Source organism: Euphorbia lathyris, chromosome 5 (assembly GCF_963576675.1).
Source record: "Euphorbia lathyris chromosome 5, ddEupLath1.1, whole genome shotgun sequence".
Taxonomy (NCBI): Eukaryota; Viridiplantae; Streptophyta; class Magnoliopsida; order Malpighiales; family Euphorbiaceae; genus Euphorbia; species Euphorbia lathyris.
Genome location: NC_088914.1, coordinates 59,770,464 through 59,842,552, shown reverse-complemented (window position 1 = coordinate 59,842,552; position 72,089 = coordinate 59,770,464). Strand labels below are relative to the sequence as shown.

At 38.6% G+C, this 72,089-nt stretch overlaps 4 protein-coding genes across 6 annotated transcripts; 2 read left to right on the top strand and 2 right to left on the bottom strand.

Moving 5' to 3' along the window:
- The first annotated feature begins 9,137 nt into the window (after positions 1 to 9,137).
- LOC136230087 (uncharacterized) lies at positions 9,138 to 13,577 on the top strand. The gene is made up of 7 exons (XM_066019026.1): positions 9,138 to 9,362; positions 9,677 to 9,779; positions 9,874 to 9,944; positions 12,233 to 12,517; positions 12,673 to 12,769; positions 13,056 to 13,164; positions 13,281 to 13,577. The coding sequence occupies exons 1-7, from the start codon at positions 9,339 to 9,341 to the stop codon at positions 13,357 to 13,359; spliced, it is 768 nt and encodes a 255-aa protein (XP_065875098.1). The 5' UTR covers positions 9,138 to 9,338; the 3' UTR covers positions 13,360 to 13,577.
- A 5,712-nt stretch (positions 13,578 to 19,289) lies between these two features.
- On the bottom strand, positions 19,290 to 22,478 carry LOC136228758 (ras-related protein RABH1e). The gene is made up of 6 exons (XM_066017233.1): positions 22,230 to 22,478; positions 21,773 to 21,843; positions 20,974 to 21,062; positions 20,380 to 20,491; positions 19,975 to 20,065; positions 19,290 to 19,798 (listed from the first exon to the last, which is right to left on the bottom strand). Exons 1-6 carry the CDS (start codon positions 22,344 to 22,346, stop codon positions 19,655 to 19,657), a joined length of 624 nt encoding a protein of 207 aa, XP_065873305.1. The 5' UTR covers positions 22,347 to 22,478; the 3' UTR covers positions 19,290 to 19,654.
- Positions 22,479 to 53,145: 30,667 nt separating this feature from the next.
- On the top strand, positions 53,146 to 57,439 carry LOC136230000 (BTB/POZ domain-containing protein DOT3). Of its 3 annotated transcripts, none has more exons than XM_066018904.1 (6): positions 53,146 to 53,603; positions 53,839 to 53,908; positions 54,937 to 55,829; positions 55,966 to 56,227; positions 56,312 to 56,440; positions 56,853 to 57,439. In XM_066018904.1, exons 1-6 carry the CDS (start codon positions 53,467 to 53,469, stop codon positions 57,222 to 57,224), a joined length of 1,863 nt encoding a protein of 620 aa, XP_065874976.1. In that variant the 5' UTR covers positions 53,146 to 53,466; the 3' UTR covers positions 57,225 to 57,439. The 3 variants fall into 3 exon arrangements, with proteins under 3 accessions (XP_065874976.1, XP_065874975.1, XP_065874977.1); XM_066018903.1 differs by having other exon boundaries at positions 56,832 to 57,439; XM_066018905.1 differs by having other exon boundaries at positions 53,468 to 53,603; positions 55,034 to 55,829; positions 56,832 to 57,439.
- On the bottom strand, positions 56,191 to 60,308 carry LOC136230001 (uncharacterized). Its single transcript, XM_066018906.1, has 3 exons — positions 59,706 to 60,308; positions 59,443 to 59,553; positions 56,191 to 56,399 (listed from the first exon to the last, which is right to left on the bottom strand). Exons 1-3 carry the CDS (start codon positions 60,212 to 60,214, stop codon positions 56,378 to 56,380), a joined length of 642 nt encoding a protein of 213 aa, XP_065874978.1. The 5' UTR covers positions 60,215 to 60,308; the 3' UTR covers positions 56,191 to 56,377.
- Positions 60,309 to 72,089: the final 11,781 nt, after the last annotated feature.

Here is a 72,089-nt window from a genome sequence, read left to right as displayed (position 1 = left end):
CATAATGTGAAAATGGGTAAAATCCAGTGGTCATGCATGTAATTTATCCAATATTAATTTATTTTGAATTTTTTTAATAATATCATTTTCTCGATCCTTTATAAACATTTTGTAGTTGTCGTGGGCCAAATAGTCCGCCCATAATGGAGATGGAGCGCATTAGGATAAATGGGCTAGGTTAACCGATGTGCTTAAGTGTACAAGTATACTTAAGAAACTCTAACCCTTAATCTAACGTAACATAATAAAATAAACCTAATTATTGTGAATTGGAAAGCTCTCTCCCTCTCATCCTCTTGTTCCACCGTCATCGTCACCGCCCCTCTCATTCTCTGGCCTATCCACTCGTTCTTAGTTCATGAATCATTGTATCTCCTATAAGATTATCTTAGTGTAATTGATGATATGTAATCAAGGTTCATTCTTCCGTTGCAACCAACATCAATGGATTCTGTGTTGCAAGAGGCAGCCTGTGAACTCGTTTACATATTCAAATTATGTACTTGATAATCCTCATGTTGGTATTAGAGCCTTAAGTTGTGTGTTTTGTCCCTTTTTATATGTTTTGAATGAGAACATCAATTTTTTATGCATGTTAGTGATTAGAAAATTATTTTTGATTTTTCTGTGCATCAAAATTATTTTCAGGACTCGTCTCATTTCAATGTAAATGATACTAGAATTGTGATTCGAGACTGTTTTTCGAATTACCCATTTTGGTACTGTTTTTTAATATGTACCACTGTCACTAGAAGGGTTGTGATGTGTAAACTCTTATCTTTATTCGTCGTATGGGCAAACCAACCACACCAACGTGATCAGAGACCCTAAAAATCCTAAGTCAGACCAAATTTCAAGACGTCTCGTATACCGGAACGTATGGTGTGGACCCTACATAATCATTATCACATCTGGTGTAACCATTATCATCTTAACAGTTTATCTATTTTCACAAGCTTGGCAATCCTCTCTAACCTAAACAACCTTTCACTCCACACCCAACCACCCTAACCCCGTTACAACCTGATCAATGTCCCAATGATGACCTTAATTTTTATCTGAATAACGGTCAACGAACAGACCAATTTGCAAGTCCAGTGTCCATATATGTTCTTGAATTGGTTGCATGAGTGACAACAACAAAAGAACCTCAAAACACTTTAAACACTCCCTCACATTGAACTCTATGATTGAGGCTATGAAACTTAAACATGGCCGAAATTCAGGATCAATGAAAAAGAAGGAAAAAGAAGTAAGGGTGTGACATCGATAGTTGGAAATAAACAACCCCTTTGATTAAATGTTTTCTCCCGCTCTTGCAAGTATCTTTAAGTTGGTATAACCTGCATGCAAGTCTGTGATAAATGTTAGCAACTGGCATCTCTAAAGAAACTACGATTAAGGACAAGCAACACATTGTTTTGGGGATATTTTGATAAGTACAAAATGTGTATATTATTTTCAGCAATTTTGATCATAAAGAAAACAATAATACAACATATCGTTCTAATAATATGCACTTTTTGTATAGACTGCTCATAAGACAGTCACTACCTGTTCGGCAGTAGAATCCACATGGTGAGCAAGTAGGAAAGGTGTCACGTCCGTGTCTAAAATTTTATTTTTTGAAATAGATAGTGTCAATTATTTATGAATTTAAATATATTATAGGGTTCAATTTAATGTCTTTAGGTGTAAATTAAAAGTTTGGGTTAAGTCTTATAAAAAAATATATATTAAATAAATAATAAATAAATTTACGATGGTTTGAATAAGTGTTTTTGATCTATTTTGAAATTAAGTTAAGTTATTAGGAAATTAAATTAAGTTTTTAACAGGTTAAAAATGACGAGTCGAAATCGTAGATCGGGATACTAAATATATTGTGAATAGTAGTAGCGATAAAACGAAACTGTATAGCAATAAAGTGAAGTCTATTAATTGCATTAACGTATCAATAAATTGAGAGAACTACCTAAAATGGGTAGAACTACGTGACTTTGATTCCCGATTTAAAGATTAAAAGATATTCGGGATATATAGGAAACTTGATAGAATTATCAAGTCCAAGACAAATAATTAATAAAACTTAGGTAGTCTAAATAAATTTTTATCTATTAGAAAATAAGTTTGGCTTTTAGACTCTTAGAAGATCGTTGTCCTATTTTTCGTTCATACCCGATGTCGTTTAGGGTCGGGTGTGACAAAAGGATAGTTGAAAAAGAAGAACAATGGCGAGAATGAGAAACTCTAGCTGGGTGCAACATGTACCCAAAATTTTGTAATCACTCATAACCAAGAATATTGAAGACCTTTCTTGAAGAAATTAAATGTTGAGATAGAACAACCACTCCTCCCTAAAGAGATGATGTCGTATGGGCTGTCTACTGTGTGGCAGACTGTTCCTAATTGTCAGAACAATCTGCCATACCATATCTTTCATATTTATTTTATCTTGAACAATGATTTGCAGTATATTTTCGGGCTATTTAAGGAGCCCTCAATTTTGTTGAAACACAATTTCCATATAGATTTTGATTATGACAAAAATGTTATATCTCCATAATTAATAACATATAAAAAGATAAAAATGATTTATTTATACTAATGTATTTGTTGAAGTGTTTGGTTAATTTTAAGTAAAAGTTCAAAGATGTTGATTTGGGCCTTAAGGCTTAAATGAAGCCCATCACCGAGAAGGCTTGCGAATCAAAAAGCTTAAGTCTAATCATAGAAGGATCCAAAAGTTCTCTTGACCAACTCTAAATCAAAAGTGTTCCGGAAGATAAGAATCAAGCCACGCTTGACAAGATCAACAGACGATCAACAGAGACAGAGTTGACCTGCACACTACTGTCAATTGCCCATACTTGATAAGGAAAGCTTCATAACCACAGACGGCATGTCCCCTAGTCAACCTGATAACTTTGCCTGATTTGGTTAGACAAGAAAGACAGACTCCGACCAACTCTGATCGATAGCGCAACAGACAAACCAACGGACACAAGAAATAAGATGAGTGGCTGTAGGCTCTGGCCTCTGGAAAGTGAAAATGACAGCTGCACACTTTCCCTCTCAATAGTTATTTTGAAATTTGAAATAACTTCTTCCTCAAGTGTCAACTATAAATAGCCTCTCACTTGCAACCTTGATGACACACAGACATACGAGAGAAAGAACGATCTTCAAGCAAAAAACTCTAAGTGACTATCTCTTAAAGTTTCAAAAAGCAAGAAGCAAGAACTGCTTTACACAAACACTTTCATATTTCTTGTGTAATCTTTTATTTGAGATCATTCAATGCGTTCTTAGATTAGAACAAAAATCATCAATTCTCTAGAATAGTTCGAAAATCTCTGTTTATTCAGTATTTAGCAAATAGAGGTAGATAGTTAGTCGGAGTGTAGAATTATAGAGGAAGGTACTCTGTAATTGGCTCAACAACTATTGTAAGGGTTTGTGCTCTACCAAAAAAGAGCTCAGTAGTGGATTAAAGCTTGGAAGACGAATTTCTAGGACTAGATGTAGGCAGGAGGCTGAACTAGGATAAATCTGTTGAGTATCATTTTCTGACTCTTACTTTGTATATTTGCTTGCTCATTATTTTGAAACTGCTAATCCAACCAGAGTGTTATCTCTAACGTGCAAGATTCAGAAGCCCTCTAAGTGTTGTTCTCCGAATCAAGGACAGAAGCAATCTTAGTTACAAGTTAACTAAACTTGTCTATGGACTCTAACATTTGCACTCTGATATGTGCTGTGCTTTGTGAGAAACGTTTGAGAACGTACAAAAACTTTTAAATCCTTAATAGTTCCATTAACCCCCTCCCCATCTGGAACTAATTCTCACATAACTAAGGGACCAACAATTTTGTGTTTTGATCATTCGGATTTTTAGATCTGAACCTCTAGTTTGTAATTTTGTCTCTAGTATTTTGAATGCATTGTTGGTTTCTTCGTTATTATTTTATCTTGCCTTATTCAATTATGAGTGTGTAATTTAACATGTATGCAGCTGTACAGGAACAGGTAAAAAGACAGGTTTACTTCCCTCTAAATTCGTTAAGTACATTTAGCTTGGCTGTTCAGTGAGTAATTAACGTTAAATAGGAGTAGCTAACCTATTTATTAGTGGAGCAATTACGAGGAGACTCTCTTTGTGAAACTGAACTTTCACTAAACACATATAATTATGAAACAGAGACATAATTAATTATATGTTAAGGGTTTTAATTGTTTAATTAAATGATTTCATGTTCTTAATGCTTAGAGATATATTAATCTCAAGGAGACTTATTTTAATTGTTTTTAAAGAACGTCGAGAACAAGAGACACCTGACTTAACCGATTTTCGTGAAAGATACCTTAAGCCAAAGTTGTTTCTACTTAATGAACAAGGAGCGATGTGTCTGTTCAGTATCATTTCTGTGCATGTTGTATGCATGTTCTTCCCAAATCTGAAAACAACCTTCTTTTAACTTGCTTTACCTTTTTATTTTGTCAAAATGCCAACTCAATTTAAGTGATCAGATACTTTTAAATCTGTCTGTGCTCATCCTTTTAAGTAATTATATTCACGTGTTCTATCCTCGTGGAGACGATATCTACTTATCATTATATTACTTGTACTTAGTGCACTTGTTAGTGTTCACATTTTAGGACAACATGGTCGGTTTTGGGTTTTGATGGCTAGAAATTAGGGAAACAGTACAAACAAACCCTTAATCCGCACGTTAAATCGCTAAAACAATGGAAAATTTTTCCAACAGCCTCGGGATGAGTTTTAATGAATCAAAAACATCTTGAAACACAAAAAATACATAGATCAAGACTCGACTCAACCAAGCATGCATTTATTCAATCAAACCAATCAAAATATGCCTTTTATGAGATCAGTTGTTTGCTAATAACCGACCGTAATTACAAGATATTGGGATCATTTATTTACTAACAACCGACCCTAATGATCAAAATATGAGATCAGTTTTCTTAAACCCAATGACCCATAAAGATCATTGGGGTTGGTTATAACCGACGCTAAAGACAATATCATTGGGGTCGGTTCAACACCAAGCTTTAGCGTCGCTTGTTATTAGCGTCGGTTTAAGAACCGACACACATAAGCAAAAAAAATTATCGCTAAAGATGATTTTTGTACTAGTGGGCTAAAGGCTACCCATGGCAGAGATGGATCGTGTTAGGATAACTAGGTTATGTTAATCCAATTTTTAAGTATATAAGCATGATTAAGAAACTCTAACTCTTAACCTACCATAGCATATATAGAAAACCTAATTAATGCGAATTAGAAAAGCTATCACTCTCTCCTTTCCTTGTCGTCTCCTATCCTCTTGTTTAGTTCACTCATTCTTAGTTTGTGGATCATTACATCTCCTTTCAGTGTGTCTTAGTAGTTAATTCATGACTGGTGATACACAATCAATGTTCGTTATTTCATTACAACCAACATCAACAGATTCGACGCTACAAAAAGCAACTCGTAATCGTAAACCGGTTTACGTATTCGGATTATGTATGTGATAATCCCGATACATTTGTAATGTGATTTAAGAATTAAGGAATGAATATGATTTAAACTATTACCATGAGAGTAGAATGAAATAAAATTGAATGATTTTTAGAGTAATTTTTTTTTGGTAGGAAAGGAAAAGAAAAAAACAAATAAAAAAACCGCTCAACCCGGGATCAGCCTAGGAAAACTGACCCCCACCATATTCTCCAAGATCATAGAAGAGATGAAGACCGGAGGAGAAGAAAAAGTAGATAGACCCAACATTCTAGAATGCCCTTCCATCGCAAGACGGTCCGCTACGCGGTTCTGCTCCCTATAAATATGAGCAAAACTAATAGACTCAAAGGAGGATCCAATCCTTCTAATGCCTTTAATTATGTTCAGGCTATTCAGGCAGATAACATTGCCCTCAGAAATCATTTTAATCGATTCTTGGTTATCTGACTCAACAAGAAGCTTCTTCACCCCTAGATCCTTAGCAAGCTTCAGGCCAGAGAAAATCCCCCAAAGCTCTGCAGAAAAGGAAGACCCAATACCCAAATTCTGAGAGAAGTCAGAAACCCACCTGCCACCATCGTCTCTAAGGACCCCTCCTGCGGTAATTCTCCCGTCTCTTAGACAAGAACCATCAGTGTTGAGCTTAACCACACCTTCACTCGGCCTACACCAGCTTAAAAGATTGACCTCCTTCCTCTGAACAGCCCTAGCCAAGGGGTCTTCAACAAAACTCTCAACCAAGGTACTAATCTTTTTTAGAAAAGAACTCTAGGACATTAGGCTGAGAAACCACTCCTCCTCCAAAAATCTCCTCATTTCTCCATCTCCAAATCTGATAGCAAACCACCACAAAAAGAAGAACACCCTGATTCCCATCAGGCAGAAGAATCCCTTTAATTCCATCTATAAACCAATCATTCTCAGAATGGGCTAAAAAGGAAGAAAGCACATCCCTAGGGAGAATTCTCCTCCAAATCTCTTTACTTTTCTCACAATCCCTCAGAGCATGGCACAAAGTCTCCTCATACCCTCAGCATCTGCCACAGGCTCCAGAATCCACCAGATGCCTCCTTTTTATATCCGAATTAGTAAGCAACCTATTCCTAGCCCCAAGCCACAGGAAGCTCCTAATACGGTAAGGTACTTTTAAGGCCCAAATCGTCTTCCACACCCCAGGGGATGAGGAATCCAAACCCTGATAGAACGCCTGAAAAGCAGATTTACACGAATAGGCCCCATTATTAGTCAGCGCCTAACAGTAACTATCCTTGTCTTCAATTTGATTACTAATATGAACACCTCTAATTATAAGGAGCGATTCCAGACTGAGGTAGGAATCAAATTTATCCCAAATCCACTCACCCTCACCCTCAGAATCCACCACATCAGCAATTCTTCAGTCCTGAATGTCCAACGAGGACAAAGAAGTACAAACCTCCAATAGAGGCTTCTTACCTATCCAAATATCTTTCCAGAATAATCATTCAGTTATATTAACAAAAAATACATTGCAATTTGCTAAATTTTATTTCCTTCAATAATTTAGTCTATCCTGTTAAAAGCCATTCAAAAACTTATTAATCAAAGCTATCTATGACTATTGAATAATTTTGACTAACAAATTCTTGAATGACTTTTAACTCGCGTGACTAAATTGTTAACGAAAATAAAAGCTTAAATACCTTGTAATATATATATATATATATATATTGCTAATATGAAAGCCTATTAGTATAATAAATTATTTAACCTAAATCTTTATAGCTTAATAATAATTTGTTTTGTCCCTACGAAGGGAGGAGTTATAAACAAATATTTTACTTTAAAAATACATTATGATCCCATTTGTGTAGTAGAGTAGATCCACACTCTCCTTTACAGGAGTCCTATATACATATTTGATTAAGATCTAATCCTTGTACAATAATATATAACTTACAATTTTTTTGGAACCTTTTATATTAAAATAAAATAATATATTTCTTATGTATATTACAGATTGGTTGTCGGTCCAACATGATTCAGCCATTAATAATACTTTTAATTACTAAGATTTCTCAAATATTTTATCACACATATTTGCGACATACAAGTATGTACAAATCTTATAACATGAGATTCGATATATATAAAAAAGTATACCAAATAGTTTAAGAATTTTGGCAGTGACCCAATTTTGCTTCCAACGCAATTTTACTTTAACATTTAATAAATACAACAATTAAAGTCATTTCTAACCAAAATTAACACATAGTTTATCAATTTATCAAATATAAAACATCAAGGTATAAAGAGATTAACATACTGACATTTAATAGATTTTGGACAAAACAAGAAATAAGAGACCGTAATAAAAAAAGGTTTTATTTAATAATTTAAAATAGAATTCGTATCTATTTTAAACTTAAAATATCATATTATTTAGTCATATTTTAAATTTTAATTGATATTATAATTATATTTATAATAAAAAAATATTATATATATAATATTTAAAAAAAGGTTAGATTATGTTTATTTTGTTTTTTACAAAGTAAATATTACTTTATTTTTTCTACTATTGGATAATGATGAAATTTGACAAAATAAACTCGTCTAAAGGTAGAAAAAACAAAGTAAAATCTACTTTATAAAAAACAAAGTAAGTATAGAAGGAACCTTAAAAAAATTAGTTCCTTTTTAGTTTTGGTCCTAGACCTAGACGGACACACTCCTAACTAGACCTGTCCACGGGCCCGGGTACCCGTCCGGCCCGCCCAGGCCCGTGTCCCTTGGACCGGGGCTTGGACAATAAAAATTGTTTATCGGCCCAGTCCGGCCCAGGCCCGCCAAAACCCGCCTATTTTTTGGGCGGGCTTGGGATTAATAAAAATAACACGGGCCGGCCCAGCCCGGCCTGCTTATTAATATTAATTAATAAATATTTATTTATATATTAAATATTTATTTTTAAGTATAATATTTATTTTTTTATAATTAACAATTATATATATATATTTAGGTGGGCTTATATGGGTTGGGCTCGGGATTTGATTTTTAAGCCCGAGCCCATCCCGGACCGAGCCCGCCTAAATTAATTGTGGGCTGGGCTGGGCTTGGGCTGAGCATTTTTACTTAAAGACCCGACTGGCCCGGCCCGAGCCCGGCCTAGCCCGGCCCATGGACATGTCTACTCCTAACCTATGCTCTGGATCGGTCCTGATCGTACTTATTTGATATATCAATTTTTATTAGTAAGCGTTTCAATTATATATTTGATAAAGATTAAAAACTGAATATATATTTGTTTTTTATTTTTTTAACTAAATTCGGTTTGTTGGATTTAAAACCGAATCAAATTGAATATTTTCGTTCGGTTGTATTTTGATTTTACATGTTATTCAATTCGATATCAATATGAATTATTTCAATAATTCCGGTATTTGGATTCTTAGACTGATGCACACCCTCGAAGAATTCATGATAAATATGTTTGTTTTTTTTTTTAAAAAAGTTTAATTGAGGATAAGTAAATGAGAAGATGAAGGAGGTAAATTGGTAATTAAAATGGACAAAACATTTGTCCTTATCAGTAATGTCGTGATCAGGGTCTTTCTCTGACAAATCGCGCCACATAAACCCTCCGCTCCGATGTTAAGCTTCCTTCTCATCCTCCACGTCCCTCCTCTCTCTTATCTCTCTCACTCTCACTCACTCCAATTTCTGATTTCTCTTCTTTCCTTCTACTTGTAAACCTTTTTGCTTCTATCTTTACTCACACTCATGCATTTTCCGTAGTATTATCTCACTCTGCCTTTTCCACATTGCAATGGCGGCTAATTCCGGTTATCAGGTTAGATCTCTTCTTCTTCATCTACTGTTTCAGTTATCTCTCTATTTTCCTTCAATTATGCTCTCACTTCTACCTGCATTGGACTTGTTTCAGCTTAGTAATCCGTTTATTTCTATCAATTACAGGGTTCATTGCTTTTTTTCATCTGCATTTTCTGTCGAGGGAAATAGATTCTATGTTTTCTTTTTCTTTTTTTGTGGACTTCAGATGTGTGTTTTTAAGAATGCATTTTAGTTTATGCATATTTTTGGGCTGCTTTTGTAAAGATATCATCGATTTCTAATTCTTGTAGAGGAAATTGGTTCTGTATCCAGGAAATCAATGCGATTGTTGATGGGAGTTGCGATCTAGGTTTTGGTGGTTCAAACTTCAAGTTAGTAAAGCCTAGTCTTCATGAGGTTAACCAGCAGTGTGTAGGTAATGATGCTCCGCTTAGGTCAGCTAATAGATGCAATTATTCTGAAGCTATGTACATGTTAAACTAATGAAAGTTCCTTTCGTGGAATCTCAGATGATGTGCCCATACTTTTTGAGCAGGCTTCCGTTGCAACGGGGGAAAATTGCGATCTCCAGACTGCGAATGTAAGTTCACCTTTTCATGTTTTGTGTATTGACAATTTTTTAATTGGTTTTGGGCATGAAGATTAGTCAAAATGGTCCAATAAGGAGCCAAAATATATAGGAGCATGGATTTTTCTTTTCTTTTCTTTTTCTTATTCAATCTTAATCCAACACTTTGAGAGCTGGTGAGAAGTTTTCAAATTTTGAATTGGTCTTGATGAGCATCCAAATGTTTTTTTTATTTTTTTTATTTTTTCAATTTGTTCTGGTGGCGGACCAGTGTCGCTGTTTATTCATTCAAACAACCCCTTCGCAATTAATAATTTCAAGCGCCTCACCTACATTTAGGCTGATTGCTGAGCCTCCATAAAGGGAATCAATTTGATATGTCAGAAGCCCTCCATACTATGTCGTAATCACTCAAGTATTCAGCACTGTTGAGAAAACCTCCTATTGAATGAACTGTTTCTGGGTTGTCAACGGGTCAGAGGCATTTCGCATCCCTATCTTTGCTCCCATCTATGGGGCAGGGCAGGACAGGGCAGGGCGGGTCTCTGTCCCTGGCCCTGACCCACCAACAGGAACAGACTTGTCACTGTTCCTGTCCCCATGGTTATCCCTGCCACGTTCCTGTGGGAATCCCCACCTCTGGCAACACAAGCTGAATTTGTGAGAAGCTATTTCAATTCGATTTCCATTGGCCTTAACTATGACTAATTTCTGATTAGTATTATCTCAATGAGATACCTGTGATCTAGACTAAAAGAATAAAAAATGTACTTTGAACAGCAAATAGATTCTGAAATTTACATAAATAATGTCAGTGGTGTTCACATGCACCCTGAATGACCAAATAAATTTGGGCCGTCACCGTTAGATCTAGACTTAAATGAATTCTAGGATTGAGATTCAAAGCATCCTATAGTTAGATTTAATAAGCGTGAATCTAATCAAATTTATTTGGTCATTCAGTGAACACTAGTGTAAACAATGCTATAACTTTGGTAAAGAAGAATGTTTAGAAGTTGAACAATAAAATACAAACATATTGAAATTTTGATAAAGTAAATTATGATTAGAAGTCCTATAAAATAAATTACTGTATCAAATAATTTGTTTGAAATTATAAAAAAAATTCAGAATGAGATTCTAAAATGGGGATCTGGGATCCTTGCTGGGGCAGGATGAGGATTTCCTTCCTTGCATCATCCCTGCGAGGTAAATAGGAATTCCTTGGCCCGAATGGGGTCAATTCCTGTGAAATACAGGGAATCCGGGCTCGATTAATAGAAATTGCATGGACATGCAGAATTATAATTCTTGCTATGAACATTTTCTTAAAGGATGGAATTTTAGTCAGTCATACCTCTCTTCAGAAGGCCTATTTCCAACTGCTAGTTGCTGGTAGAAGGGCTTGACAACTTCTTGTTTATGCCTTCATATTCTGAAATAACTTAATTTCTGTACAGTTGGATCTTGTTTGATTCTGGGTATTTTGCTGCTTGTCTTTTCATGCTAGTATATCAAAAGAGTTTGTGCTACATAAATACATAACGTGCATTGCATTTTTATATTTTTAACTTGTAGATAGATAAACAAAATTTGGTGTCGTGTCATTACCATCTATTATTCATATTTTCTCACTGTATTGTTTCTATTTCCATTTTTGTTGCCACAATCATGCTTGTCTTCAATTTTCATTTCTTAGGAAGTTGTTTCAATACTGGTAATTGAAAAGTTATCTATTTTTTTGGCATGGTAATGCATTTATCTTTGGGCTAAATTTGCTAAGTTCATATTTTATATGTACAGTAAACATGATTAGATGTTTGTGGAGGCGTGTGTCCTAGGAGTAATATGGTATTTACTCCATGCTACTTATTCTTGTGTACACTTTATGGAATCAAATTATAAATGGATAATATAAACAAATGAACCTACCTGATCTTTAAACAGCAAAAACAAATAAGCAGTTATCTAGTTAACAATTGGCTCTGATATTTTGTTGGAATACTATTCCAAACATTTGACGTTTTAGTTGGAGATGCCTTGACTTTATACAAGGCCAGTTCAAATTGATATGGAATTGCTCTGATAATTTTCACATATGGTTACTTCTGTGATTATTCCCAAGCTTGAACCCTATAAACAAAAAAACTTCCAATCATTATTCTGAAGTTTTGACTCAACTATCTTATGTTATTTGCTCTGGACAAAGCTAAAGTGCACATCTAGTTCAGTTCACAGAGACTTGTATATGTAAGTAAGTGAGTGTCTTCTGATTTTTCTCCCTTTTTACTTTTCTCCAGGGCCAGGATGTATATAGGATTTCAATGTTGTCTGAGGCAGACAAAACCAGTTCAAAATGTACATCACAGCTAGCCTTTTTAAGCTTCGTAGAACTACCAGTTTCACCAAAAAAGATGTGTTTCGATTCTCAATTAAATTGCCAGAACTTCATTGGTCTACAAATGGAAAGTCAAGATGCCTATTCACCGTGCATTGTGGGTATAGATATTGAGGCAGAAAACTTCGAAAAGCCTAAATCTGATGATAAAACTAATGGGAGGATAAAAAGTGAAGGTTTGCCAATGGTAAGTGCTCTTGTCATATAAAGCACCGCCCTGAAAAGCTTTTCACATTTCAAATCAATTTAACAACAAAAGGCTGTAAGTATAGTCTGAAAATGGTTTGTGTGGTTATAAAACATGAACTGTTTTCTGCTGTAATCAGTGCTTATTATTTGCAGGGGGCACTGCAGAGACAAGTAAGCCTAAAAACATGTGGAAAATTGATGCAGTTATTGACAGATCATAGCTCAAGTATGCTGAATATGATTTCTAAAGGTATATAAGCAGACACTGTACCATACAGCTGTATTGCCGATGTAAATGTGTTTTAATAATAATGTGGCGGAGAAACTGTATTTAAGGAATCACTGTTATCCTAGCAGTCTTTGGTATACTAATAGTTTTCCATACTCCTGGAACAACTGATTATCAGTCAACAACAGCATGTTTCAAAAAATTTATTCTTACCTGAAATTTGAGCGTCTTCAAATGAAGTTATGGCAGAGAGATTACAATGAATCTTCTGAGATAAGAGTTATTTCATATTTTTTTTATTTAACAGAGAAGTCTTTCAACGAGAGGGTTTATGATACACCAAATAACAGATGGAGAAAATGTAAACGTGCAGCGGGATTTGATTCAAGGAAGATTGTTCTTCTGTTCTCGATCCTGTAAGTTCTTGACTCAGAATATAAATTTAGATACAACTAAATGCCCTTCTCGTTTGGTTCTAGCATGAATTCTTTTATTATTATTGACTTATTATGTTAAAATGTTTTGGATTCAGGTCAAGTTTGGGCACACTGATTCTGATATATCTGACCCTCAAAGTAAGGCAGAGTGCAGAAGGTTATGTTAATATCTAAGTTGCGGTGGTACATGCTTTATGAGCTGCTCTTGAAAATTGAAATCTTTTTTTTTTAGCTCTGGAATTCATTACATTAGTTTTCCTCGCCTTTGTACATAAACTTATATATTCAGTTGACGCTATGGGGCATGTGATTGAAAATGCCACTCCTCTTTTGCAATTGGCAATTTCTTTTCTTTCCCTGATATTAGGTGGAAAGGGTAATGCAGTTGATCATGAATCATGATGCACAGGTGGAGCTGGACAATGAAATGAAATAATTTATAGTCAAATTCAATCCATTAAAACAATCAAACAAGTAACTCATGAGTTCAATCTGTAAAATACTCAATTGGAATGTGTTGGATTGATTTTTAAATATTTGCATTTTTTTAATTTTCAATTTTAAAAATAAATTTATTACAAAATATTATTAAATTTGCATATTATATTAAGAGTAAGAGAAAAGTGCAAAAATGCATAAAGCTTTAATTGGAAGGTGAAACTGATAGATTATATATAAAAAAATACAAATAAAATCGGATAATTTAAAGTATTTAATTAACATATTAAATTAAGAGTAGGAAAAGTAAAAAAAGAAACATATTATTTAGGGGGTATTTGGTTTGCGCAAGGGTAATGGAATTTAGAAAGGGAAATCAATGTTTGAATGTGTCTCGGAAATCATTTTTTCCAAACTATATAATTGAATATATTTTAAATAATTAATCTATTTTCATTTTCATGATCAAATATGTTTCCAATATCACTAATTGATAAAATAAAAAAATCCCCAAATATCACTTCTGGATGATGCCAATATCAACTGTTGAGTCGAGTTGAAATGGTAAAGTTACCATTAGGTGTGTTATAAGGATATTTTTGGAAGGTATTTTGTTTGTAATTGTTTGCTAGAGTGTTTTTTTTGTATTGAGTATAAATAGTCTTTGTACTACTCTGTTTGTCATATAAGTGGAATAAACAAATTTCACAGAACTCTTTTTCTCAAATTAGCCAAGCTTAGATGGTATCAAAGTTATGGTGAAGAAGAAGAAAACCAGAGAAATATCAAGAGAAGATCAGTTACTGATGAAGAGGATTACCAGAATCTTAATCCATTCGCAGATCTGGAAAAAGAAACCGAATCGCATGGATCACACAACACATGATTTGATAATCCAGGTCTTGTTCTGTTTACAACTCAATTGATTGGAAATAATTATCTCTCATGGAGAAACTCTATGATCTGTGTTCTTACTGTCAACGAGAAACTTCATTTCATCATTGGATCTGAAAATGAGTCAAATGAGGGAACGATTGCCTAGTTATTTCGTGGATCCTGAACAGTATTTCAAAAGAAGTCGCTGAAGGTTTTCAATACGTATCGTCTGCGCGTGATTTGTTGAAGGAACTTAAACACAAGTTCAGTGATAACAACGGATCTTTGTTATACAAGATCAAACGCGAATTGAGTTTCTGCACACGAGGTAATCTTACTTTGATGCAATATTTTAAAAAACTCAAGCTCTATTGGGACGAGTTAATGTTGCTAAGGCCTACACAAAATTGTACGTGTGGAGTTGGTAAGAATTGCACCTGCAATGCGTTTCAGTGCATGGCTTATAACAATGAAGAAGACAAGCTCATACAATTTCTCATGGGGCTTGATTCACACTATGATCATGTGAAGAATCAAATCTTGCTTTTAGATCCACTACTAGATGTGAATAAGGGCTATTCGATGGTGTTACGTATTGAGAAACAAACAGAAATTGCAATGGAGCAATCTATTGAGATCGCTAGTTTTCCAAACTCACATAATCAAACTTCAAAGGCAGAATCAAGTTACAAAGGGAAAAAGAAGGATGCAGGTGACAAATTTTGTGAGCATTGCAAATCACCAGGTCATCTCAAATCTGGTTGTTTCAAACTGATCGGATATCCAAAATGGTGGAAAGGAAAGAATGCTAATACTGGCATCAATAACAGTGGTAAGACAAATGCTAGTGCAAACATAGCGCATATGATTAAAGAAGTCTATATGATGATGAAAAATAAGAACACTGATATGCAAGATACACTGATTCAGTGTAGAGATTTTACTACTTTTGCTGGATTCACAGGTCAGTTTAGTTGTTATATTCCAGATAATGTGTGTTGGATTGTTGATAGTGGTGCGACATCACACATGAGTTCACATAAAATTTGGTTTTCCAAATGCAAATCAGTTTTTAGAAAATAGGACATTGTGATGCCTGATGGTTCAACTCAAATAGTGAGTCATGTAGGAACTGTGAAGTTAACTCCTAGCCCGTTTCTACTGGATGTTCTTTATGTGCCATCTTTTCAAGTCAATCTCCTCTCGGTAGGACAACTTTTGCAACATTCAAGCATTGAAGTTATCTTTTGTGCTACTTATTGCTGTTTGCAGGATTCGAAAACACATGAGGTCATTGCAGTTGCTTGGAAAGCAGATGGTTTATATTTGTTGGATAAGAATTCCTTTTCACTAGATGCAATTTCTAGGATTAAGCAATATCAAACAGCAAATAATGTTGCTTGTAATGTTATAGACTACATTGATCCATGGCATAGGAGGCGAGGACATGCTTCTTTGGAGGCACTAAGTCATATTTCTGTAATAGATGTTAAACAACATTCCTCTAGTTGTGAAGTTTGTCAACATGCAAAGCAACATAGATTTGTTTTTCATAAGAGTGTAATCTCTTCTACCGTTCGTTTTAATTTGCTGCATATGGATGTGTGGGGCCATATTCGGTACCTTCTCTTACAGGTGGAAGATTTTTCCTCACAATATTTGATGACTATACAACGGTTACTTGGATAGTTTTGTTGAAATATAAGTCGCAGGTTTGTGATGCTATCAGTGTGTTTATCAATATGACAGTTAAACAATATGATGCTATTGTCAAAGTTATTAGAACGGATAACGGAGGGGAGTTTGTCAATCAACAATGTTCTCAGTTATTTCAAAAACATGGAATTATGCATCAACGTACTTGTGCATATACCCCACAAAAAAATGGGGTAGCTGAGAGGAAACATCATCATTTATTAGAGGTAGCTAGAGCCTCTATGTTTCAAGCTTCATTACCAACTAATTTTTGGGGGGAAGCAGTTTTACACGCTGCAGCGGATCAATGTGTTGCCAAGCGAACTGCTGAATTGGCAGTCTCCTTTTGAGCGTTTTCATGGAAAACTTCCTGATTACAGTGAGATGTATATTTTGGTTGTCAGTGTTTTTACAAAGTGTTACCAGTGGGACAAAAATTTGATCCAAGAGCACAAAAAGGGATTTATCTGGGTAATCCTACAAGACAAAAAGGATATAAAGTTTATGATATGGTTAGCCAAAGAATTATTGTGACTAGAAAAGTGGTCTTCCAGGAGACTATATATCCATATAAAGCTGCAATATCCTCTTCAGTACAATCTAATTTGGACATACAATCTGTACATATGGAGGAACCAATTTCAAAAATAAATCTTGTACAGAAGCATGTGGATCAGTTTATGGTTCCTTCTACATCAAATGATACAGCTGTTCAGCCATCATTGCGAATATCTTCTAGACAAGTTTCTTCACCAGCTTGGATGCAAGATTTTGTCATGAGTACTCGACAAAAGACCTCATCACAGGCATTACCAATTCTGTCTTGTGTTGGTATTAAACATTCAGCTTTTATGTCAAATATTCTACAGGTTCCAGAACCTAAGAGTTATGAGGAAGCAAGCAAGAATCCAGAGTGGGTTAAAGCGATGCAATCTGAACTGGATGCATTAGAAGCAAACCAGACTTGGGAGATTGTCCCTCTTCCACAACATAAGAAGGCAATTGCTTCTTGTTGGGTATTCAAAGAGAAATACAAGCCCACAGGGGAGATAGAGCGTTTCAAAGCTCAGCTGGTTGCCAAAGGATATAATCAAATGCAGGGAGTGGATTTTCACGAGTCTTTTAGTCCGGTGGCGAAAGCAGTCACAATGAGGATGTTTCTCGGAATTGGAGCTACTTTGGGGTGGTTTATACATCAAATTGATGTGAATAACGCTTACTTGCATGGTGTTCTTGATGAAGATGTGTACTTATTACCTCCATAGGGTTATAGTAAAGCAGTAAATTGATTAATTAAAAGTGTTTTAATTAATTAATTGACACAATTGAATATGTCAATGAGATTGACAAAACATTCTAACACTATTTGATATTCAATTGAAATGAGAAAATTATAAATAATTATTCTTGCTCAATTTAAGTTGATGGCTTTTTCAAAATACAATGATCAAGTGTTGACTGTTGGAATTGAGAGGTATTTTAATTGAGCTCCTCTAAGATTTTGTTAAAGGATACTAATAATTAATTAAGCAGTTAATTAATTATTATTATTATATATAATAATAATAATAATATTTATTTTTATTATTATTATATTTAATATTAATTAATTAATATTATTATATTAAAAAATTACATGCACTAAGACACATGTATGTCCTAGTTGCCTTGTATGGATTGATGAATTCAATCCATATGTTTTTTTAAGTAATATATATACGAGCTTTGATCAATTCCTTTAAAATTGATCCAATCGACTTAGTGTATTGACTAGAGATTTCACTACTATTGAAGTTTTAATACCCGATTGGAATCTATAAGAGGTATTTATACCAATTTCGTAGTATAAATATCAATTTGATTATTAAAGAACTTAATGATTCTGATTAAGGATTTGATGTTAAACATCGGATGTTTGACTGTTTAATTAGAGTGATTGGATCACACTGATTGTTTGTTTAGAATTTTTTTTTGAAATTCGTTTCCTAAATACCAATATATTTCCGCTTCAAATCCTTCAATAATTTGATGATGTATCAATGATATCCGCTATTAGGATGCATCGTTATGCTACATGTTTTCATCCACGTGATGCTTTCAAGCTGAGTTTTGTATGCTTTTATATAAAAGTCTACCTCAGTTTCATACACATAAAAAAAAATGATAATCACTCATTAAAGAAAGATAAATTAATAAATACAAGACAAATAGATAAGTACCCACGAGTAGGGTTGTAAACGAGCCGAGCTTTGGCCTGTTCAAGCTCGGCTCGCTATAAAATTAACGAGCTCGAGCCCGAGCCGAGCTTGCTATAAAATTAACGAGCCGAGTCCGAGCCGAGCTTTGGCTTGCTCAACGAACTTGAGCCGAGCTTCGAGCTCAAAATCCTCTTTTGGACTTGGTTCATTAAGAAAATTATCCAACCATGAATTGTTTGTGAGTAAATTGTTAATTATATTTGTGAAGTTTGCTCGCAAATAACTCTTTAATTGCGTACATAAACAAGTTCACAAGCAAAGTTCATGAATAAATAAACAAGATGCTCACAAATAGTTCGTCTATTACTCATTTATTATATTTGTGAACGAACTCATCTAATAGCAAATGAAATAATATTAAGTTTAGATATTTGTGAACTAACAAAAAAACTATATAGTTTTCTACAAAACTAAAATTTGTTCATAAATGTTCTAATCGAGCCTGCTCGCGAGCTTTCGAGCCGAGCTTTGGCCTGCTCAAGCTTGGCTCGTTTACGAACCGAGCCAGTAAATCATGTTCACGAGCGGCTCGTTTACAAATCGAGCCGAACTTTTATCGAGCCGATCACTGAGCCGTTTATGAGCGGCTCTGTTCATTTACAGCCCTACCGACGAGCTTATTAGAATCTCTAATAAGTAGGATAGTTACTTCAGCGAACTATTCTATTTTAAAGTTTAAAGGATATGTTGAAGCAGACTGCGCACTAGTGTACTTCAATATCTTGGTCTCAACAGCTCACATTTTAGGCAAGAAAAACAAATTCACTCTGTAATAATCCCAAGATATGAAGGAGAGGATAATGCAGGCACAAGGTCTTCAATCTAAATGAAAAATGATATATATAATAATATTACAAATGCCAACATTCACGATATCCTAAGAATTTGTTCCTACATAAATAAAAAAATTGAGAATACTGTTCAAGAATTAAAGGAAGAAGAAATTTGAAACGAAATGAAAAGAAGTTGCATAAAAAGAACTATTGAACAATTATAATAAAAAAAAATCAAACTAATTACTAAACCGTCTTGCATTAGAAGTCCCATGGGACACTTGAAACCTGAGGTTGTATCATATATCTTTATCTCCGTGGAAGTCAATTTATCTCAAAATAACCATCCGTCATGTACTTTGAATTGAATGGGTATACCTGTCTATATAAAGTGCTTCAGTTTCTCTGTATCTTTTGTACCGCACTTCTCTAACATGCGCAACCCCCTCCTTGTTGTTCACTCTGGGATGAATTTACAGTGGGCTTCAAGTTCACATCAACCATGTCTTCTTGTTTTGTTGAGGAAAGGGTTTCCATCCCCGGCAAGGCAGAAGCAATTTTCCGGAACAATGGCTGCAATTATATTCACAAATGAAAGTTAGAGCTATAAGAAATGCACAATTAGAATAACGAGAAAATGATGTCAAAGTACATGATCATTGTGTCCGGGCATATGCACAACATGAGAATATAATTCCTAAGACTTAAGCACCTTTGTCATGTCATTAACTTGGAAAATAGAATTTCACCTTAATATTGAATCCTGCTTTTGCACTGGTTTCTATGAACATCACTCCAAACTCTTTAGCCTTGTTATCTCCTTCCTCTATAGAAACCTGCCTGTTGAATAAATAGAGCAACACCACCAAATGGAATAATTATTTCAAACCAACTCCGAGCATAATAATATGAACACTTGCATAAAGCTCCCAAAAAAACAAAAAGAAAAAGTAAACATTGGAAAATCAGATAGTATCAACATAATATTTTAAGGATTCCTAGCCATTCACCACAGAGATTTTATATATACAAAAACAGGGGAAAAATAACGAAGCAAAGTACAATTGCTGTCAGCGTTTTGCAGTTTCTCATCACCGCAAAAGGCTATTTTTCTAAAGCATGATTATCATCTTATTTTATCAATTAATGTTTACCTTTTATCAACAAGATCAGTTTTGTTCCCAACAAGAACAATAATGACATCGCTGCCCCGTTCTGTTCTTACCTCCTCAATCCACTTAGAAGTGTTCAGAAATGATTGCCTATCTGCATATGGTTCCATATCAGTGAGAAATTTAACAAGATCACAGTAGAAAGATAATAAATCCTTTGAGACAAAAACTAGGACTGACAATTAATAGGGTTCTATTAAACACAAAAACTAAATTGAAAAATACATGTAATGAGATTTACAATCATATACATGAAAGAGGAAAGAAGATGGGAAGATGTTCATTTCATGCACATGCACATGATCTCCAGTTATTTTTTCACTTCACTCTATTTTATTTGTATTTATTTAAAATAATTAAATGACTTTATCATATATCAGAACAACGTGACATGGGATCTCCTTGTTCTCTTTGCTTTCAATTATTTCCTTTCAGTCCTAAGACAAACAATAGGTCCTTTGGTTCTGATATAATGTTAAATGACATATGCAAATGATTGTCATCCCTTCTTTATAAATTTGAAGTAATTCAAAGAACTACAAAAAAAAAAGTGTATTTTGAGAAAAGACAACTTACTAGCCACATCATAGACAATTACTGCAACAGAAGAATCTCTAATATAACTTGGTATAAGACTCCTAAATCTCTCCTGCCCTGCAGTATCCCTGAGAAAATAGAATATAAAAAGTTAAGAAATTAGAACTGCATGAACAAATGAAAGAACACAAACATCAAGAGAACCATGTATGCAGCAATATGTCAAAAATCCTCAATCATCAAGAAAACTACAAGAAAGAGTATTAACAGGTTTCTTTGCCAACAAGTATGAAGAAAATTTGACCTCTTATTGAATTCAGAGAAACATAACAGCCTGCCTTAAAAAGGCAGCCTCATCTTGGACCATAATTATATTACAAAGAAACACCAAAGATGCAACAATATGGCTTTTCTATCAATTTGAACCTAAATTGCATTGCAATAATTGGGCAAGTGACGCAGGCTTTCAAGGCAAAGGGAAGCAATTGCAGATTATCGATTGAAGGATAATTACAAATGCAAAAGAAAAACAATTAAATTGAAATACATGTACATCTTATTGACTACCTTCGCCTATCATCCAATCCATAACACTATTGCAATGCAGTTAAGCTAGTAGAGTAGGCTGAAAACCACAAAGGGAATTAAAATGGCTGAATTATGTGATAGGGTGGTTTGAAAAGATGTGGCTGCAAACCCACTTCCAAATCTTATAAATGTAGCAATCCAACAGTTAAGACTAGCCATAAGATCAAAAAAATGCTTTGATAAAAATACAGTGAAAAGAAAGCCTCAATTTACAATTGAAGATGATGATAAAGATAAGAAAAAATCATACCAGAGCTGCAAACGAACAGTTCGATCTTCAAGGTACATTGTCTTCGATAGAAAATCAATCCCAATGGTGGCCTGAAATTGATCACGTAGAATCACATTAAACGAAGGAAGAAACAAGAATCAGTCAGCAGCATTCTAAATAGATCCCAGCTCGGGTTGTAGTCTTATAATGTGCTTCTCTAATAAATAAATAAATGTCATAAGATCCGGCAAACAGAGTAATTGTTATTCATTAAAATCCATCAAAACCACCTAATAAAACAGTAAAACACAGTCTCATTCAAAATTCACAAACCATAGAAAATCTGAACATTTAACAGAAGTATCACTACGGTTACTGGAATATCTCCAATCATATCCCAAATTGTCCATTAACAAAGTCAAAGGCTAGCGTAAGAAAATTAACAACAGAAAATGAAAGGAAATTAGAGAAAAGAAAGAAAGAAATAAAGAAGGACCTGGTAAGTGGTATCGAATTTATCGTACATGAAGCGAGTAATGATGCTGGTTTTGCCTACCGATTGATCCCCCAAGAATACGAGCTTGTATTTGGCCAGTGGAGATACTGTCGACATTGTTATGATATTACAGTTCTAGAAAAGAAATGTAAGGATGTCAGATCTGAATCTGAATTATGGAAGAATCTGTCTCAAAAAATGATACAACACAGAGATTAGATGAGATGAGAGAGAAGGAGAAAACGAACAAGTTTCTGAGTTCAATTGGTTTATATTCTATTTTTTTATTTTTTTTCTATTTTTATTTTTTTTTCTATTTTTATTTTTTTCTATTTTTATTATTTTTCCTTTTTTTTTTTGATTTTTTTAATTTTTTTAATTTTAATTTTTTTATTATTATTTTTTTATCTACTTTGAGGAGGACGAATGATCTTCCTTCTTCCTTCTCATATCGGGTTAGGTTTCTATATTTTTTTATTGTTTTTTTAGTCTGTGTTCATATATTTCATCAGAACTCTTTATCCGTCTGATTGTATCTGCTCTCTATTATTCTGTCGTTTATTCTTTTTTCGGATTTAGTAAGAGCGGAAATGGTTTATCTTGTCCGTAGATCAATAAAACTATGTGGTTGCAACAAAAAAAAAAAAAGATTCATATCCGAATGTTCGGAATGGTCTAAAGGATGAAGTTTGGATTGCAGATGTCTTTCTACAGATTTGGATTAACGAGAAATATATTATTGTTTTGTGTTTTTTATACCTTTTATGGGCTCTTTTTGCTCTTTGTAGTCATTTCCATCCCTTCGTGGATATTGTATTTGCTTTAGACTGTAATCATGTGAGGTTTTATTTGCTTGTTGTATTTCTTCATGTTTTATCTAATGAAATTATAAGCATTTCTAAAAAAAAATGGTTTATATTCTGGCGAGGAGAAACCACCAACTACAACGACTCCGCTTGGTCAACTTCTGTTTAATCATTTTCCTCTTTTGCCCCTCTCATCATCTCTTTAACCAATTTTTTCCCCTTATAAAATTTCAATTTAAAATCCAAAATTCGATTATCAAAAACCAATATGAACATTTCAAAATAAACTAAACTTGAATTAAAAGGACAAAAATTACAACTAAAAAAAACTAGGAAATCTAAAATGGTGAAATTTAGAGTAAAATTATTAGAGTTCTGTTTAAGTGTGTGTTGAGTTAAGATTTTTTTCATCGTCGTGATGTTCTTCCTTTTATAGATGTTGAAGATAATTTTATGGTTTCCATTAAGTCATGTTCTCCACTTTCGTATCATGTTTTAAGTAACTACTCCACCATGTGGCTCCTATAATCTCCATGATGGCCATGCTTCTTATCGACCCACGAAAAATATGTTAAAAATTAAACGACCTCCTAAAATATGAGTATCCTCTATGCTTACTTCAAGTCTCCCTTGGTTTCCCATAAGATGGTTCTCCTGGTTTCCCTCACGATGGTTCCTCTGGTTTCCCTCGAGATGGTTCCCTTAGCTTCCCTCAAAATGGTTTCCCTCAAGTCTCTCTTAAGATGGTTTCCCTCAGGTCTCCCTCAAGACGGTTTTTCTAGTTTCTATCATGATGGTTCCCCTAGTTTCCTTCAAGACGGTTATCCTGGTTTCTCTCAAAATGGTTTCCCTAAAATTGAGGTCTACTCTAGAAAATTCTAAGTGAACGGTTCACTAGGAAAGATAAACCAATGGAAGTGCATCGAGAAGGAAAGATGGTGCATAACAAAAACATAAAAAAGGTCCCTAGATATTTCTTCTAATAAAAAGTTTCCTAAAACATTTTCCTTGGAAAAATATTTCCTAAAACGTTCCCCTAGAAAACATTTCTCCCATGAAAAGTGTACATCAAGGAGTGCATCAAGAAAACTTTTTTTGTGCAATCAATTTCCCCCTCAAGCATGAATTTGAGGAACGTAAATTTTATGTTTCATTCTTCAAAAGTCATGGTGTCATATTTTAAATGTGCCATAAAATCTTTCTTTATGTGACACAATAATATAGATCATGGAGTCGGCTTGTGTTTACTAATCATGGACCTATTCAATGATGGGTTCTCCATCGTTCTCCAAAATTAGCATGAAATGATGTTGATAGTTAAAAGATAGGTTTCCCTTTTTTGCTAACATTTCTTTCTCCAAGTGATACTGTTGGGTCCTTCTCTCTTTATTTCATTGGAAACTCTACGTGACCCACACCTCCATTATAATACCTTACCTCTACGGGATATATTTGAGTTGTAAATGGTTTCTCATCTGCCTAGATAACTTTTATTTCATTTCCTTCCTATAAAAGTTAGAATTGATGGAGTGAGGATGACACACGCCAATTGACGTGAATCCAATCTCCCTAGCAAGATTTGATAGTTTAATATTGAATCAATGATAAAGAATGTTGTCATAGATGTTTTGCTTTCAATTATAATCTCTACTGGCAACAATTCTAATGTTTTAGTGGCTTCCCTGTGAAATATGACACCATGACCTATGTAGCAATGAGATCTTTTATTGATTTCCCTAGGGTCTTCATCATCCTAAATGGTATGATATTCATCATAGAACCATTATCGATCAACAATTTTGATATTGACTATCCATTGCACCTTCTGAATGATTTTCACATCGCACCTTCTGAATGATTTTCTTTGGCGTCTCTTGTGAAAACTTCTCATCTCGCTCATCGGCTTTCACCTCTTCCTTTGCCACTGGCTTCCCTCCATCCTCTTTCTTAGCATGGTGCCTTTCAGCTGCTCTTTTACGGTGCATTCTTCTCTTCTGTTTCTTATAAGAGGTTGGAAAAACTTTTTATAATATACCACATGCCACTAGTTACTAGAACTTTCTGCCAAAGGAACCACAAAGCAAGGTTTCCTCTAATTCGAGGTTGAGGGAAAATTCTCTCAATGAAATTCACTTCTTTGAAGGTTTTTTTATCCGTCCTCGCCCGAACTCTTCATTCATAATGATTCTTTTTTATGCTCTTCACTCCTACCTGGATTTTTTACTTCTTCCCCCTTTGGTTGTTGGCCTCTGGACCTCTGAGGTACTCTTTAGGGATCCAATCCTTCTTGGACTCTGGAAGCTTCACACGTAGATCTTGTTTCCTTTGATATTCTGTAATTCCAGTTTATATATATATTATGTTCTATTATTACTTTAATTTCCGTTTCGTTCTTTTGTATTAATATTTTTAATAGAAACTGTTCCAATTTATCGACAAACTTGTTTGGAATGTGCGATATGACAGTAAAATATCTTATTTGAAACCATAATGTTAGGATTGAATTTATCATTTCGTATGTTAGAGTCAAATTTATATTTCTTCGGAAACGTTAGAGTCAAATTTGGTAAGGCTTAGATAGTGTATTTGGTTATATGAATTAATATTATAAATTTGTTGTATATAATATAAATTTAAATATAAGATTAATCTTTAAATAATAGAAATAATAGTTTATCATTTAACATAAAAATAATGTTTTGTAAAATCTTACATACTGTTTTTTCATGTTGGTAGTAAAATCAACATGGCATGCAATGTAAGAAAATGGAAGAAAGATTGGTTATTAATCAAATTAAGGAGCTAATAAACTTTAGTATTTTGAGAATTCAAAAGCCGGCATCTCATACACGCTTTGCTTTTGACAATTCAAATTCTTTTTATATGCCTTTTCTTATTCTGGAAGGAAGGAAATAAAAAGTGCATTCATTTTTTTTTAATAATAACAAATAATAATATGATTAATATTTTTAGCATTCGACATTTCCTTCTTTAATTTAGAAATTTCATGCAACATGCAGCATGCAGCATGCATTATGCATATGAAATCATGAGTTTGTTTTTATTTTTTCAAGTTGACATTTCAAACTTGACCTAAAATCGATTAGGTTTCTGTATTTCAAGTTTGTTTTTATGCACCCTTCTCCTCTTACAAGTTCCATTTTACAGCAATTTATTCTCAGCTTCTCTGGATTGCAACACTGCTTGTGATACTTCACTTTGTAAAACAAAAAACTAGAAAAAAAAAATATGAAAATTGAAAAACACGAAAAAATGAAAAACCCAAAAAATGCATAAAAAACGTAAAAATACGAATAACGAGAAAAAAACAAAAAAAAACAGAGTTGCTATTCATATTTTTCGTGTTTTTCTCATTTTTCACGTTTTCATGTTTTTTTTTGTTGATTTTAATTGTGTAAATAAAATTTTTATGATTATATTTAACTAAACAAATGTAAGTATAGTAATGGTAATTTTTTTTTTGGTAGGAAAGGAAAAGAAAAACAAAACAAACAAAAAACCGCTTAACCCGGGATCAGCCTAGGAAAACTGACCCCCACCACATCCTTCAAGATCAAAGAAGAGATGAAGACCGGAGGAGAAGAAAAGGTAGAAAGACCCAACAAACTAGAGTGCCCTTCCATCGCAAGACGGTCCGCTACGCGGTTCTGCTCCCTATAAATATGAGCAAACCTAATAAACTCAAAGGAGGATCCAATCCTTCTAATGCCTTTAATAATGTTCAGGCTATTTCGGCAAACATCATTGCCCTCAGAAATCATTTTAACCGCTTCTTGGTTATCTGACTCAACAAGAAGCTTCTTCACCCCTAGATCCTTAGCAAGCTTCAGGCCAGAGAAAATCCCCCAAAGCTCTGCAGAAAAAGAAGAACCAATACCCAAATTCTGAGAGAAGCCAGAAACCCACCTGCCACCATCATCTCTAAGGACCCCTCCTGCGGCAATTCTCCCGTCTCTTAGACAAGAACCATCAGTGTTGAGTTTAACCACACCTTCACTCGGCCTACACCAGCCTAAAAGATTGATCTCTTTCCTCTGAACAGCCCTAGCCAAGGGGTCTTCAACAAAACTCTCAACCAAGGTACTAATCTTTTTAGAAAAGAAATCAAGGACATTTGGCTGAAAAACCACTCCTCCTCCAAAGATCTCCTCGTTACGCCATCTCCAAATCTGATGGCAAACCACCACAAAAAGAAGAACACCCTGATTCCCAGGCAGAAGAATCCCTTTAATTCCATCTACAAACCAATCATTCTCAGAATGGGCTAAAAAGGAAGATAGCACATCCCTAGGGAGAATTCTCCTCCAAACCTCTTTACTTTTCTCACAATCCTTGAGAGCATGGCACAAAGTCTCCTCAAACCCTCTGCATCTGCCACAGGCTCCAAAATCCACCAGATGCCTCCTTTTTCTATCTGAATTAGTAAGCAACCTATTCCTAGCCCCAAGCCACAGGAAGCTCCTAATACGGTACGACACTTTTAAGGCCCAAATCGTCTTCCACACCCCAGGGGAAGAAGAATCCAAACCCTGATAGAACGCCTGAAAAGCAGATTTACACGAATAGGCCCCATTATTAGTCAGCGCCCAATAGTAACTATCCTTGTCTTCAATTTGATTACTAATCTGAACACCTCTAATAGTAAGGAGCGATTCCAGACTGAGGTAGGAATCAAATTTATCCCAAATCCACTCACCCTCAGAATCCACAACATCAGCAATCCTCCAGTCCTGAATGTCCAACGGAGGCAAGGAAGTACAAACCTCCAATAAAGGCTTCTTACCTATCTAAATATCCTTCCAGAAACTGATGGACCTGCCATTACCCACATTCCACCCAATCCTAGAACAAAATTCAGCAAAAACTGCACTAATGCCTTTCCAAAGAAAGGAACAATTAACCACTCTATCCTTAGGCCCCCCAAACACCTTATCCTTCCGATACTTACCGTATAAAAGCTGGACCCACAGAGCTGAAGGAGACTGCCACATCCGCCACAGGAGTTTCATTAATAAGACTTTATTATTATCTTTGGCTTTCCTAATGCCCAGACCTCCTATATCTTTAGGCTGACAAACCTCACTCCAAGGAACAAGGTGGATCTTTCTCCCCTCCTCAGCTTCCCCCCATAGGAACCTACGGTTAATTTTATCAAGATCTTTAAGCACAGGTTCAGGAAAATGACAAGCCTGCATAATGTGATTGGGAGTCGCACAATTAACAGATTGAATTAACGTAAGACGGCCAACGAGAGAGAGAGTCTTAGATTTCCACGTGGCACACTTCATATTAGCTTTATCCAAAGTATCTTTAAAAGACACTTTAGACACTCTCTCACTGTGGAGGGGGATACCCAGATACTTCCCGAGAGAGCTAGTCAGAGGAATACCCGACAGATCACTCAACCTTTTACAGACTCTCTGGTTCATATTTTTAGAGCACATCATCCTAGACTTTTGGACATTAAGCTTCTGACCAGAGGCCGAACAGAAACAATCAAGAATATCCATAATAATACTCAAATTCTCCTCATTACCTTCCAGAAAGATCAGAACATCATCCGTAAAGAATAAGTGAGTAACCTAGGGATAGAAACTATTGATAGCCACTAGGTGGAAATTCCCATTATCAACAGCATCTTGGATTAGATGAGACAACCTCTCCATTGCAATAACAAAAAGGAAGGGGCTCATTGGATCTCCTTAACGGATACCCCGGCCCGGAGAGAATTCCTCCGACATATCCCCATTAATCATAACTTGAAAAACAGGAGAAGAGATACAAACCTTTATTAACCTTCTCCAACTGTCAGGGATCCTAGCTCTCTCCAGACTCTCCATCAGGAAACTCCAGTTGATGCGATCATAGGCTTTCTCCAGATCCAACTTAAGAGCCACAATGCCTTTCTTCCCCTTCCTAATCTTCATAGTATGGACCATCTCCTGGGCAATCACCACATTATCCATCATTTGTCTACCAGACACAAAACTTCTCTGATTCTGACAAATGATCTCAGGAAGAATGCAACGGATTCTATTAGCCACAATCTTTGTAACAGTCTTATAAAGAACATTACAAAGACTGATAGGCCTCATATGCAAAAAGGAAGAAGGCTTCTCAATTTTAGGAATCAGAACCAAAAGGGTTCTATTCACCAGCCCTATATCCTGAGAACCATTAAAAACACCTATGATAAAGTTATAGATACCTTCCTTCACAACCTCCCAGTGCTTATGGTAAAAACTAGCAGGCAGGCCATCAATCCCAGGAGCTTTAGTAGCCCCAATACTAAAAATAGCTTGATCAATTTCCTTCAGGGAAATAGGGTGGAAGGCATCCAGAATACCATCCTCTCCAACCATAGGAAAGGTAGCAACAGAATGAGCCCTCTCCAGATGAACAGGCTCCTCTTTAAACAGATCCTTATAGAAATTCAGGGCCAAGCTCCGAATATCATCATCCTCATACACCCAATCACCATTAGAGTTCTTAATAGCATCAATTATATTCCTCTGCCTTCTAATGATGGTAGAGAGATGAAAATACCTGGTATTTCGATCCCCATCTCTGATCCAGGACTTCCTAGATTTTTGAAACCAAAGAAGCTCCTCCTGCCTGAGCACAGCTTCCAGCTCCTTCTGAAGGGTTTTGAGAAGGCCATTCAAACCGTGATCAAACCTAACCTCCAACCTACGCTGAATGCCCTCAATTCTATTCAATAATTTATTCTTCCTCCTAATAATATGCCCAAAGACATTTTTATTCCACCCCAGCACATTATTCCTGAATCCTTCAGCAGCTTGAAGGACATTCGAGTGAGGTTTCCAATTATCATGAACGAATTCCTTAAACTTAGGATGAGACTCTTAAGCCAACTGATAACGGAACGGTCTCTCACCCCTAGGACGATTGCCTCTCATCAGCCTAAATAATATAGGACAGTGATCCGAATGACGGAACGGGAGATTTAACACAGAACTCTCAGGCAAAGTAGTCTGAGCTAAAACATTAGCATAAACCTTATCCAAACGAACAAAGGTACTGTTGCGCTTCCAAGTGAATTTATGACCAGAGGCCCCAAGATCAAAAAGCCCACATAAATCCATACTATTCTTGTGGTGAAGGCAGCGATTAACATAATGATGTGAACCCCCTCTCTGATCACTCATAAAAGCAATATCATTAAAGTCACTAGCAACAAACCAAGGCTCAGATATGCTGACACTCATAGAGTAAAGAACCTCCCAAAGCCGTTTCTGATTGGCCAAAATAGGGTCAGCATATACCAGGGTAATAAAAAAATGTTTATTACTGGAAACACTCACTTTGCAATGAATAAACTGCTTATCCATACTAATAATATCGAAATGAACCCGATCTGGCTTCCAGAAAAGCCAAATCCCACCAGCCCGGCCAGTAGCCTCCGATCTAACACAGTTCCAGTTCCTAAACTTTTTAACCACCTCATCTGCTTTATCTCCACTAATCTTAGTTTCCATTAAAGCAAAACAAGACGGATTAAATTGTTTAATTAGATCATTAACATGGATACGGGTAGCCTTGCTAGCCGCACCTCTAAAACAACAAATCCATAGAAAGGAGGACAACTGACCGCACCCACAACCCTAAGCTAGGTATTTATTAGGGGCTCCTAAGAGCCTTGCCGAGGTACCCGCAGTCCCTCTCTCAAAGAATTATGGCCACCTTTTTGCTTCCCTTTTAGCTTTTTCATACTAGTTTTATTAACTCCCATAGTCTTCCCAATACCAGGGTCGCCACCCTGATTAGGAATACTAACCTCATTCATCTTTTTCTTCCTTTGATAAGCTAAAGTCTGGGATCCCACCTGGGATTCGCCTTTAGAGACAAAAAGGGGGTTAACAGTTTTAAGCACCTTAACTGATGGTTCTATAGATTCTAATCCTGGCATACTTTGATCAATCTGCTCGTCAACCTGGCCAGAATCTTGTACTTCCTCAATAGCCAGGGCCCCAAATCTAGAACCTGAAGTGATACCTGACGCAGCCCTAGAATCCCCTTTAACTTTGGGGGTTAGGTTTCTCTTTGATATTAGGATTAGCAGTAGGATTTGGAAGGATAGTCTTTATATTAGGGTTAATATCAGGGGGACGATTTTGAACAACTGAAGGCTGAGTCCTTCGTCTAGCAGGCCTCTTCGCGACCATCCAGGGACCAAAATTCCCCCCATCACCTTGGATCCCTTCGGTTCTTCCGATATTACCCCCAGCTTCCTCTTCTAACACCTTCTCCCTCTTAGGGCATCCCTCCCTAGTATGACCATACATACCACAATCATAACAAATATTATGTAACCCTTCATATTCAATAAGGTACACCTTGTTATGAACACAGAATTTTGATAACAGGGGTTTTGCAAGATCAACATCAATACAAACCCTAGCAAACTTACCTCTAATAGCTCCAACCGTAGTTTTATCCACATGATGAACCTTTCCAACCAGACCTCCTATTTTATTGAGAAAACTTTCACTGTAATACTCTATAGGAAGGCCCGGAAACCTAACCCAAGTCAAAATTCTGTTCACCGAGCAATCATGAGAATTAAAATTTGGAACCCAAGGCCGCAAGGCCAGAATATGGTTGGAAATAATATACGGACCCCCATTGATCACAGCATTATAATCTTCAACACGAGTAAATTTAATGACATAGTAGTCATTCTCTAAGTCAGTAATACTGACTTTACCTTTCTTAGCCCACTGCGCTTGGATCCTCTGGGCGAAGTAGTTAAAGCTAATTCTCTTCCCAAGAACATTAACTATTAAAGAAATCTTCCACTTTTTCCTGAGCTCCCGTTTATCTGCTGAGGAAAGCCTGATCACCGGACAAAGCGGATCGTCATGTTCACCATCCTCTTCATCAAAGTCAGAGAACACATCCCCATAATCCCCTTCCATCAATACCTCCTCCATACAAGGCTCCTCCTCAACCACCCCCATAACCGTATATTTCCAAGAAATTTGCCCTAAACCATTCATCACAACCCTAGATTTGGGAGAAACTGAGTTCCCCTGAATCTGAACCCCACACTCATCACCAAACCTACCCGACATCCCTTTCTTAACCTGGATCTATCCCGAGGCAGCCTGCCCCACTGCCGCCGCCCCATCCTGCCCGGCACCCTACTGGCAGTGCCAGAACCAGCGCCGGTGTTAGACGAGGTGCCGCGGCCTAATCTCCCGGGCGGACCGGGGGGTGGACACCTCATGGCGACGTAAGCGGTGATTGGCGCCGAAAGCAACCAATCGTGGAATCAAGCTGCTCGGTAGGACCGGAGATATGGAAGAGTCGCCACCCACGAATGGGAAAATGAACACCGATCCCTTGCGGGAGACCGGTGTGGGTTCGAGAAACTTAGGTACGAGCCGAGAAGGCTAGCTCCTTTCCGGAGAAAGGCTACTAGGCACCCCAACATCGCCCGGTTATGAACCACCGACCTCCTACTCAGCATGTTAGGCGATAACGGACTAATCGTATACTTCTTTGAGTTTAAAATTGATTTGAAACCTTTTCTTTCTCGTTTTGGAAACCGTTTTGAGCATATATTATGGAAAAGCCACTTTAGTAAAGAATCACCCATTTACATCAGTTCGATATACATACAAAGAGAGGGGGGAGAAAGAAGTGATTTATTTACAACGTGATTTACATGTCGTGTTGCGTGTTAATTCTATACTAACTTATTCCCCCAAAACGAATTTATTTACATGGTTCGTACCTTAACCGTCGTTGGAGCGATTTTGGTACGTTTCAAAACCCCGCTTGATGAAGTTCACCCGAATCGCCGTTGGAACGACTCAAGTGTTTGAAAACGTTAAGGTAAAAACCTTTAGTAAGAAAACATGGTTAAACATACAAGTCAATTTATTTTGTATAAATCATTTAAGAAAACGATTCAAAAACTTCATTATTCACAATGGAAACGATTTTAATTACAAGATTCGCTTAATCCGTCGTTGGAACGGACTAAGGTTTTAAAACGTGTTGATTTGAGAAATGAGTTGAAATGTCAAGAAAACACTATTTATTTACATTAGGAATTTCTAAAAAACCATTAGTTTAAATGATTAAATTAAAAACTCTTTTTGTGATTTAATTTTCCCCTTTTTCTTTAATGGATTCTCTATTTGTCATAATTACAATAATGAATATATTTAAACCAAAATTTACTCCCAAATAAAGCCCATTTGAAACATGGACCCCTAAATGACCCAAAAGATTAAAGAAAATAATATAAGCATATATATATACATTTTAATCCAAAAAAGGAAACATAAAATGCAAATAAATGAAAAGAGATTATATTATACTTATATGAAAATACTAAATATAATACATTTTTGCTTCAAATATGTAAAAATAGTAAATAAAACTCCTAGATAAGAAAATAACATTTATCCCCCAAAATAGTTTTATTTAATAATAACTAATATAGCCCAAATATCCCAAAACTATATATATACATAACAAATGTAATTTTAAATGTCAAAATAATATCTATTCATCCACTAATTAATCACTCCCAAAACACCCAAGTAAATATTCTTTTAAAATGAAATTCATTACCATTTAAGTAAAGGAAAAAGAAAAGAAAAGATATATATATACATATACTTATATTTAATAAAAAATGATATATAAACATCCCAAATAATTATATATACCAAATGTCTAAAAATTAGTTTGAAAATATATGTTACATAAATATACATATATATACAAAGGACCAAAAGCTTAAAAGTTAAGAAACAGGGACCAAAACAATATTTTTTACATTCCAGCAGATTTACCGACGGAAAATCCGTCGGTAAACAGCAATTAGTGACAGAAACGGAAATTTGCAGCAGCACTCCAATTGTTTTCAGATTTATTCAAAAACTTTAAATTAAGTCTAATTCAATCGTTTTGGATTTCCGAACTACCAAAAATGGATCATAGTCAATAACGGAAGTTCCTAAAACGACGTTTTTATTTTAAAACATTATTCGGAAATTCTTTTAAATTAAAACTTATAATTACAACGTTTTTAACACCAGAACTACCTTTTTATCGGATCACGGTTCGTATTGGGATATCAAAACGAGGTTTTTTATTTTAAAGCAAAACCGAATTTTATTCAACACGAGACGGAAATTAAATAAATACGAAAAATTAAATAAAACGTGATAAATAAATAAATGACAAAATAAATAAAATTATAACATAAAAATAAATAAAGGAAAAGAAATAAATTAAATAAAATAAAACGAGTCTAGTCCTCGGATAATACCTCAAGTTCGGTATCTGACAGTCGAAGCCGATTGATTCCACGAGTCGTGATTTTCCGGTTTTTTGTGTTTTTTAGTAAAAATTTAACTTTGGAAAATTCGGAATTTTTGAGAAAAAAAATATTTTTCTCAAAAAAAATCACTTTCTCTCTCTAAAAATGTCTAGAGTGAGAAAGGCTCTAAAAATCCCTCCTCCCCTTTTGCATGGGGATCCGTGCCTTTTATAGGCAAACGGATCCCCGGCGGAATGGGCGACGCCTGAAAAGAATCGGGCGTCGCCCAAGGGGGTTGGGCGGCCGCCCAACCTCACGTTGGGCTATCGCCCAACATTGTTGGGCGATCGCCCAACAATAGTTGGGCGGCTGACCAACATTGTTGGCCGGCCGCCCAACATTTGTTGGGCGAACGCCCAACCGCCGTTGGGCGTTCGTCCGACGTCGGTGGGTGTTCGCCCAACAGCCGCCGGGGCGCGCATGCCCTACGGCCGTCGAGTGTGCGTTCCGTGCCGTCGGGCGCCCACGTGTCGCGGTCGTCGAACGCGCGTTCCGTGCTGCCGGGCGCACACGCCCCGTGGCCGACGAGAGCACGCTCCGCGCCACCGGGCCCGTGCATCGCTCGGACGTCGAGCGCGCGCCACTTGTGGTTAGATGCGTGCATCCGACGGACGTCGAGCGCGCGCCCCGCGCCGTCGAGCGGACGTCCGACTGTCGTCGACCGCGCGTCGGATGCCGCTAAGCGCTCGCACCATGCCGCTAAGCATTCGCGAGCCACCCCATTGGCAACAGCGACCCGCCATAACTCTTTCTTCCTTATTATGTACTTATCATTCTTTATATATTTTTTGTTTTTCAAAACTTCCGGAATCAATCGCTTCAACCGTCTTGTTTTCAGGTTTTCGTCACAGGTCCTCCGACTCGGTGTCTACAGTTGCCCCTACTTTGCTATTTTGACAGTGATGTGTGTGTTTTGAAAACGTTTTTTGCTAACGCACACATGCAATGTAAAACATATAAAAAGTAAAAGACACATAAAGAGTAGGAGGGAGAATACCTGACCTTCGCGCTGCGCGCTCCGGTGTTGTTTATCGATTCTTTCCAGCCTTGCCTCTGAATCGGCCGTCGGTGGATGTTTTTCTCTCGGAATCTAGCGTACGTTGACTATGGGTAAGAATGGCTCAAAAGCAACCTCGGTCGTGGACCGTAGGTAAGATGGCTAAAAAGCTACCTCGGTCGTGAACCGTAGGTAAGATGGCTAAAAAGCTACCTCGGTCGTGAACCATAGGTAAGATGGCTAAAAAGCTACCTCGGTCGTGAACCGTAAGTAAGATGGCTAAAGAGCTACCCCGGTCGTGAACCGTAGGTAAGATGGCTAAAGAGCTACCTCGGTCGTGAACCGTAGGTAAGATGGCTAAAAAGCTACCTCGGTCGTGAACCGTAGGTAAGATGGCTAAAAAGCTACCTCGGTCGTGAACCGTAGGTAAGATGGCTAAAAAGCTACCTCGGTCGTGAACCGTAGGTAAGATGGCTAAAAAGCTACCTCGGTCGCGAACAGTAGGTAAGATGGCTAAAAAGCTACCTCGGTTGTGAACCGTAGGTAAGATGGCTCAAGGGCAGAAAAGTTCTTTCTAACGATTCTGAATTCTTTTAAAACACCATTGTCTGGAGCTAGTGTCTCGGAGGTTTAATGGGAACGTGTTTTGGTCTGGAATGATATAGACTAATGATTATTTTTCTGTTGACTGTTGTCTGTATTTTGACTGGTGTCACTGCTCTGTAAAAATTGTCTGTTGTCTGGAGTTCATATCTTGACAGTATTGGTTACTGTCTGGGAGAAATGCAGGCTGAAACAGACTGCAAATCAGAGGTCGGTGCACCTGGTAATTAATTATTTATTTTTTACCTTTATGTCACATCGTACTTTTTTCACTATTTATGGGAATGACATTCCCTCTTCCTATATAAGGTGGTGGGGTTTCATTTCAACCCCACACCTTCTCTCTCTTCTTTCTCTCTCTAGACTTTGATTTGGATTATCCTCGGGATGGATTTGGATGAATGTGATGGCATGAGAGGCATGGATGAGGTTTACGTGAACCTAGATAGAGTGGACCCTTTCCACGACCCTACGACGCATCTGAGCCGGACACGCTGCAACGAGGTAAGTGATTTCTCATTTTTGTTTGATTCAAATTCTAGGCTTTAGTATTCCTATCCGAACATGATTTGCATGCTAACTTTTAGATTGCCTTAGAGGACTTTAGCTAGAAAACATGAATTTCTTCACTTACAAGTAACACTTGTTTGTTTCTGTGTACGAACGCGCGTTATATGCATGTGAGTAGTAACCCTGCGAATTCCTGCATGCTAACAGTAAAAATAACGTGAATAGTAAAAACGTGAATAGTAAAAAACGTGAATAGTGACAACTTAACTAATGCACGTGAATAGTGAAAACTTAACTAATGCATGTGAATAGTAAAACTTAACTAATGCACGTGAATAGTAAAAACGTGAATAGTGCATGTGAATAGTAAAAACGTGAATGTGAATAGTGAAAACTTAACTAATGCACGTGAATAGTGTACATGAATAGTAAAAACGTGAATAGTGAAAACTTAACTAATGCACGTGAATAGTAAAACGTGAATAGTGCATGTGAATAGTAAAAAATGTGAATAGTGAAAACTTAACTAATGCACGTGAATAGTAAACTTAACCTATGCTCCTTGTCAATGCGGACGAGAGTGGATTAAAGAATTAACTAAACCTTACATGAGCGACCCTAAAGGAGAGACCTTTATAGAAAGTTGGCCCTAATTGACCAGATGTCTCTAGGTTAGATAATGAAAGAATACCTCTTCTTAACGCGTTTTCATCAATCGTACGCTTTAGGAATCGTATTTAAATTTTCCTGTCTTGTTCTTTCTAGTTCATCGAGATTTCCGGGACTACGGCCGAGATTCATTCGTGGTATGCTAGGCTAGGCGCCGCGGCGAGAGCCCGTGTGCGCGAGTTGGGCTTCGAGCCCTTTATTTCAGCGCTGTCCCGCACCAACGGGGTGTGTGATCGTTTTGGCCTACGTGCCTTATGCGAGCGGTGGGTTGACTCGACCCACACCTTCCATCTTTCCTTTGGGGAGATGACCATCTCGCCCAGAGATTTCTCTTTATTGACGGGGCTGCGGGGGAGCAGCACTCCAGTTCCCTTTCATTTTGACCTGATGCGACCGCGGGTTGACCTCGCTAGGCTTGCTGCTTTGATTGGGCCGGGAGTTTGTCCAGGCGCCAGATCTACTCCGGTGAAGTTTATTTCTACTGCGAGCCTTTTGAGTCGCCGGGATTTTTGCGAGACAGACGATACTGACTTGGCAGTTCGTAGTTTCTTAGTGTATACTCTGAGTGAGACGATTTTCCGCACCAAGAGCGGAAAGGTACACGCTGGTCTTATTCAGGCTCTCAGTGACTTGGATGCGGCGGCTTCCTATGATTGGGCGGGGGCAGGTCTAGCCTTTCTATATAAATTTTTGGATCTGACTTGCCGGAAGCGCAAGGACTTCGGTGGTTACACCTTTGCCCTGCTGGTACGTGACGCGCCCTTGACTCGCCCATTTTATCTTCTTCGCGCTTTCCACACTTATAATCTTTGTTTTTACCGCAGGTCTGGGCGTATGAGAGGCGGATTCTTCCCAGCCAGTCTCGGCCTCGGCCACGAGTACCGAGGCTCCCTCTCATGACCCGATGGAGATATTTTGACCTAGGCGCCGAGAGGAGACGGACGGTGGCGCGGCTCCTAGATTAGATTGACTCGCGGACCCTGGGATAGGTAGATGTCGTCTAGTCGTGCTAGATTCTTGTTTGAACCGTTCTGACTTTCTCTTTGTGTTTTTTTTAGATTAAGTTCAGGTGGGACGACCTCGACTTCGTTCCCGATTACATGTATGTATCTGTGATCCAGGAGCAGCAGTGCGTGCTCACCGGCCCCTACGTGCGGGCATGGTATTTGGGGGACCGAGGCATCACCGGGGTTAGTAACGCACACTGGACACCGGGCGAGATTCCCGTTTCCATGTTCGTGGTGCGGACCATGCCCCTGTCGGTCATCCGTCAGGATTTGACCCATCGGTTTTTCGGTAGAGAGGTGTGGGTTCATGCCGGGGACCGTGATCCCTACCTATCGACTCTGTTGAGCGCGAGGGATGCCCCAGCGACGGCGATGGAGGTGGATCCCGTGGCAGACGTATTCTTGCGGGAGGCTGTCGCGGCAGTCTTCGGTCAGGAGGAGGTCCCGGTGAGTGGTTCAGCCTATTTACCTTTATTCATGAGATGGTCAGCGGTATTTATTGTGTTTTTATTTGCAGGAGGGGTCCTGGAGGAGCGCTCATCTGTCGGACTTCTTTGACGGCACTCGAGCTCAAACATCTGTGGGCGAGCCACCCTACTATGTCGGCGAGTCCTCCAGTGCTGCCCGACCGGAGAGGTCCTCCTTCGGTGTGCCCGTTCCGGACTACGGGAGAGATTTCGCCACCGTTTGTTATGATGAGTCTGGGGCAGCCTATGCGGGTGTCGAGATGGCTCCTCCCATCTTCACATCGAGGGTGCCATTTGACCCTTCCGACGCTTCGCAGACTACGAGAGAGACTTGTACAGATTATGTGGGACTGTCCGGTTACCTCCGAGACTGCCTCAGCTTGCGCTGTGCCGATCACCTGGTATGTATCCTTACTTTATTTTAGTGTAGTGGAATGCATGCATGTATGTATGATTTCTGTTCTTGCCTATGCTGCTTTTTTTTTTTCACATCTGTTTTTCTTCTTTTTTTTCCTTTTTTAGTGCGATCTTCACGCCCATGAGCGGAGACGGAGTGAGTCGATGCGGGAGGCCGATGCCAGGGTTGGCCAGGTGTACCAAGAGCGGAACGACCACTAGTCGGAGGTGATGCGGAGGGAGACTGCTGGACGTTTTGTCATTGAGGAGAGGGCGCGTGATGAGACAATTGGACGCCTCGCTGCCGAGGAGAGGGTGCATGTTGAGACCACAGGATGCCTCGCTGCCGAGGAGAGAGCACGAGTTGCTAAGGAGAGGCTCCGAGTTACCGAGGAGACCTTATCTGCGGAGCGAACATCGCATTTGAGGGGGTTTGAGGCCTACTGGGACTTCCCTCCATATTAGGCTTATTATGTATTGCTTTGTAGTTTTCATTAGAGTTACCCCGATGTATAGCTGATGTATAGGGAGCGGGGTGGATAGCAGGTAGGCTTTTTTATTGTGAACAGTAAGATAGGAAATATATAACTCATGATTCATATTACCATACATTCAGTAGATTGTGATGATTCCAATCATTCTCGTCAAATATATTCATGCCTTTATTTATTTACAAACAACAGAAATATTTAGCCTCTTATACATTGTTTTTGTAACTGCTCAAGTTATAACTATTGTTACCAGGACCCGCCTTTCGGTTTCGGATCCCGGCGATTTTTCTCCTCTCCTTTTACTATCCTGGAATTTTTAAATGAGTGCCCTTTCGGGTTTTCACCCATTGGGATTTCCCTTATTGTTGCATAGGTCGCCCTTTGCGGGTTTTCAACCTATCGGGAATTTTTCTTTCTTTTTCTCTTTTTTTTTTTTTTTTTTTTTTTACGAAAAGTATTTCTTAAGCCTATCCAGGTTGGTAGGTTCGGAGAATTCCATGCCGTCCATAGTAGTTAACTTCACTGCTCCTTTGCTTAGTATCTTCTTCACGAAGAATGGCCCTTCCCAGTTAGGCTTAAACTTGCCCCTAGGGTCGGTGTGCGTCACACGGATCTGTTTCAGCACCATGTCCCCCTCTTTGATAGGGCTGGCCTTGACCTTTTTGTTGAAGGATTGGGCCATCCTTCTCTGATATAGCTGCACATGGTAAAGGGCTTCCATCCTTTTCTCGTCAACCAAAGCCAACTGCTCATGTCGCTTCTTCACCCATTCCGTCTCGGGGATTTCTACTTCCACTGCGATTCTCAACGATCGCTTTTCGATCTCAATCGGCAGGACTGCTTCTGTTCCGTATACCAAGGAGAATGGCATTGCTCCAGTCGAGGTTCTGACTGTCGTGCGATAAGCCCATAATGCGAGTGGGAGCTGCTCATGCCAATTCCGATGTGATTCCACCGTTTTTACGAGAATCCTCTTAAGATTCTTATTAGCTGCTTCTACTGCCCCATTAGCTTGTGGACGGTACGGAGAAGATATGTGATGTTCAATGCCATATTCTCGGAAGAGACTTCTTACTTCCCCCTGAAACTGGACCCCATTATCCGTGATCATGTGATGAGGCACTCCGAACCTGGTGATCAAGTGTTTCTCAATGAACTTTCTCATCTGCTTGGATCCCAATTTGCTAAACGACTCTGCCTCTACCCACTTGGTGAAATAATCGATGGCGACTGCAATAAACTTGTGCCCGTTTGAAGCATTAGGCCTTACCTCACCAATGATGTCAATGCCCCAAGCCGCGAATGGCCAAATAGGTGCTAACACATGTAATTCCATGGCTGGAAGATGACTACAATCGCCGTGGATTTGACAATCGTGGCATTTCTTCGCATACTCGCTACAATCTCTTTCCATGGTGAGCCAATAGAAGCCTTGCCTTATGATTTTCTTTGCTAACACCGCTCCTCCTATATGGGCCCCGCAAATTCCCGAGTGTACTGATTCCATTGCTTCGCGGGCTTCTTCCGCATCCAAGCACCTCAGTTGTAACCCATCGGTGTGCCTTTTATAAAGCAAATCGTTGTGGATGACGAACTGCTGAGCTAACCTTCTAATCATAGCTTGATCTCTAAGTTCCGACTCTGCCGGGTATGTTCCACTTTTCATAAAGTTCACGATATCGAAATACCACGGCTTTTCATCTGCCCCTAATATCATTACGTCTTCGTAGCATGGTTTGTGAGATCTCTTCAATACCAACGGCTTTGAGGCAAGGTTTCGAGGGTTGTCCCAAACTGACACTAAAGTGGCCAAAGCGTCCGCAGCCTGGTTCTGTGCTCGAGGGATATGATAAAAACGACATTCCTTGAATCTTTGTGCCAACCCTTCTAGCTGGTCTAGGTATGGACGCAACCTTTCTTCCCTCACTTCCCAATTTCCCTGCGCTTGTTCGATGATCAACTTGGAGTCACCCCAAATTTCGACATATGATGCTCCCAATGCTGCTAATGACTCTAAGCCATAAATGCACGCTTCATATTCGGCCATATTATTGGTAAGAGGGAATGATAACTTCTTAGCCATCGGGATTCTTTCTCCCTCTGGTGAAATAAGTAGTACTCCAACTCCGGCTCCATTCGAATTAACTGCTCCGTCGAAGAACATTTTCCATGGTATAACTTCAATTGCGCTTAAGTGCTCATCGGGGAAATCATAATTTATCTCTTCCTCTTCTGCATTCAGAGGCTGGTTGGCCAGAAACTCTGCCACGGCCCTCCCTTTGATAACCTTCTTCGTTATATATTCAATGTCAAACTCGGATAAAAGTAGTAACCATCGGGCTAACTTCCCTGTCAAAGACGGAGTTCGGTACAGATACTTCACGGGATCCATCCGGGAAATAATGACCACTTTGTAAGATTGAAAATAGTGTCGTAGTTTCTTTGTTAGCCATACTACTGCCACGCACGTCTTTTCGATCATGTTATACTTGAGCTCGTACTCCAGGAACTTCTCACTCAGATAATACACCGCGTGCTCCACACCGGTGTCCCCCTCTTGGGCCAGCATTGCCCCAATGGATCGCTCTTCAATCGCTACGTAGAGGAGAAGCGGCTTTCCTAGTTTAGGCGGTCTCAGAACTGGCGGATTAGACAAATAGTTCCGGACGCTCTCCAAAGCTTGCTGACACTTATCATTCCAGATTGTGGGTTGGTCTTTCCTTAACAACTTAAAGATTGGCTCGCAGATTGCGGTGAGTCTTGCTATGAACCGACTGATATACTGAACCTGCCCCAGAAACCCTCTCACTTCTTTCTCATTCTTCGGTGCCGGCATTTCCTGTATAGCTTTCACTTTATCGGGATCTACTTCAATTCCTTTATTTCCGATTACGTAGCCTAAGATTTTCCCTGACAAAACGCCGAAAAAGCACTTCTTCGGATTTAGCCTTAGCTTGAATTCTGCAATTCGGGCCAAAAACTTCTCGAGTGCAGCGAAATGCCCCTCTCTTGTCTCCGATTTGACCATCATGTCATCCACATAAACTTCTACCTCCTTGTGTATCATATCATGGAACAGTGCTGTGGCCATTCGCTGGTAAGTTGCCCCGACATTTTTCAAACCAAATGGCATCACCCTGTAACAGTACGTCCCCCACTCAGTTGTGAACGAGGTTTTTGCTTTGTGTTTCTCAGTCATCTGTACTTGCATGTAGCCCATGAAACCATCTACATTCGTGTGTAAGACACTTGATGCTGCACTGTCGATCAACACGTCAATATGAGGCAACGCGAATTCATCCTTGGGGCATGCCTTGTTAAGGTCTCGATAATCGACGCACATTCTTACTTTGCCGTCCTTCTTTGTGATGGGCACCACATTTGCGACCCAAGGGGAATAGTCGATTACTTCGATGAACCCTGCTTCTAACTGCTTCTTCACTTCCTCTCTGATCTTATCTGCCCATTCCGGTCTCATGCGTCGGAGCTTCTGCTTTACGGGCCTCGCCTCGGGATATGTTGGAATGCGGTGAGTTACGATTGATTGATCAATTCCTGGCATGTCTTCGTATGTCCAAGCAAACACTATTTCGTATTTTTTTATTATTCTCTCAAATTCTTTCCTCTCTTCAATAGTTAATTCTTGAGCAATTTGTATAAGTTTAGGATTTTCATCCGTGCCAAGATTGAAAGTTGACATTTCTATTGTATTGATTTCAAATGTAGGCATGTTATATGAATGAGAATGCATGGAATGATCACGATCAACATCAAGCAAGTAAGCAAAATCAGAATTCATTTCATTGATAGTATTGGCGATTACATCATCTGATTCAAACAAAGCAGTAATACAATTTTCATCCTCAAGGTCCTCGGCTTTCTCATGAACTTTGGAGGTACTAGGCTCGTCCACCGCTCCCGCAGTTGCTTCAATGGTGATTACTTGCTCCTCGGCATTCAAGTCTAACATCATAATCTCCTCGACAAAGCAGCTCGCTTTTCCACTGCCCCAGTCAGCAACATCATCAAAGATCTCAAATCCTGGCAGAATCTTTCCTTCGGCGCTAACAGCCACTTCCGACTCATCATCAGACTCATCCCAGATGTTGATCGGAACCCTCTGATTGATACCTTCCTCGTCGGAGGAACTTCCCCAAACGTCCACGACCATCAGATCCATTATGTGAGGGACATTCGGATTTATGTAGGAAGGGTCCGACGATCCATACCGAGCCCAGCCTATCAGTTCTTCATAGTCCTTGAGGAACACTCCATTCATTCTTCTAGCCACGAGTGGAATAGCACCCTTCTGGATGCACATGAGTTGCTCCTGATCACTCAAGGTGACCCGACACGAGGCATACTTGAACCTCCATCTTCTAGCATAATCCATAAATGGTTCCTCGGGGAATTGCCTGATCCTTTCTAAATCTTCCAACGACCCTGTCCACGGAATGTACCTCTCATACCTCTGCACAAAGGCCTCCATGAGGGATCCCCAATCCCCTTTTGTCTTTGCCGCGAGCATTCGGTGCCACATCAAAGCTTCTCCTATAAGTGTCTTTGGAAAATGCTGGACTAACTCACTTCGGTAGAGTCCCGCGTCAAACATGTAGGCACGGAAATGGTTTATGTGATCAATGGGGTTCTCATCTCCCTTATACTTAGTCATGGTTGTTACTGCTTCAGGTGTCTCCTCTTCGGGTAATGCAGGCATTTCCTCTAGACATTCCCGTGCGGCATATTTCTTGATGAATCTCTTAGTCATTTTTGCCCAATCTGCTTTAACGTGCATTGGAAGAGACATGTACCACACTAGTGAATCTCCTGCCAATGAGTTGCAAAACAAGCTCGTGATCTCCTCCTCTTTGAAACCTAGAGGACCCATAGCCGACAGATAAAAATGCAAGTGCTCCATGGGGTCCTTCCCTTCATTATACTTGTTGACAGTCGGAAACGGACGTTTGATAGGCCCAATTTGCATCGCGCTATATTCCCCTGCCCGTATTTTGTCTCTTCGATACTTCATCAAAAACAAGCTTGACATCAGTGACCAATCATGCTTAGTCGCGTCAGGTAGCGATTGAAACCACTTCAAAGGTTCGCCCACCAGCGAAAGATGGAACCATGGAGCGACTTCTTCCACTTTGTATGGCTCTCCAAACATAGCACACACGTATCCATACAAATGAGCTTCGGGGTCTTCTACCCCACTAAACAATTTCAACACAGACATGATCCTCCGAGATGAGACTTCCTCGGTCTCCTCAGTTTCAGTTCTATCATCCATCACTCCTTCCGTTGGCTCCTCTTCCAAAGCCGACACATACAAACCATTTCCCACATTATTCTTCTCATCGGAGTCCAACAACTCCTCTACATTCTCCTCGAAGGATTCCATCACTACACGTTTTGTCAGACCAATTCCGATCATGCTTACCCTATGATTAGGCAATGGATTACGCCTAGTGGAAGGGTTTGCTGACGAAGGATCAGCTATCTTTTTCTCCTCGATTAAATCCTGGATTTCGTGTTTCAGCCTCTCACAAATTGTATGCCCATAACTGCTGTGGAACTCACAATACCCTCTAGCCTGTATCTGCGGAGTAGGTGGAGCTTTGTTATAAGGGGTAAGGGCTTTCAATAGTCCTTTCTTCTGCAAACGTTCGAAAACCTTTGCGTAAGTCTGATCAAATTTGGCGAACCACCTCTTTTCGATAGCATTAAGATCAAGCACTTTCACTACTGCAGATTCTGCACTCGCACTCGGCCCTCCGGCACTATACCCAGACTTCGTCCATTTAGTGTATGCTTTCTTCGGCTCTCCATCCCCCTCGACTGTCAAGGCACAACTATACATCTGATTGAAATCGGTAAACGGCATATACCGCAACTCATTCTTGATATACGACAATGTGTTGCCAACCACCATTCGAATCTGATCTTGCTCAAGCGGCTTCTGTTTCCTGACCGCGGCCTTAGCCCTCCATCTTTTCACAAAATCGGAAAAAGATTCCCCAGCCTGTTGCTTAGTGCTCTCAAGTTCCTTCAAAGTGACCTCAAGCATGGTGTTGAAGCTATACTGAGCGATGAATGACTTCGCTAATTCCTTCCAATCCCTCTTCGTCACCATTGGTAATGCATGAAACCATGTGAGGGCAGCCCCCTCTAGGTAAGTGTTAAACAGCCCTAGGACTTGATCCTCAGTAAGGATCGTGTGCTTCATTACAGCGACATACTGATTCATGTGGGCAGTGGGATCCCCAGTTCCATCGAACTTTTTCATGTCAGGGAGCCGAAATTTCAAAGGCAAAGCCGTTGCCGATAAATAATTCTTCAAGTTATAAAAGTCCTGACTCCCGGAACTTCCCCCACGTAGATCCTGCACCTCCTGCGTGATGTGTTGTTTCCACTCCTCTTCCTTAGCTTTCTCTTTCTCAAGCTGCTTCCGGATATAATCTTGATAGTCATCCTTATTCCCAAAGCGAGGTCCATCATTCACCTCATTCTCAGCGTGTTTACTGCCATTTTTATCATCTCTCATGGCCAGCTTAGCTAACTGGGCCGCTATCACCGCTAACTGCTCATTAATGTTGTTCACAGAGTTTTCCAATCCGGCCACTTTTTCGTCGGTCGCAGACATACTGGCTGAAGACTGAGTATACTCGGACGAAGATGATTCCGAAGCCACAACTGCCGATTCAGAACTGTCAATCTGTAACTGGTCAAACTGCCTAACTAGCCGACTGCTATCTCGGTACCACAATCGCTTAATGATGACGTCTGCGCGAACGATATCCATTAGTATGTATGCATGATTTTATATGCATGATTCGTGAAAATGCGTTTATTTATTTACGGATATATAAGATAAGAAAAACAAACATTAGTCTAATTACACGTATCACAACATCTCTCTTCCACCCTTATTCCTCCACACACTCGATGGTCCAAGTCTCTTTCCTAGGATTTTGGTTTGGGGCTCACATTGCGGTCCAGGGGACGCGTGATGCCGTCGATTATTACGGAAAAGTAGATCAGTCATCAGACAATACAGTTCGTTTTGACGTATCAACGTTCAGTGACTAAGAAATCGACCAAGTTGGATTGTCCTTTCGGAATAACTCGTCTTTCGTCCTTTCGTGAGACGCATTAGTTCGGGTTTTGACTCCCTTTGAGCGCATCTCAGTTTTTAGACGTGGTACGAGTTATTCTTCTAGTCCAATCGTTCGTTATTGTCAATGACTCGTTCCCTTTTGTTCGCGCGGGTTCGTGTCTCGATTTTTGGATTACAACGGGATCTTTTGGATCTATCGAGAGACTTAACCACTTGTTTATTTAGTGATGGAATCACTTTTGGATTTTATTTTAGGGAACAGACTCATCGCGTAACCCATTTGTTCTTAGCGTTGAGGATCCGTTTGCTCATTTTAGCTACGTGAAAAGACGGCGAGCCTTATTTTGAGCGCATGGTAACCTTTCGGCTAGCAACAGTTCGTTGTTCTTCCCAATCCACGGGATATATCATCTTAGTGTGGTTATAGAAAATCGACGTTTCGTTGAATCGTATGCCTATTCAAAGCGAGGATATCACCGTTCTCTTTCCTTTAGGCACGACTTAAGCAAACACGTACATCGGGCCATATTTCTTGCAGTTTTGGTAATGGTCGAAATGATCGAGTCGTTAGTCAAAACCCGCAGTCTCGTCCATATGGCGCAATTATATGGTTTGGCTTAATTCGGCTTTGTGATTTTAAACGGGGTATACACTCGTTCGAGGCACGTATTCAACGGCATTGGTTTATTTTCTTTAACTACTCTCGGGATTGACATATATCGTAAATTCGGAATGATTTTGGTCGTTTAGTTCATTTTTCGCTTTTCTTTTCTCAGTCACTTCTGCGGACACGTCCATTTCTCTTAAGAACGACACAGGGCATAACGTAAAAGCTCGCCTTTTATTCGGAAGGGACGGGCTACTTGTGCGAAACTTTTCACGTTACGACAGGGTCGTTCGAAACAGAAATGTTCTTCATTTTCGTTTCGTTATGATCTCGTTTTATCCCAATTTATTTAAAGAATGTGAATAACGGCTACTGTTAATATAGTCTTTTGAATCGAAGTATAACTATCCTCAACACCAAACCGATTCATACTAATACATGCTTATGTCGTAACGCATTTCCTGAACATGTGCCTTCGTCGGGACACAGAAAGGGACAAGGCGGGCCGCACATGTTCATTCATACGAGATGACTAAGTCGTCTTTAGTTTAAATCGTTTCTATGTTTTAGGGTAATTAGTATGTCGACTCAAGAGTATATATTAACGCATCATTTCATTTTCTTTACATACTTTAGGATTTAGACACGTATCATGGCGATTTGAAAACACGAACTGATTCATTTATCACACCAAAAATAGTAACGGGTAATCCTATGGCAACTTCTAAGGCTACTATATGCTGACACGGCTGAGCGCGGGACCTCACAGGACCGCACAAATTTGCCCCTAACGAATGGATGGGGACCCTTTGGCGCCTTACTGTAAGGGGGAACTTACACTAGCCTCTTTCGAGCGACGAATGGACTCTCGCTAGAGGTTTCGCGGAAATTACCCAAAAGGTTTGCAATAATGCACATGAATGCATACGAAAAGAAATAATACGATCCGTCCCCGTTAAGGGCTTAATACACGCCTTCCGGAATCAAATTTCTCGCTTCCCCAGCAGAGTCGCCACTTGTTAGACGAGGTGCCGCGGCCTAATCTCCCGGACGGACCGGGGGGTGGACACCTCATGGCGACGTAAGCGGTGATTGGCGCCGAAAGCAACCAATCGTGGAATCAAGCTGCTCGGCAGGACCGGAGCTCGGAGATATGGAAGAGTCGCCACCCACGAATGGGAAAATGAACACCGATCCCTTGCGGGAGACCGGTGTGGGTTCGGGAAACTTAGGTACGAGCCGAGAAGGCTAGCTCCTTTCCGGAGAAAGGCTACTAGGCACCCCGACATCGCCCGGTTATGAACCACCGGCCTCCTACTCAGCATGTTAGGCGATAACGGACTAATCGTATACTTCTTTGAGTTTAAAATTCATTTGAAACCTTTTCTTTCTCGTTTTGGAAACCGTTTTGAGCATATATTATGGAAAAGCCACTTTAGTAAAGAATCACCCATTTACATCAGTTCGATATATATACAAAGAGAGGGGGGAGAAAGAAGTGATTTATTTACAACGTGATTTACATGTCGTGTTGCGTGTTAATTCTATACTAACTTATTCCCCCAAAACGAATTTATTTACATGGTTCGTACCTTAACCCTCGTTGGAGCGATTTTGGTACGTTTCAAAACCCCGCTTGATGAAGTTCACCCGAATCGCCGTTGGAATGACTCAAGTGTTTGAAAACGTTAAGGTAAAAACCTTTAGTAAGAAAACATGGTTAAACATACAAGTCAATTTATTTTGTATAAATCATTTAAGAAAACGATTCAAAAACTTCATTATTCACAATGGAAACGATTTTAATTACAAGATTCGCTTAATCCGTCGTTGGAATGGACTAAGGTTTTAAAACGTGTTGATTTGAGAAATGAGTTGAAATGTCAAGAAAATACTATTTATTTACATTAGGAATTTCTAAAAAACCATTAGTTTAAATGATTAAATTAAAAACTCTTTTTGTGATTTAATTTTCCCCTTTTTCTTTAATGGATTCTCTACTTGTCATAATTACAATAATGAATATATTTAAACCAAAATTTACTCCCAAATAAAGCCCATTTGAAACATGGACCCCTAAATGACCCAAAAGATTAAAGAAAATAATATAAGCATATATATATACATTTTAATCCAAAAAAGGAAACATAAAATGCAAATAAATGAAAAGAGATTATATTATACTTATATGAAAATACTAAATATAATACATTTTTGCTTCAAATATGTAAAAATAGTAAATAAAACTCCTATTGTTTCCAGATTTATTCAAAAACTTTAAATTAAGTCTAATTCAATCGTTTTGGATTTCCGAACTACCAAAAATGGATCATAGTCAATAACGGAAGTTCCTAAAACGACGTTTTTATTTTAAAACATTATTCGGAAATTCTTTTAAATTAAAACTTATAATTACAACGTTTTTAACACCCGAACTACCTTTTTATCGGATCACGGTTCGTATTGGGATATCAAAACGAGGTTTTTTATTTTAAAGCAAAACCGAATTTTATTCAACACGAGACGGGGATTAAATAAATACGAAAAATTAAATAGAACGTGATAAATAAATAAATGACAAAATAAATAAAATTATAACATAAAAATAAATAAAGGAAAAGAAATAAATTAAATAAAATAAAACGAGTCTAGTCCTCGGATAATACCTCAAGTTCGGTATCTGACAGTCGAAGCCGATTGATTCCACGAGTCGTGATTTTCCGGTTTTTTGTGTTTTTTAGTAAAAATTTAACTTTGGGAAATTCTGAATTTTTGAGAAAAAAAAATATTTTTTTCAAAAAAAATCACTTTCTCTCTCTAAAAATGTCTAGAGTGAGAAAGGCTCCAAAAATCCCTCCTCCCCTTTTGCATGGGGATCCGTGCCTTTTATAGGCAAACGGATCCCCGGCGGAATGGGCGACGCCTGAAAAGAATCGGGCGTCGCCCAAGGGGGTTGGGCGGCCGCCCAAGGCATGTTGGGCGGCCGCCCAACCTCACGTTGGGCTATCGCCCAACATTGTTGGGCGATCGCCCAACAATAGTTGGGCGCGCGCCCAACCGCCGTTGGGCGTTCGCCCGACGTCGGTGGGTGCTCGCCCAACGACCGCCGGGGCGCGTCTCGCGCCGTCGGGCGCCCACGCGTCGCGGCCGTCGAACGCGCGTTCCGCGCTGCCGGGCGCACACGCCCCGTGGCCGATGAGAACGCGCTCCGCGCCACCGGGCCCATGCATCGCTCGGACGTCGAGCGCGCGCCACTTGTGGTTGGATGCGTGCATCCGACGGACGTCGAGCGCGTGCCCCGCGCCGTCGAGCAGGCGTCCGACTGTCGTCGACCGCGCGTCGGATGCCGCTAAGCGCTCGCACCATGCCGCTAAGCATTCGCGAGCCACCCCATTGGCAACAGCGACCCGCCATAACTCTTTCTTCCTTATTATGTACTTATCATTCTTTATATATTTTTTGTTTTTCAAAACTTCCGGAATCAATCGCTTCAACCGTCTTGTTTTCAGGTTTTCGTCACAGGTCCTCCGACTCGGTGTCTACAGTCGGCGTACAAATTGGACTGCCCAGCAGCGCCGCCGGCGCTCCCTACGCAATGCCCAGCAGAACCGCCGGTGCTCACTAGGCAGTGCCCAGCATCGCTGCCGGCAGCACTGCCGGCGCTCGTCCTGCATCGCCCAGCGCCATCGGCGTCAGATTCGGCCTGCCCAGGTGGTGCCTTCCCCCCCGCATCGGAAACCAGCCCTGCCCCAGCTGCCCGAGCGCTCACGCTCACCTGCCCATCGGTCCCCAACCTTCCTGCCGCGCTGCCCAGCGCCTCCCACGACCCCCTCACCCCCTCACGCCCCCCCTCCTGCCTTCCCCCATCTTCCCTAGCGCCCCATACCTCCAGCCCGCAATCCCCCTCCATGACGCTCTCCTCCTCCCGATCTGCCCAAACCGTAGCCGACACCACCCCCTCACCTCCACCCGCCGCCCTCCTCTCCCTAGATCTATCCCTAACCCTTTTCACCATAAACCCTAGCAGAGAGAAAAGAGAGAGAGAGAGAGAGAGAAAAATTAGTATAGTAATGGTAATTACATTTCATAATTTTTTTTTTAAATTTATCAACCAAACATGGTAATAGAATCACTATTCCATTCCATTGCATTACGTCATACAAAATTTAAGTCATGAAATTCTCATTACATTCCAATTTTATTAAAAAAGTGTATCCAAACATAGTAATGAGCTTTTAATGTAATGAACATTTCATTACGAAGCTCATTACGTCTTACCAAACGTATCCTTAGTGGCCTGATGTTGTTTCACATCTTTATTATGCTTCCACCTTAGACAAAAATAAAACTTCAAAATACATTTTTCTTGGCTATATATAAAAATGGTATTAACGGGGTGTTTGTTAGAGGGGGGTAAAGACACGGGGATAGGGATAAAAAAAACTGAGATGAGTTATCTCATGTTTGTTTTAGAGATAGGTTAGGGAGATAAGAGAAGGATATGCGTTATCCCTCAAATCTTATACCCAAGAGGGGGATGATATAAAGAGGTGTAATAAACTCCTGCGATTTTAATAGGATGGAAAAGTTTATCTTATCCATCAAATTAATGTCATGTAGTTTAAATAAGGTTAAAATAGTAAAATGTATTATTTTATCCATATCCGTATCCCACATACCAATCATGAATAATAATTCTCGACTATCATATTTTTATCCTTATCTCAACCATTTATCTTTATTTTTGTTTCAACATTTATCCTTATCCTTATCCCAATAAAATATCAAACGCCCGTAAGGGTTATCATTAAGGTCATGGACCTAAAAGCAAATAGAAAATTTATGTGTAGACATATTTACTTTTATGAGGACATAATTCCTATTACTCAATGTCTTTGACTGATCACCAAGCAGCAGGGCTATGACTACAAAATGAATTATCTAAGGCTGTCATCTTTTGAGATTGAATTCATTGGCAATTTCCTCTCTCTTTACTCACTTCTTGTGAGCTATATAGAACTGTAATTATCTATTTTTATTCAATAAGAAAGCACCTCTTATTTATTTCTCCATACTTGCTTCTTCTCATCTACTTTTGTGATATTTGATGGTGATATTGACATCTAGCTTCAGATTTTACAACTTATTATTTTAATTTAATTCGTAAACAAGCTAGTCAAATATTCATTTCTTTTTTATATATATACATATTTCAGCCAGTAAGCTATGACCTTTTTTACTCAATTTGCAAACATGGTATGCAACTGTGCATCGCTGACTGGAAAGGAAATGCCAACACATTCACCACTCAAATAGGAAATGTGCATGTTTAATCCTCTAATCTGCCGATCTTAGCTAAAACTTTCATCAAGCCACCACATATTTGTTCATTACGTAAACCTTAAACTTTAAATTTAAGTCATATCAAAGACTTTTGATATCTGTTTAACGTATTGCAACTTTGGCACATTTGAATTTGAACTTAAACTTTAATTTTATTTTTATTTTTTTCATTCACAAGCAATATTATATTATGATCTACAACTTTGGCACATCTGTTAAAGAATATCTCAGCGTAACTTGGTACAATTTTGTATCAATTTTTTCCCGAATACGAAGATTTGGGCTGTAGATCATAATAAAAGTAAGCTCTTCAACATAGGCTAGCATGATGTTCAAGTATAGCTCAAATTTCAAACGGGATATCATATGGTTATGATAACCAATTAGTGTACTTATCCACATCCAAATAAGATAATACATGTGATCATATTGAAAGATGAATTACCCATTAATTTAGAAGGCACACCTGCACCTGCTAATTCTTTCACATTCAAAAGGGATGTGCAGATAATGACAAGCTTCAGGTTACAATTTAGAACCACACATCGGTGTATTGGCTGTATGTTCAGATACGTGGTTGGAAATTGACAGGTCAGGGCCAACATTCTCTTCTAACTTCTAAGTGAAAAAAAATAACATCACTGGTCTCTATCGAATTTTCGGACACTTAAATACTAAACTCACCAGCACAACTAACATTACTCCTATTCCTATTCCAGCCACATGCTAGTTTCTCACATTTATTACTCAGTCCCACTCTATAATTTCATACTCTCCCTCTCTCTCTAAATGCATTCAGTCACTCCATTTCCATATTCAACTAGAGCTACGGAGTCTTACCATGAACAAGTCTCTTCCAGCATTTCCACCACAGAGCTCTGGGAGTGATTCCGATGGCACCAGTCGAGTTTATGACCAAAGCATCATTAATGTGATTGAGGCTGCAGCTGATAGCTTCCAAAACAAGGAACACTCATGGTACAGCTTCAATTAACCCATGCTTCAGCTAGCTTTCTCAAATCTCAACCCACCAATTTGAAATTGGCTACTTGACCACTCTAGCTAGACCTTTTGTTTGTTTCTAAACGATGCCAAAGCTAAAGTTAGAATTAGCATGTTTGCATTCCCTTTCTTTCACTCTTTTTCTCAAGCACTAGTTGTCTGCCTCACTCTGTTTTTTGGTGTTTTTCTATTTTTTTATTGCATAATGCAGGTTTGTGACTTCTCAAATTCCAACAGATCTATTAGTCCAAGTTCAAGATATCACTTTTTCTGTTCACAAGGTAACTTGCTAATAATAGGGGAAAAAAACAAACCAACAAACTCTTTGTTGAACAAAATTACAATCAAAACTCGAAAGGTCTATAGAGATCCTTTCTTATCCATCTTTCCTTCTTTTGTAGAATTAACCATACATCACACATAAAGAAATTAGAGAAATCAAATCTAAAAAAACATGAAAGTAGGGTAACTTGATTTGAACTATACGTAATCTAATGTCACTCACTGCTTACTGATATACCAACAAAATTATCCTCTTCAATTGGATTTAGAACAGAAGCCACAATAACTAAGATTATTTAGACCACTTTAGGCAAAAAGCATCTTGAGGCCCCTGATCTTTCACCATTTGGTGCATTAAGCCCTCGATCTTTCATTTAGACACATTGAGCCCTTGATCTTTCATATATGGGTGTATTAGGTCCTTCCATAAATCAATTAATATATAGGTTTATTAAGGGCATGTTTGGTTAGGTCTATATAACTACAGCGTTTCGCATTTTCTCTGAACACTGCAACATTTTGGAAGCTCTTTTCATGAACAGTTGTTTGTAGTTACTTGTTATTGATAAAATTACCTTCTTATTTCCACAAAATGTGCTTCAATTTTAACATTATTTTTATTTTTAGAACATAATTATCGAAAAACAAGGTTTTATTGTGTTCAATAAATTTTTAATTTTTTATTTAAATTGTTTTTATTAATTTGTATAATATATTTTTTATTTTATAATTTGTTATTTTTAGAACATCATTTGTTGTCACACCAAACATGCACTTAATAAACCTATATATTAATTGATTTATGGAAGGACCTAATACACCCATATATGAAAGATCAAGGGCTCAATGTGTCTAAATGAAAGATCGAGGGCTTAATGCACCAAATGGTGAAAGATCAGGGGCTCAATGTGTCTAAATAAAAGATCAAGGGCTTAATGCACCAAACAATGAAAGACCAGGGGCCTCAGGATGCTTTTTGCCTAAACTTTATATAATTCATTAACCTTCGTATCCTTCTGTGAAACAGTATCCTTTGCTATCAAAATGTGGTTACATAGGCCGCCTAGAACTTCAGCCTTCCATTTCAAATTTTGGGTATGAATTGAAGCTTGAAAGTTTTCCAGGTGGACCAGAAACATTTGAGATCATTCTTAAGTTTTGCTACGGTCTTCCTTTAGACTTAAACCCTCATAATATAGCAGCACTACGATGTGCAGCAGAATTCCTAGAGATGAGCGAAGAATTTGAAGATGGTAACCTCATCGCAAAGACAGAGGCTTTCCTCACATTTGTAGTACTTTCCTCGTGGAAAGATACCATTACTGTTCTCAAATGCTGTGAAACTTTATCTCCCTGGGCAGAAAATCTCCAAATTGTTAGAAGATGTTGTGACTCAATTGCATGGAAAGCTTATAGAGAGAGTTCAACAACAGGAGATGTAGTAGATGAAGATGGTTGGTGGTTTGAGGATGTTGCTACGGTTAGAATTGATCACTTCATGAGGATCGTAACTGCAGCAAAGGCAAAAGGAACAAAACCAGAAATCATAGGTAAGTCCATCATGTGCTACGCATCAAGATGGTTGCCAGGCATAGATGCTGAACTAGAAGGACTAAGAGGATATGGGTATGGAAAAAATGAGTTGCAGTTTAGTATATTGAGTGGAAAGAATGACGATGAGGGTGCTGCACATATCAAGGAGCAAAAATCCATAATTGAGAGCCTAGTAAGCCTACTCCCTACTCAACAAGAAGCTGTTCCATGTAAGTTTTTGTTGAAGATGTTGAAGATAGCCATAGTCTATTCTGCATCATCAGCTTTAATTTCAGAGCTCGAGAAAAGAGTGGGACTGACATTGGAAAACGCCAGTGTGAATGACCTGCTGATTCCCAACTATAAAACTGAAGATACTATGACAAAGTGAGATTTTCTACCTTCCTTAATCTACATTTATGATTGTCTAATTTTACCTAAAAAGTAAACATCAAAGCAGTACATTAAAATTGTATTGATACCACTTCCAACAATGGGTCATTGTCATTAACTGATACAACAGGCAATCTGAACAACACACAATGCATAACATAGAGGTTGTGCAAAGAATCATGGAGTACTTTCTGATGCATGAACAAGAGCAGCAACTGCAATCAATGCCAGCGAAATCAAATATTAGCAAGCTCATGGACAACTATCTAGCTGAGATAGCAAGGGACCCAAACCTTTCCATTACAAAATTCCAAGTTTTGGCAGAAGCACTACCAGAAAATGCTCGAACATGTGACGATGGTCTTTATAGAGCCATTGATACCTACCTCAAGGTTTGTCTTTAGTTCTCTCTTTCTCTTTCTAATTTCTTGGCCAAGGAAACTTACGAGGCCCAGAAAAAATGATATGCTTTTCAGACTCATCCTTCACTATCTGAGCATGACCGGAGAAAACTATGCAAAGTTATGAGCTGTGAGAAATTATCACTTGATGCTTGCACGCATGCTGCACAAAATGACAGGTTACCTCTAAGAACTGTTGTTCAGGTAAATTTATACATATTGTAGACCATAAATTCAATTATTAGATCGACAAACAGAATGCTTGACAGGAAGTTGGCAAATCTGCACCGTCAATTTAATGATAAAATTTCACCCAGCTCTTAATTATTAAAATAACGAGTTAATGAGAAGCATAAAAGAAGATAGTAGTAGGACATAAGTTCATAGTGAAAGAAAAAGAAGTCAACTTGTATGCAATTATCAAGCAGAAACACTTGAAACCTATGTGCTTTAATTAGCCCAAAATAGGTCGAAAATTTGACATACTTTATGCCAAAAAAAAGCTCAAGCCTTTTATCATACAACATACAAGCTTAGTAACCAACAAAATATCTCTTGCGTCAAGACAATCAGATTACAATATTTTATATCACAGGAAAAGAAAATGGACATGCAGGTATTATTCTCAGAGCAAGTAAAAATGAGGGCAGCAATGAGAGAAAAAGAGCCCATAGAAAGTGGCAACAACTCCGAGCAGGAGGCAGGCCAAACATCAACTGAAACAGATATCATAGCTCTGAAAACAGAACTTGAGAATGTGAAAGCAAATATGGCAGAGCTGCAGAGAGATTACTCACAGCTGCAACAAGAATATGAAAAGCTAAACAAGCACCATAAAAATATCTCAGCCTGGAGTATAGGATGGAAAAAGATCAGGGTATCTTCTCTCTTCAATAGAAAGATTGATGGGGATGAAAGCAGTGAAGGGAGGCAGAGATCCAATCCATTGTCAAAAATCAGCTTGACAAGAAGACAATCAATATCATAGTTTTGTAATATAAAAAGAAGGAAGTCGTATACCTATTCATTCCAAAGTTCCACAATTTTCTCAAGGGAAGTCTTCGAGAAAATTCATAATGTAATCCTTAGTTCAAGAGTAGACACAATGTTTTGTGTTGTCCCACTTGGTAAAAGTTTGCACTCTTTTCCAAGAGGATGACAAGAAGAATAATCATATAAATTAATTTAACTTTTGTTATTTTCTAGTGGAATAAAAACACCTATTTAGAATGCCATGAACCTAGTAGGATGGCCACTTACTCTAGGTTATGGATCAAGAAGGTAACGTATATGAAAAGAATACGAAATTTGGAAAATCAATCATGTGTGTCATGGAACCAATTGACCTAAAAGCTCAAGTTGATGGTTAAAGGTCCACTTCATATTAATATCCGACACACACCCACACGTGAATGCCCACTGGGCTTGAAGCGTGCACAACACAGGCCCATATTACCATGTCCTGCGATTAAATCAACAAATGGGGCTGCCAAGAATCGAACCCTAGACCACTCAGTCAAACTAGCTCTAATAACATGTCAGGGAACCAATTGAACTAAAAGCTCAAGTTGATAGTTAAAGGTCCACTTCATATTAATATCTGACAACGTGGAATGTCAATGAGCACTCCTCAATACAAAAACTTGCAGTATGTGATAAGGCGTCAAAGAACTCACTTCATTGATTGTTTGTAAGACGAATATCTGCTAAATGGTTAAGAATCCGAAACAAAAACAAGTATATGAGGGGTCATAACCATCATTCATACAACACAATTGAAGTTCCAGGAAAATTATATAAATGAAATTATGCAGATTCCATCAAGTTAGATTTATCTCTACCAATCTTCCAGGTAACTCCCCTGAATAACCACAAGAAGTTTTACATATTAATAGCCATTGATTCATATCAAATCAAAGGAAAATTAATTTTAGTCATAGTTATTAAAGGCGCGTGGCGCACTAAGGCGCAAGGGGTCCTGGAGCCTTGGCGCATGGCGATGGCACGCGCCATAGCGAGACAAGGCGCACTTACAAAAATAAAAATTATAAAACTATAAAACTAACATAAAAATGCAATGAATACTAAATCATGAAAATATCTTAAGCATAAATAAATTTTAAAATGCAAAATAAACTACATGTTAGAAAGATAAAGTTGAATACTAATCCTAAGTTCTACTCCTAATCAAAACTCTCCAAATTCATCACTCCTCATCATCACTATCACACTCCTCATCTAAAGCATCATCAAACTCTTGATCATGAAACTGATACTCTTCATCCACATCAACAAAATCAGTTTCTTCTTCCTCCTCATCTCGAGCAACTACAGGGGCTTTCGCAAAATCCGTTTGATGTGTTTTCTTTCTACTAAACTTCTTCCTCTTATAAATTATAATGACCCTGTCTCTTCCTCTTCAAATCAAAGAGTATCTTCCTCTTCTAATAAACGTACAATCAACGTATAATCTCTCTCTTTGAATACTTTTTTTAATAGAGCTGCCCCTAACTGCCAAACATTCCAGAAAACTGCCCCTAATTGCCTCTAACTGCCAAGGCGCGCCTTTGGCAACTTCCTCTTGGCGCAAAATGGCGCACCAGGCACGCGCCATGGCGGTTGCGCCTCGCCATGGGGCTGCCATGGCGCTAAGGCCTGCGCCTTTAATAACTATGATTTTAGTTGATGGGGGCAATGCAGGTTTGTCATTTCCCAAATTCCAACAGATCTATCAATCCAAGTTCAAAATATCACTTTTTCTGTTGGAAAACTAACTTGCTAGCAATACCAAAAACCAAACAGACCAAAACAAAATACAGTGGGAATGTTGTAGAAAAAGAAATAAGAGCTTCAATAGATGTTTATTTATTCAACTCCTTACTTTTATAAAATTGACTATGCATGACACGCAGATATAAATGAGAGAAAACAAATCTAAAAATAAAACAAAACAAAGGTAACTTAATCTGAATTAACCTATATGTGACCACTGCCATTAAATAATCATTTCAAACACCGATAAATGTATCATCTTCGCTCTAATTCAGAACAGAAGCAACAATCAATCTGAAATTATTTATGCCAATCAATAGCTGCCCAAACGTCAAATGGTTCCACAAAAAGGTTCAATTTGAACACTAATTTTATCAAACGAAACTAACATTTCCTGAACACTCATAACAACAAGTGAGAAGAGAAAAAACTACCTAGAACCCCTCATGCTACTCCATGGAAATTTAGTATTCTCCACCACAGGTTCACGAACCTTACCGCGACCTCTCCAAGTTCCCTTCTCATTTCCAGCCCTCTCTTCCTCCCTAATTCAGAACAGAAGCCACAATCAGCTGAAATTATTTAAACCAATCAACTTAATATAGCTGCTCAAACGAAAAAAGTTCAACTGAAACACTTATTTATCAAATGACATTTCCCGAAAACTTATAACAACAAGTGAGAAGAGAAAGAATACCTAGAACCCCTCATGCTACTCCATGCAAATTTGGTATTCTCCCCCGCAGAATCACGAGGCTTGCCGCTACCTCTCCAAGTTCCTTTCTCATTTCCAGCCCTCTCTTCCTTCTTCCCATCAAGCCAATGCTTCTTCCCTTCACCGTCATCCATAACACTAGACCTCCTCTGCTTATTGACTCTCTCCTTCTCCTCATCAATAATCCTGAGCGGGAAAAGATCGGGGGATATGGAGAGTGGATTTTTCAAAGTAACATATGCCTTTTTGTAATCTGGTTTGGCGAACAAGACTCCTCCGCGCTGCTTTTTCTTGCCTTCCATGTTAAGAGTACGAACCTTGTCGACTTCGAAGCCGTAGAGGGATTCAAGAACGCGCTTGATTTCAACCTTAGAGGCAGAGGGAATAGTTTTCAAGGCAATTTCATTGATGTTATTGAAGGTAGAGGGCATTAGGAGCTTGATCGGCAGGTTAGCAAAGTGAATAACCCTTCTTCCTAGTCTGCTCCCCATCTGCTTGTGTTTTTGCTCCACTACCTGTCCACAAACGCAATTTACTGCTTTGCCTGCCTTCACCGCAAACTAGAGCCTAGGCAACGACACTCAATCAAATCCCGCTTTTCTATTTAAGGGTCAATGGTTTTAAGTTTTATCACATAAATACATGTGGTTTAATTTCGAGCAAATAAATACATGTGGTATGTTTAGTTTTTCAAAAACACGAAAACGGATGATGATGTGTTTATATGCTGACGTGGTCAATGGTAATTTAGTCAATAAGAGTTAATTTCAAATAAATTATTGTGGTTTGCGTGTTTTTACAAATAGGTACTTGTGGTTTGGATATTTTTGCAAATAAATACTCATGATATAACAAACTATAAAAAAACGTTTAATTTAGGCAAATACCCGTGGTATAACAAATCATAAAACAAACGCTTAATTTAGGCTAGGTATCCGTGGTATAACAAACCACAATATTACCTAAATTAAGCGATTGTTTATGGCTTGTTATACCATTGGTACCTATTTGTAAAAACATCCAAACCACGGGTATCGATTTGTAAAAATATCCAAACCCCAAGTACCTATTTGCAAAAACACGCAAACCACAATAATTTATTTAAAATTAACTCTTATTGACTAAATTATCCTCAGCCACGTCAGTATATAACCGTTTCCGCGTTTTTGAAAAACGATCATACCACGGGTATTTATTTGCTCGAAATCAAACCACAGGTATTTATTTGTCAAAATTTGAAACCATAGGGGTTATATTTGAAATTAACCCTCTATTTAATTAATACTTACTTCACATGTATAAAGAAAATTACATTAATTAATTTCAAAAAAAATAAAATTACATTAAAAAATAAAATAAAATAGAAAATAGAATAATTCTAAGAATTTACTAAAATATTAGTATCATTTAATCATTAATTATTTTATATTTATTTAACTAAACTTTATATTTTTTTTTTTGGTAAGAAGGGAAGAAAAAAAAAACAAACAAACAAAAACCTAACTCGGGATCAGTCTAGGAAGACTGACCCCAATCCTATCCTCAAGAAGAGAAGGTAACAGAAAAGAAGGAGGAACGGAAAGGGTAGAAACACCTAACATCCCCCCATGCCCAGCAGCTGCCAAGCGATCCGCCACGCGGTTTTGCTTCCTATAAATATGGGAGAAGGTAAGAGAATCGAAGGCAGGACGAATTTAACTAAACTTTATATAAATTAGTGTAATTTTAATTAAAAATAAATAATCAAAATTTAGTATTTTTTTAAGAAAAACAATAACTCAGTATTTAATTATAAATAATAAATATATTTTTATATAATATTTATTTTATTCACGGTTATAATTGATATATAATTAAAATTTATAATTTATATACAGTTAAAATTTTAATTTATAAACTAATGATTGATTAAATAAAGGGTAAATTCCAAAAACAACCCATGTGGTTTCATGATGTTCAAAAAAAACCCTGTTGTTTGTTTTTACAAAAAAAATGACCGTGGTTTACGCCGTTATCCGAAAAACGGAAAAGGGCTTAACACCGTTAAAATTGCTGACGTGGCAAGGGGTAAAGTTGGAAAAATATTTTTTTATTATTTTTTTATTTTTCTTTTTTATTCTTCTTCTTCTCTCACTCTCGCTCTGGATTTCAGACGTTCAACGTCTGGTTTCTTGCCATTTCAAGACGATAATATAGTGGCGATGTATAGAAAGATTTACAGAGGTGATTTCAAGTGTCCACCGTGGTTTTCCTCTGAAGCTCGTAGACTAATAACAAAACTCCTGGATCCAAATCCGAGCACTCGAATTACAACATCGAAGGTGATGGATTCGTCTTGGTTCAAGAAATCCATCCCTAAAATTGTGAGAACAAAAGAGGAAATGGAATTTGATGCCTTCACCGGGGAAGAAGATAAGAAAACAGGGGAAAACACTTTGAATGCTTTTCACATCATATCATTATCGGAGGGCTTCAATTTGTCGCCGCTGTTTGAAGAGAAGAAGAGGGAGGAGAAAGAACAGCTAAGGTTCGCCACAACTAAGTCGGCAAGCAGCGTGATATCGAGATTGGAAGAGGTGGCCAAAGCCAGAAAATTCTGCTTGAAGAAGAGCGAGACGAAAGTGAGGATGCAGGGTCAGGAGATAGGAAGGAAAGGGAAATTGGTAATTGCGGCGGAAACTATTTGTTATTTGATTGTGAAATTAGGAACTCGAAATTCCATTGAAATGTTTGTGTTGTGTTCTGTGAATTGGATTCAAATTTAGATTTGATGTTAAAATTTTCAGAATTCTGGAAATTAAAAAAAAAGAAGAAGAATAGAAGAGAGAGAGGAAGAAGAAAAAAAAAAGAAGAGAAGAAGAAGAAAAGGAGGAGGAGAGGAAGAAGAAAAAAAAATATTTTTCCAACTTTACCCCTTGCCACGTCAGCACTTTTAACGGTGTTAAGCCTTTTTCCGTTTTTCGGGTAACGGCGTAAACCACGGTCCCTTTTTTTTTTGTAAAAACAAACCACAAGGGTTTTTTTGAACAACATGAAACCATAGGGGTTGTTTTTGGAATTTACCCTTAAATAAAATATAATTTAAATAATTATTAATTTTTTTAATCTAATCAGTAATATTAAAATTTATGAAATAATTAATAATTAATTTTAATACTGATTGTTGAGTCTAGTCGAAGAGCTCAATCATTGAGAGGTTCTTTAGAAGTTGATCTACGTTTGAGTGACTACATTATGATCCTAAAATCAGTATGAACATAAAAAAAAAAATACCATAAAGGAATGTATTATATATCCTAAAATGAAAGAAAAATACCTTTTTATAAGGGATCCCCAAAAGGTGAGATTGTCTTATTGGGTGATGTGGTGATGGTGAGTCGGTTTGAGGCTGTAGGATCCATAGAAGGATGAGCCTCTTTGAGAACCTAATGCCTATTTAAGCTTGGGTCTTTAATGTGTTGAATCTGTAAGTCTCCCTGTAGTGTATTTCAAATCATTATATGTGAGATCAAAATTTAATGCAGGTCATCTGATGCATGTTTCCCAAAAGATAACCGCCATTATTTAGGTGATAGACTGCTGCGATTTTAATAGCATTTAAGTAGCCTATCAGTGAATAGGTACATAGCCCTAAATTGAGCAAGGAGGAAATATTTCGTATTCGATGGTGTTTCAGAGAACTCAGAGTATAAAGGATTATATTAACCGACTTAAATATGTAAGTTTTTCACTTATGCTTTTTTTCTATATGTTTGTTGAATGTAAAGCTATAGTTAGGGTTTCTTTAGCGAGATATGCATAAACTTTCTTCGGATTTGAATATTTATTCGACTAGTGATTATGGTGAAGACAACAAATGTCACTCTATTGAAAACCATGAGAAACTTGAGATCGTGGTTAGTTATAAACGCACCTTCTTTCCTACTATGGATCACTACATCAAATAGTTGCTCGACTATTATGATTTTATTAAGGTTGGTGATACTTTTAACGAGTTGTATGAAGAGGTTAAGAGTCAATTATAGCCGACGGACGTGTATAGTTGGATAAAAAAAAAGGGAACCGCTTTCATTAGTGTACACCCTATATCAGCTTTAAGTATTTCCAATACTTTTCACTATTTTCAAACCTAAAACATGTTAGAGTAACCAAATGGCTACAGTCTTCTCAAATTTTCTCGTTGTTCGTAACATCACATTGAGGTTTACATTGCGCCACACCTTAAAATCATAATTTTGTGTGGACTAAAGAGCAACCTAAGATATGTCCAATTTGTTAGTGATAATATTCCGCATTATCTATTAAATAAATTCTTATCTAGTTAAAGTTTAAATATGTCCATAACGCGTATTGTGTATTCATATTCCTACAAGCCTCGTGTCTAAGCATAATCAAGTGAATTCAGTATATTTTTATAAATTAAATTCTTATACTTTTCTCTCTATCTCCATCTTATATTTTTATAATATATTTATTGTAGTATACATTCTACACAATTGACCATAAATGTAAGAAGAGACTTGCAATATCATTATTGGAGATGTCATTTGCAATAATGAAATCATACCCAATTTTATAATGTTGTGGCAATGTTGTAAATTGATAGAGTCTCAGTTTGTTGCAAAGTGAAAAAAATAAAAATGACATTGTTACAAACTGAAAAAATGACTAATAAATGAATTTTAATATTTGGTATCTACTTTTTACAGTAATTTTCACCTGGTCAGTCACTGACCAAGTGAATTTGGTCAGTCACCGTTAGATCTAGAAGGTATAAATCTAAGTCATATGATTGTTTTAATCTCCACCATATCATTTTAACAAGCCTAAATCTAACGGTAAACGACCAAATTCACTTGGTCAGTGACTGACCAGGCGAAAATCACTGCTACTTTTTATCTAATCTAGTGTGTTAAATAAAATATTCTGAATGAAACAAACATATTCAGGAAAAAATAATAATAATAATAGCGTGGAAAACCTTCCCAACAAGAGTAAAAACTACACAACCTTTAGACCACTTAAGTCTCTATTATAAAAGGCCTAATACATAAATAACTCCTGAATTTGTCCAAATATTGTAACTGCTCCCCTGAACTTTCAATTATAACAACTTACCCCTCAAACTTGTCCAATTGTAAAACATAACCCCTCAAACTTGTCCAATTATAAAATATAACCTCAAATTGCTGACATGGATTGCAATTGAAGAAACACGTGAAATACAAAAGCTGCAACGCTCGTAGAGTGTGATAATCAAATCTTTGGTGTGATACGAATCCGGAGAAACATTTTTACGGTTGCTTCAAGTACAGGGTAAAAAAATTCTCAATTTGGGGTTATGTTTTACAATTGGACAAGTTTAAAGGGTAAGTTGCAACATTTGGACAAGTTCATGGGATTATTTGTGTATTAGGCCATTATAAAACGTTTACAATTAAAACTTAAACTCAAAACGCAAGTTAAACTCCTCTTTTTTACCTAGATCTAATGGTGAATGAGCAAATTCTACATGCTCATTAAGGTGCATGTGATCAAGACTGACCTATTATTCTCCACTTTAGATTCTAATAAACTTAAATCTAATAGTGAATGAGCAAATTTTACATACTCATTAAGATGCATGTGATCAAGACTGTTATTACTAGGCCGTTCAACTAAAAAAACTAAAACCTCTTTATAAGGAAAACTCCTTTCAAAATCTCACTTTCTTTTCAATATGGGATTTGGAGAAATATTCCATAGATTTCCTCAATTATAACGTTCATATAAGTACAACGCACATCTCTTACAACATGAAATTACACCGAATCGATAGCACGCTACACTTATAGAGCTAGTAAGCATGGATGTCTACAGCCATGACTAATAATTGACAAAGGTTACATACAAAATAAAACTACTTGCATAAAGTTTTTACTCCTTTCCTTTTTTAAAGGATGTGGTATAAATTATTAAAAAAAAATCAGTAAAATGTCTTAATAAGAGTATCTCCAATAGAAATTGCTATAAATATTGTCCAAAATTAACACATTATATTAAAATATACTCTCTCTGTTCCACAATACATGTCGTTTAAGGTTAATGCACAAGAATTAAGAAAAACAATTCATTTTAACTAAAAGATTTTATTACCTTTGTATTAATTGCATCCACTAATTATTTTTTATTTATCCTCAAAGTAAAAATGCAACTTAAATAGGAGCAGCGGGATTCGGAGGGATCGGTCGAGGGATAGGAGTAGATCGGAGTGGGTGGATGGTGGGGAGGCGGATCCGGCGGTTTCGACGGGGGGTGCTAGGGGTGCGTCGGTGCCGTTGGGGGCTTCTAGGGATGCGGCGGCCGATCGGGGGCTGGAAGGTGTTGGTGCCACGGCCGCGGCCCTGGACTCGTTTTTCGCGGAGGGACGCGCGCATGATTCCGGAGTTAGAGGGCCGCTTCCGGTGCTTGGGCCACAGGGAGTACCGGCCGTCTCTCCCCAGCAGGATGAGCATGCCGTGCGACTTTCGTTGGCCGCGCAGGCCGTGCTGGCCGCGCAAGCCGCACAGGCCGCGCAAGCCGCACAGACTGCGCAAGCCGCTCAAGCGGGAGTTTCCGTGGATTTGGGAGGCCCCTCCTGGAGGGATAAGTTGCTAGGGGTGTCAGAGGAGGATCCCATGATGGAGGTGGATGCTTTTGAGAATGATTCCGGGGATTTTCTCTCTGATTCCGATTCTGAGGATGGAGAGCCTGATAACCCGCTGTGTCCTAGGATCCGGCTGTCCTCAGATGACAAGCGGGTCATGAGATCGAAGTGGAAATTGGCGTTAATCGTCATGGTGTTGGGGAAAAGGATCAGTTTCAATTATTTTGCCCAGAGGATCCAGGCTCAATGGGCAAAGAAAGGAAAGGTTACTATCACAGACCTTGAAAATGACTATTATGTCATTAAATTCACAAGGGCTGAGGATTTCAATGCTGTTGTGAATGGTGGTCCGTATATTATCTCCAATCATGTGTTGGCTCTGAGACCTTGGGTCCCAAATTTTGATCCCCATGATTGCTCTGTTAACAGGATCCTTACTTGGGTTAGGTTCCCGGGCCTACCTCTTGAATACTACAGTGATAGGTTCCTGAACAAGATTGGTAGCCTTGTTGGAAAAGTCCACCATGTTGATAAGACTACCATTGGGGCAGTGAGAGGCAAGTTTGCCAGGGTCTGTATTGATATTGATCTCGATAAGCCTCTTCTTTCTCAGTTCTGTACTCAAAACAAGGTCTATCATATTGAATATGAAGGTATACACAACATCTGCTATGAATGTGGTATGTTTGGCCATACCCTTGAGGGTTGTCCTAAGAGGAGGAAGGACGTGGAGGAGTTGGTGCAACCTATCATAGGCGAAGCTGAGAAGAGTCAAGGGGAAGTAAGAAGCTTTGGCCCATGGATGCTTGCCAAGAGGCCAGTGAGAAGGAAGCCACGGGCTAATGTTAATGCTAATCATTCACCAGATATCAGTACGAAGATGACTACTCTCCAGATTGCTCCTGAGATCAAGGTCAGACCCCCGGATATTAAGAAGGGGATTGAGACTGGAGTGGACTCAGCTTCGGGTTCCGGGTCAAGGTTCGGTGTTTTGTCTATGGAGGAAGATCAGGACTCGGATCCTTCTGATAAGCAGATTGATTTAAGCATGCCTGGTCTGGAGTCGGTAGAGCATGCCTCTAGTCTGGGTAATTCTATTAATCCTCTCTTTGTCTCTAATGCTTCTGCTAAAGGCAAAGAGATTCCCCAGTCTATCCTGTCAGCTGGGAAGGGTTTGAGTAGGGAGGCGAGTACTCTACATCCTCCTGTTGATGCTCCTATTGGTAAGACTATAGGAGTGAGTAAGTTAAACATGAAGAATCCCAAAGGGAAACCTAAAAACAACCTTCATGGTTTGAATTCTTTGGATAAAAGGGGTCCTTCTAGGACCGCCTCTAGGCTCTCCGGAGCCCCGAACAAATACCTGATCTAGGGTTAGGGCCTGCGTCTGTAGTCTCCCCCTCTGATGGACTTCTTCGTTTGGAATGTTAGAGGTGCGGCAAGCAAGGCTACCCGCATTCATGTCAATGATCTCATTAAACAGTTTAACCCTTCTTGCTTTGTCCTTCTTGAGACCAAAGTTAGTGGAGACAAAGCAGATGAGGTGGTTAGAAAGTTTAAGAATTGGAATTGCGTCAGGTCGGAGGCTACTGGCCGGGCAGGGGGGATTTGGCTCTTTTGGAAGCCAGGTCAAGTCAATATTGATATTGTTACTATGGACAGTCAATTCATCCATAGTAAGGTGTGTTACCCGGGTAATAAACCCTTCTTTATTACCTTCGTCTATGCTGATCCTGTTTCGACTAACCGAAGAAGGCTGTGGGAGATCCTTCATTCTTTTAGCTCTAACATGGTGGAGGTGTGGTTGGTTGCCGGGGATTTTAATGGCATTGCCCTCTTGAGTGATCAGAGAGGAGGGGGTAATCATTATGTGAACCGTTGTCTTAATCATAAGCAAAGTATGGATATGTGCGGGCTTTCGGACCTGGGTGCTGCTGGCCACAAATTTACCTGGAAAAGGAATAGTGTGTTTGTTAGGTTGGATAAGGTGTACGCTAATGTTGCAACGATTTATAGGTTTTCTGAGGTCAAGGTACTTAATCTCCCTTTCTGTCACTCAGACCATTGCCCTATCCTCATTAATTTGGTCAAAGGAAATCGGCTGAAAGGTAATAGACCTTTTAGGTATCTGGTGGCTTGGGAGTCTCACCCCGAGTTTAAGGATTTCGTTAAAAGCAATTGGCATCCCCACTCTGATGTTCTCCTCGCTACTGAGGAATTCAGGAGGAATGTGGCTGTTTGGAATAAAAATACTTTTGGTCATATTATTAGGAGGAAGAACAAACTCTTGAGGAGAATGGAAGGTGTTCAGCGTTGCTTGGAGGTTCGTTTTGATCATAGCCTGAATGGTCACTTAAGAGCTCTTCAGAATGAGTTGGAAGCTGTGCTTAGACAGGAAGAGCTTCTGTGGTTCCAGAAATCTAGGAAGGCTTTGATTCAAGACGGGGACCGGAATACCAGGTTTTTCCACCTCTCAACGATCATTAGGAGACAGCGAAATAGGATCGAGGCTATTAAAGACGCCAGTGGTGAGTGGATTTTTGAGGAGGAGGACATTCGGCGCCTTGCCCTTGATTTCTACAAGGACCTGTTCAGAGAGGAAGCTGTGGACCTAGAGAGTGCCCACTCTGGCATTTCCTTTCCTCGTTTGGGGGAGGATGCTATTAATAATGCTTTCCATCCCATTGAGCTTAAAGAGATTGATCTGGCCTTCTCCAGCATCGGTTCCACTAAGGCTCCTGGTATTGATGGTATTCCCGCTAGTTTCTATCATAAACACTGGGACACTGTTAAAGAGGGTATATACAGCTTTGTGTTAGGTGTCTTTGGTGGTTCGAACGATATCAGTTTGGTTAATAAAACCCTCCTTGTCTTGATTCCTAAGGTTGCCAAGCCTTCTTCCTTTCTCCAGATGAGACCCATCAGTCTTTGTAATGTCTTGTATAAAGCTATTACTAAGATTGTGGCTAATAGAATCCGGAAGATCCTTCCGGATATTATCAGCCAAAATCAAGGCAGCTTTGTTCCTGGAAGACAATTGATGGATAACGTTATTATTGCCCAGGAGGTTGTCCATGTTGAAACACCTTTCCACATAATTTTGATTTGACAAAATTGTTTAAGTATAAATTAGAATACATATTCTAAACACACTAAGTTTAAATGCGTTGATTTATTCTACTAATGTGTTTGTTCAATGTTGAGTATAAATGTTATAAGTCATAAGGATTGGAAGGCCCAAGCCCAATACGGAAGCCAAGGCCCAAGTCAAACAACTCAGTACACTCGGCCCGCGTATGTCAAGACGTTGTCGTTTTGGACAAAAACGCAACTCAGCAAACGGAAGGATCTAGAAGACCTTCAGGAACAACTTCACAATGAAGCTGCTGAGTAGTCTCGACAAAGCGTACAAGACAGCAGACCGGCAGAGGAAAACTTCCAGACAAAGTGTTTCTTCTTTTAGCAAAGTTCAGACGACACAGTATGCTGTCCAGTTGACTTTACCATAAAAGGAGAGACCATCTGCTGTGCTGACCGATGACAGAAGATACACGATTGTGATTGGCCAAGAGCTCTGTGCAAGTCAGGATGACAACGACACATAGCCGTTTCCCTCCAACGGTTATTTCGAAATTCGAAATGACCGAATGGCCAGACGTCTCTATAAATAGTGCCATCACAAGCTTCACTAAACACAGAACTTGATCAAGCCATTACGCTGTCCAAATCTCTACAAGTTCTGCAAGCAAGAAGCAAAGCAAAATTCTTACACTACATTTTCATATCTGTGTAAAAGTCTAGAGTGGTTGTTTTTCAATCATCTAAGGTGTTCTAGCAATTGTTGTTTAGGATAAAAATCTTTATCATTTCTAGAAGTAGAAAGGAGAGGCTGAGTACTCGGTTTTAAGTACTCAGCGGAGAGATTAGGATTGAGTAGAAGTATAGAGGAAGGTACTCTTGTCATACTCAATTGCTGATATTGTAAAAGGTTTGAGGCTCTACCTTTAAAGAGCTCAGTAGAGGATTTGAAATCTCGGAAGTGTTCCGGGGACAGGACGTAGGCTTAGAAGAAGCCGAACCTGGATAAATCTGCTGAGTGAAGTTTTCTTAAACCTTAACTCCTTATTTATATTGCTTGCTTAAAACAAACTAAAACTGACCAAGTAAAAGAGGTCAAGCTGAGTTGTGCGCTACAAACGAGCAGGTTCAGGAATAGACTCTAAGTGCTATTTCCTGACCTAAGCAACGAAGCTGTCCTAGTCACTAGTTGACTAAGCCAGTGTCTTGCTGAGTGTTAAGTGCCGCTGTTTTATAAACTTTTCTTAAAGAAAAGAAATCTGCCCAAATTATTTTAAAAATGTAAAATAGTTCCTAACCCCCCCTTGGAACTATATTTGCAACCTTACAAGGGACCAACAGTCCATTCTATGAAGATTAAGAAAGGCAAGAAAGGGATCGTGTCTCTCAAGCTGGATCTGGAGAAATCCTATGATAGGTTGAACTGGAGCTTTCTTCTGGATAGTTTAGCCAAAGCTGGTATCCCGGAGAACTGGAGGAATTTGATTGGAAAGTGTATCTCCTCTCCTGTTTTCCAGGTTATGATCAATGGGGATATGTCGGATGAGTTCTCTCCATCTAGGGGTATTCGTCAAGGGGATCCTATGAGCCCCTTCCTTTTTGTTATTGCCATGGAAAGATTGTCTCACCTGATCCAAGAGGCGGTGAGCAAATGGACTCTCCACCCTGTTTCCATCAACAGACATTGCCCCCATGTTACCCATTTACTCTTTGCTGATGATGTCATGCTTTTTGTGGAGGGTAATGAGGAACAAATTAAGGCTGTGATGGATATCCTCGACTGCTTTTGTGAGGCTTCTGGCCAGAAGATTAACATCCATAAATCCCGTATGCTTTGTTCCAAGAATATGGATAATAGCTTATGTAGAAGACTGAGTGAGATGTCTGGCATTCCCCTGACTCAATCGTTTGGGAAATACCTTGGGGTCCCTCTTCATAGTGACAGGGTGTCCAAAGCCTCTTTTAAAGACATTTTGGACAAATCTAACGGTTTGTGTGCTAGCTGGAAAGCTAATTCTCTTTCCCTTGCAGGTCGCCTTACTTTAATCCAGTCTATCAACTGCGCTGCTCCAAATCACATCATGCAAGCCTGTAAGCTCCCTGAGCCGGTCCTCAACGACCTTGATAAAATTAATCGGCGTTTTCTATGGGGAGAGTCTGGGGATGGGAGGAAGATTCACCTGGTCCATTGGAAGGAAGCCTGCCAGCCTAAGAGCAGGGGGGGTCTTGGTATAAGGCAAGCTAAGGACAATAATAAAGTCCTGTTAATGAAGCTTCTTTGGAGAATGTGGCAATCCCCCTCCTCCCTTTGGGTTCGTCTTCTGTGCGGCAAGTATAGGAAAGATAGAATCTTTGGTGGCCCGAAGGAGAGGGTTGTCAGTTGTTCCTTCCTCTGGAAAGGGCTTAGAGGTGGGTAATGGGAGATCCATTAGTTTCTGGTATGACACCTGGATTGGTGACAAACCGTTGATTGAGGTGTGCATCGCCCCTCCGCCGAATGATCTCCTCTCCTGGTGAATTGCTGATGTGGTGGACTCGGAGGGAGACTGGATCTGGTCTAAGTTCGACTCCTTTCTTAGCCTGGAGACCCTCCTTAATATTAGAGGTGTAAAGATTAGTAATCAGGAGGAGGATAAGGACAGACACTGCTGGGCCTTGACTAA

Bases quoted from the DNA above. Each gene is read 5' to 3' on its own strand.
- LOC136230087 (XM_066019026.1), top strand. From the start codon at position 9,339: ATGGCGGCTAATTCCGGTTATCAG. The intron at 9,780-9,873 runs GTAATGATGCTC...GTGGAATCTCAG, and splicing joins GGTTAACCAGCAGTGTGTAG to ATGATGTGCCCATACTTTTT. The intron at 9,945-12,232 runs GTAAGTTCACCT...ACTTTTCTCCAG, and splicing joins GCGATCTCCAGACTGCGAAT to GGCCAGGATGTATATAGGAT.
- LOC136228758 (XM_066017233.1), bottom strand. From the start codon at position 22,346: ATGTCGACAGTATCTCCACTGGCCAAATACAAGCTCGTATTCTTGGGG. The intron at 21,844-22,229 runs GTCCTTCTTTAT...GATCAATTTCAG, and splicing joins AATTCGATACCACTTACCAG to GCCACCATTGGGATTGATTT. The intron at 20,492-20,973 runs GTAAGTTGTCTT...AACCATATGCAG, and splicing joins AATTGTCTATGATGTGGCTA to ATAGGCAATCATTTCTGAAC.
- LOC136230000 (XM_066018903.1), top strand. From the start codon at position 53,467: ATGAACAAGTCTCTTCCAGCATTTCCACCACAGAGCTCTGGGAGTGAT. The intron at 56,228-56,311 runs GTTTGTCTTTAG...TATGCTTTTCAG, and splicing joins CCATTGATACCTACCTCAAG to ACTCATCCTTCACTATCTGA. The intron at 56,441-56,831 runs GTAAATTTATAC...TTTATATCACAG, and splicing joins CTCTAAGAACTGTTGTTCAG to GAAAAGAAAATGGACATGCA.
- LOC136230001 (XM_066018906.1), bottom strand. From the start codon at position 60,214: ATGGGGAGCAGACTAGGAAGAAGGGTTATTCACTTTGCTAACCTGCCG. The intron at 59,554-59,705 runs GTATTCTTTCTC...GTTCTGAATTAG, and splicing joins AGTAGCATGAGGGGTTCTAG to GGAGGAAGAGAGGGCTGGAA. The intron at 56,400-59,442 runs GTAGTTTTTTCT...CATTTTGTGCAG, and splicing joins AGTAGCATGAGGGGTTCTAG to CATGCGTGCAAGCATCAAGT.